We start from the raw sequence: 71569 nt of genomic DNA, 5'->3' as shown, positions 1-71569 counted from the left end.
TAGTCCGAGGGCCCGCACCGCCTTTCCGGCACCTCCCCGCGTCCTTCACCGACTCCCGCGGCGCGCGGCCGGGCGGGGAAGGGCGGGCGGGGGTCTCCTCCAGGCCTCGCGCTCGGAGCCGCCTGCTGGGTTTGGGCGGGGCGCGGGGACCGCGGCCGCCCTCCCCGGCTCGGTCCTCCCCCTGTGGGATCTGGCGACGGCGGCTGAGGGAGAGGGGAGCGGCGCCCGGGCCGGGGCCGGGGGCGGGTGGGGAGGGGGGAGGGCGGCGGCCGGGCCGGGGCTCGGGATCCGCATCGGGATCGGGCCGCCATGGACGACAAGGCGTTCACCAAGGAGCTGGACCAGTGGGTCGAGCAGCTGAACGAGTGTAAGCAGCTGAACGAGAACCAAGTGCGGACGCTGTGCGAGAAGGTGAGGGCGCCGCGGGGGCGAGTGCGGGAGCGCGGAACTGGGACGGGCCGCAGTTTTCCTGCCCGTCCCGGCCCGTCCGCCCCCTGGTCCCTGGCCCGGCGCGGCCCACCGGGGACCCGCGGGGCTGTGGGTCCGGCTCCGGCGTCCACCCGGGTGGCCGGCCCAGCCGTTCCGGCCCCGGGGCGTTGGGCTGCCCTCGCCCAGCCTCTCTGCCTCTGCGTGGGACACGCCCCACGCCCCCGGCCGGCGGCCCAAATCCCGGTCGTGGGAGGCTCGAGTGCGGGCGGGCGGGGAACCATAGCCCCCGGAGCCAAGCTGGAGGTTGGTCGGCGTCGCCTGCGCTCCGCTGGAGTTCCTGCCACTCTGGCATTTCCCGAGTGGAATAACTAGAGCAGCACCCGAAAAGGACCATTTTCAGACCAGTTTCTGAAAATGCACCTAAAATTAACCAGAATGTCGTGACTATTAATGAACTTGTTAATAAATGTAGAATTTTTGTCAGGTGAACGGGGCACCTCAGAAATCACTAACTCAAGCCGGGCGCGGTGGCTCACGCCTGTGGTCACAGCTACTCGGGAGGCCGAAGCGGGAGGATTGCTTGAGTCCAGGAGTTAGAGACCAGCCTGGAGCCCAGAAGTTAGAGACCAGTGAGGCCCCGTCTCTACAAAAAAGTTTTTTTAAAAATTAGGGCGTGACGGCGGGTGCCTGTAATCTCAACTATTCGGGAGGTTGAGGTGGGAGGATCGCTTGAGTCCAGGAGGTGGAGGCTGGCTGCAGTGAGCCGAGATCGCGTCACTGCATTCCAGCCTGGGCGACAGAGCGAGACCTTGTCTCAAAAAAAAAAAAAAAAAATCACTGACTCTTGAATGTGTCAAGCGTTTGTTTGTGGAGAGGTAGGCGTGATGGCCAACTGTGATTTTTAAAATAGAGGTTGACTTTGGTGGAAACAGATGGTGACTGGTCTTTGCGTTGAGTGGCTCTTGGAAGTAAAGCGTTGATTTTCAGAAACGAGAGCTGGTCTTAAGTTTGGGAACAGTGTTTGCTGGAAATAAGTGGGATGTGTGTTTTCATGCACGATAACACTTTGCAGAAAGTTATTTTTCTTTTTAATATATATAAAGTTTTTTTCTTTTCCAAAGAATAATAATACATGCAGGTGATCAGTTTCGTTCTTCGTGTGTGATCTTCACTTTCTGAATTCTGTATCCATTGTTTTCTTAACTCCTGGAATTATTTCGATCTCTCCATCTTTAAAGTCTAGAGTTTTCCAAATTCATCCTTTACAAGGTGGACTAAGTAATTTTCGTGTATTTTTATGTTAAAAATTCTCACTTGAAGTCCATGAAGAAGTAACGATGTTAAGATGTAATGTATACAATTTTCTTAACCGTAATGTTTGGAAGTCATAATGTCGCAGAAGTGGGTGAAGAAAAGATTTTGCTAGTCTAATTTTAGGGCACTCTTAAAATCATGAAATTTACGTCGGAAAGGAGCACTAATAGATGGTGTTAAGTTAAAATAGTATTTTTAACGGGTGTAATGTTGGCCGGGGCCTTTGTGTATTAAGTAAGTGTTAACACAGGAGGGTTTATTTTTGTGTATAGAAGTGCCAAGCAGGTGGCATTTTTCTCTTTCTGAAACAAACTGCTTACTTGTGGCTTCAGTCGACGTTCATTTTTATTGTGATAACCTGTAATTTCATGAGTCTTAAAATGTATGCTTTAAACATCTCTCTCAAGCTCTAATGCGAAGTGAAATGTACAGGTTTGAAATGAGCTGAGTCAGTTAACCTATGAGCATCAGAATACAGACTTGAAGTTACGGGCAAAGTGTTAGTTCAATCAGTTTTTTCCATTGACTCTTTTTGTTGTTTTATTTTTGTTTTGAGACAGAGTCTCACTCTGTAGCCCAGACTGGAGTGCAGTAGTGCCATCTTTGCTCACTGCAACCTCCACCTCCTGGGTTCAAGGGATCCTCCTGCCTCAGCTTCCCGAGTAACTGGGATTACAGGTACACGCCGCCATGCACTGCTAATTTTTGTATTTTTAGTAGAGATGGGGTTTCGCTATGTTGGCCAGGCTGGTCTAGAACTCCTGACCTCAAGTGATCCCTCAGCCTCCCAAAGTGCTGGGATTACAGGAACGAGCCTCGTGCACAGTCCCCATTGACTTTCTAATAATTTTAAGCTGAACTCCTAGAGAAGAATATTGTACCACTGCTGTACTTTGAAATAATCACACCGGAGTGTCAACTATCACTTGAGGAAGCTTTCTGTATTTGTCCAGAGAGATTATTTTTACTTCGGCTCCTAAATAAATCAGACTGACAGTTCCTAGGACTTCACAGGTATATTTAAGATTCTCTCTTGTATCTTACTAGCTTTTTTCTTTTTTTAAGACACGGTCTTGGTGTATCAGTCAGGCTGGAGTGCAATGGGGCAGTCACGGCTCACTGCAGCCTCGACCCCTGGGGCCCAAGGGACCCTCCCACTTCAGCCTCTCAAGTAGCTGGGACCACAGGCATGTGTTACCACACCGGGGTAATTTTTTTTTGTATGGGGTCTCACCATGTTGCCCATACTGGCCTTGAACTCCCAGGCTCAAGCGATCCTCCCGCCTTGGCCTCCCAAAGTGCAGGGATTGCAGGAGTGAGCCATCACTCCCAGCCCATTTTTTTTTCTTTGAATATTTGTACTCACCCACAAAACATGAATTTGTTAGTGAAATTCATTCATCTTTGTTCTCTACCCCCATTGATGGAGTTGCCAGTGGGTTGGAGAAGTGTGATAATACTCATATCTCTACTCTTTTGAGCCGTGCTTAGTTTTGCAGGCCTCTTCTGGCAGCTATGACCTAGTTTTGTGGTTTCTGTGTGCATGTGTGTATATATATATATATATACGTTTTCTGACCTTAGTTTCTAGTTCCGTTTTATATCCCTACCCCATCCTCCTTGTTGATACATAACAAGTGTAGCGTTCATCCTGTCTGAGTTCCAGTCCTGCTTCACAGCTTGCTAGCCGTCAGTCTTTCTGCACCTCTGATTCCTTATGACAGAGATGATATGTCCCAATCCTCCCGGGTTGGTTGTGAGTGCTAAGATACTATCCATTGGCCGGGCACAGTGGGTCACACCTGTAATCCCAGCATTTTAGGAGGCTGATGCAGATAGATCAACTTGAGGCCAGGAGTTCGACACCAGCCTGGCCAACATGGCAAAATCCTGCCTCTCCTAAAACAAACGAACAAAAATTAGCTGGGCGTAGTGTTGCACTCCCAGCTACTTGGGAGGTTGAGACACAAGAATCCCTAGGAGGCAGAGGTTGCAGTGAGCAGTGATCATACCACTGCACTCCAGTCTGGGTGACAGAGTGCAGTTTTCTCAAAAAAAAAAAAAAAAAAAATACTGTCCATGTAAAGTCCTAATGAGAAGTAAGCACTCAGTGAATGTTAAATAAAGGAAGGCTGAAAGTTTTAATCTTAAATGTCACCCCATTTTCTTTTGTAAGAAATGAAAAATAAATAGATGTGCCGATATGGCTTTTCTGTGGTAAATGTACTTCAAAGGAGATTTTTTTTATATAGTGGCTATAGAACCCTGAAAAGGAGTGTTCCCTGTTATGTGAACCACACAGTACTGGGATTAATAGCAGTTGTGTGAAGTACCTTTACTCCTGACTTGGTCTGCTTAATACTTGCCCTTCCTTTCCAGGGCAAGAGTAGCAGGCATGTAGAAAGAATATATAAGAAAAATAAAAGTCAAACCTAATTATATAAATTATCTTTATTTAATTCCTTGTGATTCCATTTTTGGGTTTTTTTTAAAATACCTTTTTTTTTTATTCTATTGGAAATACTATTCTATAGAAAGTTACATCATATGATGGTGGTTTTTCCTTAAATTTCTATTCTAATTCAGATTGCCTAAAAACTGAAGGAGTCGGCTGGGCATGGTGGCTCACCCCTGTAATCCTAGCACTTTGAGAGGCTGAGGTGGGTGGATTGCCTGAGCTCAGGAGTTTGAGAACAGCCTGGGCAACATGGTAAAACCTTATCTCTATTAAAATACAAAAAACTTAGCCAGGCATGGCAGCATATGCCTGTAGTCCCAGCTACTTGGGAGGCTGAGGCAGGAGAGTCACTTGAACCCGGGAGGTGGAAGTTGCAGTGAGCTGAGATCGCCACTGCACTCTAGCCTGGGCGACAGAGCGAGAGACTCCATCTCCAAAAAAAAAAAAAAAAAAAAAGACTGGAGTCCACTGAAATCAAGACCAGAGTAGTACTAGTAAAGGCCTATTCCGAGGTAGTAGCAAAAATAAAATCTGTCCTAGTGCCAGTGGGTGAATGACTACAAAAAATAAGAGTATGAATGATATGGTGTGTCTGGCTTCCAAGGTTAATTTCTGCCTGGTGAAAATTTGTTTGCATAAAATAGTAAGGCCTGTCTTCGGAGAAGACTAGCTTTTAACACTAACTTAAATTAGCAATCCAGCTTTTGAAGCTAATTGTGAATTTGATTCCTCTTGTGTGTGCAGAGAAATTGCTTCTGTGATTCATTCCTGCATCAGCAGTATGCAGTTATTTTAGAAGATTGTGTGCCTAGAGAGCCAGGCTGGCACTGCTCAGGACACTCTGTGACTAGAACTATATTTAACTGTTGTCTCAGAAAGAGTAAAAATTTTAAGCTCTTTGATCTGATAAATTTTATAACTGAAGAACCTTGGTGATGATTCTTTAGGTGGGAGGGGGAGGGGGGGAGTTCAGCCAGTTTGTGTGCTGGCAGATCTTTATTCTGGTGATTATAAAGTACCTATTGAGAAAAATGTTGAGGCTTGTGTAGAAGTATAAATATGTAGATTTTATATTGAACTGATGGCAGCGTTTCTGAGTCCTGGCATTAGCCTCGAAATAAGCAGAAATATCTTTAGGATATGACTTCATTTCTAATGTGAAATAGTATGCTTGTTCCTGATGCCCAAAACCATCTTAATGAAGATTAGATCCTGGTAGAAATGAGTGATTTTTGTGAATTGAGAAAAAATTTTTAGATTACTTTCTGTGACTGATTACAGCTTAAAAAATAAAAATAGTGGTCTTGACAGGCAAAATGCCTAACTGGTACTTCCATTTTTAATTTCCCTTGAGCAAAAATTAGTGCCAGCTTTGGTGGTCCATTGATAAAATCTGAAATGCAGTGATAAAATAGCTCCTTTCTTATTATAACGAAGAATGGCATGATTACAGTGAACTAGAGGGTCAAGACCCAATTCTAGTGACTGAACAAATCATTGTTTTCCTTGCTAAGCCAGCCTCTTAGTGGACCAGTAAAGAAATTAAAGCAAACTAGACTAGCATGAACTATTGCTAATGGCAGGAAAGTGGACTTTGTTACATTTCTCTACTTTATATATGACGTGTCAAATTGTATACCTAAATAGATAAAGTGAAGATATTTACAATGTAAAATTCCTTTTCATTGCCTACCTTTAATTGCTGTGTATGCCTTTTATTCTTATTTGAAGATATTGTAGAAATTTTTTCTTCACGGTCTTTTTTCTTCAGTACAAATGTTATAAAAGACTTGGTGAATGAAGCTCTTCCTTGGTAAAAGGAAACAAAAATGCCAGAAATTGAAGGTGGAATTAATGCTTAATTTATTTTCCTAGATTGTTTTCTGAATGTAGTTTTTTCTAGAAGAATGATATTAAAATTACAGACATAATCTGTTTGAGAAATCTGAGTCTGTGTTATAGAAATTTTTTATTGTTTTGAACTGATTTTCTTCAAGTAAATGTAATGAAATGTAAACCTAATCCAGATTGTTTAAAGAAACTTGTATGAAGACATCTTTTCTTCCTTAATGACCAAATGTGATCTAATAGTTCCTGTATGTTACTTTTCAACTCTAAATTTCATTAATAATCATATTAACGGCTAGGCGTGGTGGTCCACACCTGTAATCCCAGCACTTTGGGAGGCCAAGGCGGGCGGATCACGAGGTCAGGAGATCCAGACCATCCTGGCTAACATGGTGAAACCCCGTCTCCACTAAAAATACAAAAAAAAAAAAAAATTAGCCGGGCATGGTATGGTGGTGGGCGCCTGTAGTCCCAGCTACTCGGGAGGCTGAGGCGGGAGGATGGCGTGAACCCGGGAGGCCGAGCTTGCAGTGAGCCGAGATCGCGCCACTGCATTCCAGGCTGAGCAACAGAGGGAGACTCTGTCTCAAAAAAAAAAAAAGAAAAAAAAATCATATTAACCCTGGGAAGGAGTTCTGTGTATTACAGATTCCATTTCCTTTCTGGAGAATGGGAGAGCTCAAGTGCCCAAGCTTAGAACTGGTTTGCTGTTGTGTCCTTTGTAATTTAGAAATATTTATCATCATTCCTTGTAAATTGTTTTTTGACCCAGATACTTTTGCCATCAGATGAATTAAAACAATCCTGAGGTGCAACCTGAGATTCCTGACTTGCGTTATAATAGCATCATGTTACACCAAAAATGTGCAAAACTCCATTGGAGGTCTATTAAGTGAATATTTTATACAAAGACAATCGTTTTTATTTTGAGACTGGGATACAGTGGTGAATTTAAGTGTTCTCACCTATTCAATCTTAGAAAAAAGCTTATTTGAATTAACTTTTTAGCATAATTGGATTTTTGTTGACGTGTAAGATAAGATACAGTGTGTAGGCTGTAGTTTAATTCTGCTCAAAATCCCTTTTTTTTTGTTTGTTTTTTGAGGCGGAGTCTTTCTCCCTCTGTCGCCCAGGCTGGAGAGCAGTCTTGGTTCACTGCAAGCTCTGCCTCCCAGGTTCACGCCATTCTCCTGCCCCAGCCTCCTGTGTAGCTGGGAGTATGGGTGCCCGCCACCACGCCCGGCTAATTTTTTGTATTTTCAGTAGAGACGGGGTTTCACTGTGTGAGCCAGAATGGTCTTGATCTCCTGACCTCATGACCCACCCGCCTTGGCCTCCCCAAGTGCTGGGATTGCAGGCATGAGCCACCACGCCCGGCTCAAAATCCCATTTTATAGAGAGGGAAATAATTAAGTTTCATCTTCTTTAAAAGAGTTCCACAGGATATTTATGTCCTGGATGATGAGCACTCAATTGGTTCAGTATATTCTCGGCTTGATTAGCAAAAGAGACGCTTGTTCCTGTAGGCAGCGAAGAAGAAAGGAGAGGACTGGTTGACAGAATACTGCCACTGTGTGTTTATCCCATACATTCAACAGATTTTAGTTGAACCACTATGTACCAGACTGTTCAAAGTGCTAGAGATTCAGCTGTGAAGAGGGAACACAATTAACGAACACCAGACAGTGATTCTTGCTGGCAAGAAAAAGCAGAAGATGGGGACAGTGATGGGCTTGAATTCAAAACACTTTTTTTTTAATAGGGTGGTCGTAGAAAACCTTCCAAATTATTTATAATGTGGTTTACTTTTGTAATAAAAAAGGATTTTGCAAGAGTTAGAAGGCACAGTCCCTAACACTGTTCTCACCTCTGACACCATCTTCAAAAGTTTAGTCATGATGTACCTTCAGAACAGCAGACAAATAAAAAAATAAAGTTTAGTGACCTATAAATTACAAGGAACACTCCCCAGAACTGCCTCACTTCTGGCACCAATTACAAGTTCAGTGGGTTCCGCAAACCACTCTTAGGTTCAGTGATTCACAGGAATGACTCACAGAACTCACTTAAAGCTGTTATACTCATGATTACGGTTTATTACAGGGAATGTATACAATTTAAAGTAAGCCAAGGGAAAAGACTCATAAGGGCAGAGTACAAGAGGGGCTGACATCTGTAGTCTCCAGTCCTTCAGAGACCAAACATAATGGGGTCACCCAAAGCCCGCATCATAAGTCACATTGTTAACAGTCCGCAGGTCAGAGCCCCGCCGGCAGAGACATGCTCTTTACCAAGCAGGAAATTCCAGGGACAAAGGTCAGACCTCTCCTCGGATAAGGTTAATTCTTCACTACGCAGACTTATTCCATAGCAAATTCTAAGGGACGAGAACCTCAATAAAAATAAATGGCAATACCAAAATACATGAAGAAAACAAGGCTAGATTTATCAGGGTTGTGTGCAATGTGAGGAATTTTTTCCAGTTGAGTTGGCATATTCTTTTTTTGTTTTAATTTTATATTTTGTCAGCTGGGCATGGTGGCTCATGCCTGTAATCTCAGCACTTTAGGAGGCCAGGGCGGGCGGACCATGGGGTCAGAGGTTTGAGACCAGTCTGGCCAACATGGTGAAACCCCATCTCTACTAAAAATACAGAAATTAGCCGGGCATGGTGGCACGCGCCTGTAATCCCAGCTACTCAGGAGGCTGAGGCAGGAGAATCACTTGAACCCAGGAGGCAGAAGTTGCAGTGAGCCGAGATGGAGATCACGCCACTGCACTCCAACCTGGGTGACAACAAGACTCCGTCTCAAAAAAAAAAAAAAATTGTATTTTGTCTTTTCTTGGTTGTATAAATTCTTTGAAATTAAAAGTTAGCCATTTAAAAATGTTTATTATTTTCTACTTTGTGATACATGTGTGTAATTTTTACTGTGCAAGTTTTAGCATTTTTATATAGTCTGGTTGTCCATCTTTTCCGTAAACTTGAAGTGTACATAAAAATCACTTGGGAAAGAAATAAGAAATTCAGGTTCCTTGACTCCATTCCAGAGACTGGTTGACTATGTCTTGTGGCAGGTCCAGGAAGCTGCTTTTTTTTTTTTTTAAAGGCAGAATCTTCCTGTCGCCTAGGCTGGAGTACAGTAATGTGGTCATAGCTCACTGCAGCCTTGTACTCCTGGACTCAAGCTATCTTCACGCCTCAGTCTCCTGAGTGGCTGAGACTACAGGAATACACTACCACACCTGGCTTTTTTTTTTTTTTTTTTTTTTTTTGTAGAGACAGGGTCTCCTCATGTTGTCTAAGGTGATCTTGAACTCCTGGGCTCAAGTGATCCTCCTGCCTTTGCCTCCCAAAGTGCTGGGATTACAGGTGTGAGCCACTGCCGCCGGCCTCCTTTGTTCTTTCAGTGTCATGAAATACCTGTATTTGTCAAGAAGATTAAGACCGTGTCTTTAAAAAAAAAAAAAAAAAAGGCTAGTAAGATACAAGAGATAATCTTAAATATACCTATAAAGTCCTAGGAACTGTTAGTTAGGAGCCGAAGTAAAAGTAATCTTTCCTGACAAATACAGAAAGAGATTTTTGCTAGCGTCACTTCTTCTGGTATATCTTCATCCTCTCATCAAAACCATTTTCCTCATTTATGCAATAAGTTTGCATTTTCACTTCTTTATGTCACTAAGTTTCTGCATGTTGCTAAGTTCCTGGCTGCGTATTTGGAGTCTCTCCAACAACAGCATTGTCAGCATTCCCACAGTCGGTTCTTCTGTGTACTTTTGATTTGAATTTCATTTCCAGGGTTATGTCTTGTGTGTTTGGCTTCTTTCTTTTAGCATAATATTTCCAGGATACCTCCATATTGTAGCATGTATCTGGACTTTGTTCCTTTTTATTGCTGAATAAAATTCCACTGTGTGGATATAACACTGTAGTGGTTTTTATAATTACTACCATCTGGAATTTGTTTTGAAGTTTAAGAAGCCAGGTTTTTTCTGTTTGAAAAAGTAATATGGAATTTGTTTTTTGAAATTTCGAACATTGGCCAGTCACGGTGGCTCAGACCTGTAATCTCAGCGCTTTGGGAGGCTCAGGTGGGAGGACTGGTTGAGCCAGGAGTTTGAGGCTGCAGTGAGCCATGTTCATACCACTGCACTCCAGCCTGGGCAACAGAGTGAGACCCTGTCTCAAAAAAAGTTTTTTGCAAGCACCTCAGAAAGGTAGGAAGGAAAGCAAATGCACTCTACCCACTATCCCTATCCACTGCCCTCTCACCTCCCAGACAACCATTATGTTTCTGTATATAATCTCCTTGGCCATGTTCTTCATATGCAAAAAACATGTGGAGTGCAGAATGTTTGTGGTGTATTGGGAGCTGTCTTGTGGAATAAAATTGGCTTCTGGTAAAATTATTGTTTAGTTTGTGATCTCAGGAAAAGAAACTGAAAGGTATAAAGGCCTTAAGATTACACAATTAGATTAAAACTGTAAAGAGAACCCATGTTTTCTGGAAGACTTCAGTGCATATAATCTCATTCTAATTAATTACAGGCAAGGAGAAGAAAGTATGGGCTGTATTGTCCATAACTCTTGGGAATCCTACCAGGCTATAAGCAGAAAAGGCATTCGTAGAAGAATACGTGGTAGCCTAGAATCAAAAGAAAAGCTGGAGAACCAAGCATGAGCATTTTGCAGAAATTAAGGGAGGTTGGAGGTACAGTCAGAATCATACCTTAGAAATGTTTTAGAACACTGGAGAGAACACTTCTGTTGGAATAGAACTTGCCATTGTCCCTGCTGTTTAGAGTTGCTTCAAATTAAGAGTCTAGGCTAGGTACATGTATTTGGCATAAAGTAATCTGGGGCTAGAATAACTTTATGATTCCTACAGTGTGTATACAAACTATTGTGTGTGTTGAAAATCGCTACAGGTTGAGTATCCCTCAACTCAGTGTTAAAGTCTGTTGACAAAAATGCAGAGTAGCAGGAACATAAAATGAAACTCAAAATCCATGTTTTTAAATACTCTTCAGATTGTCAGAGAATTGTCTGTCCCTAAAATTGTGCTCTCCCACCAGTCTGAGCTGTCATCTGCTTACTGGACTCTACTTTAAACTTCATCCTCTTTGACTTTTGTGTGTGTGTGTGTGTGTGTGGCAGTTTCGCTCTGTCGCCCAGGCTGGAGTACAGTGGCGCAATCTTGGCTCACTGCAAGCTCCGCCTCCCGGGTTCATGCCATTCTCCTGCTTCAGCCTCCCAAGTAGCTGGGACTACAGGTGCCCGCCACCATGCCTGGCTAATTTTTTGTATTTTTAGTAGAGATGGGGTTTCACTATGTTAGCCATGATGGTCTCGATCTCCTGACCTTGTGATCTACCCACCTCGGCCTCCCAAAGTGCTGGGATTACAGGTGTGAGCCACTGCACCCAGCCGTGTTTGACTTTTATTGTGCTGTGTTGTTGCCTTTTTTTTCTTTTGTCTCACTCTCACCCAGGGTTAACTGCAAAGTGGTGTGACCATGGCTCACTAGAGCCTTGAACTCCCCAACTCTTCCCACCCCACCCCACCCTCCTAAGTAGCTGGGACTATAGGCACACACTATCATGCCTAACTATTTTTTAAAGGTTTTATAGAGACCAGAGGTCTCACTATGTTGCCCAGCCTGGTCTCAAACTCCCGGATTCAAGCTCTCCTCCCCCCTTGGCCTCCCAAAGTGCTGGGATTACAGGCATGAGCCACCGCGCCCGGCTGCCCTGTGTTTTAGCTATGCTAGCCATCCGGTTGTTTCTTCTTCTTGGTTTGCATTCTGTATTAGTCCCAGTGCTCATCTCTTACCTTTCTTGGTTTTCTATTTCTAATTTTGTTGTGGACCTGGAAACTCGGTAAATAGCTTGTTGGAATTTTGTAGATAACAATAGGCCCAGAATAAGGCCTGAGAGACTCTTTTGGTGGGTTAGTGGGGAGGTACATCATTTTTATGATGTCTGTTTTGTTACTTCAGAGGCTTTTAAATTTTTCTTCCTGATTCTGGGGTCTTTTGCTATTAGGCAGAGAGGCCAGATAGACGAGCCATTAGTGAACTTTGATTTAGTCAGAACATTTCATTTGCCAGTGTTTAAGCATAACTTCTGTACTTCAGGACCACCTAATGGTATGTTCTAACTTAATTCTATAAATATAGAATAATTGGAATAAAGAAATTAAAAGTTGGCCTATGAATTGGTATAATAAGAATGTTTGTTTACACAAGAATTTGATAATTTTGACTTTTTTGTTGACCTTTTTAAACTTGTGAATAATAAGATTATTCTTTTTAAAACACAGACTTTCTGCCTTGGAAATTTGCCTATTCTGGACTTTTCATTTAAATTGAATTATACATTATGTGATCATTTGTGACTGACTTCTTGCACTTACCATAATGTCTTCAAAGTTGTAGCATGTATCAGTACTTCATTTCTTCATGGTTGAATAACTATTCCATTATATGAATATATTACGTCCGTTCATCATTGGTTGATCAGTATCTGGTGGTTTCTACTTTTTGGCTGTTATTAATAATGCTGCCATGAGCATGTATAACTGGATTTCATTTCTCTTGAGTATATACCTAGGAGTGGAACTGCTGGATTATATGGTAATTTTAGGTTTAACTTTGGAGGAACTGCCATACAGTTTTCCGCAGCGGCTGCACCATTTTGCATTTCCACTAGCAGTGTATGAGGGTTCCAGTTTATCCACATGTTTGCAACACTAGTAACTGTTTTTTTTATTATAGCCTTTCTAGTGAAGTGTTATCTCATAGTTTGGTTTTCACATATGCTTTGATAAGGCACGTTTCAAGTGTTTTTTCCCCAAAATTTTCTTTTAATAGATAAGAAATGATACTTTTAACTTTGTAATTGTTGATTTCACTTTTCTAACAGGCAAAGGAAATTTTAACAAAAGAATCAAATGTGCAAGAGGTTCGTTGCCCTGTTACTGTCTGTGGAGATGTGCATGGTCAATTTCATGATCTTATGGAACTCTTTAGAATTGGTGGAAAATCACCAGATACAAACTACTTATTCATGGGTGACTATGTAGACAGAGGATATTATTCAGTGGAGACTGTGACTCTTCTTGTAGCATTAAAGGTATGATTATTGAAATTCTTTTTTTTTTTTCAAGATTTAAACTAGGCAAAAAGCAAGAATGACAGTATTGCATATCATCTGTTTAATGGTCTTTCAGTTTATAGCCCCTTAAAATAATAATTGGTTTTACATCTTTTTAAAGGAGAGGTGAAAAAGATAACTTCTATATATTCCTGGTAAATGTATCATTCTCTTGAATAGCTGAAGTCTTGGAATTATATTTGACTTTATCACTTATCCGTCATATTGACTCAATAAACAAGTCTTTTTAAATCCTTGCTTTGAAAAGTCTGTTGTTCCTATCTCTTTCTATTTTTACCACACAGTTTATCACTTCACAATTCGATGGTTGCAATAGCCTGGTAACTAATATTTCCGCCTCCAAGATCTGATCCCCCCCCAAATCCACCTGGCATATGCTGGCCAATGAAATCTCTTTTATTTAACAATTTTTTATTGTTACTTCCTGTTGATTGCCTGTTGCGTATAGAAACAAACTCAAACTCCTTGCCTGGCCTTTTATAGTCTAGTCTGAATTTTTGCCTGCTGGCGGTTGGTAGCATAAACTCTGGCTCAAATCAAAGTTTCTTCTTCTTCAGTGCTCTGGACTCTGTTTATTTCCGTATTCGATTTCCCCCACAAGGTTACTCTGTCCCTGATTTCTTACCTTTCTGTCAAGACTCAGAAAGCTCAGGTCTCACTTCCTTCATGTAACTCAGGTGAGCTCAGGTCTCACTTCTTTCATGTAACCTTCAACCATTTTAGCCTTATTCCTTCTACTCTAAATTACTATGAGGAAACTTATGCTCCCAGCCCTTATTTATGCTGCAAAAGTGGCTTACTACCTTGTATTACTTACTTTACATATTTCCTTACTGAGGTTAGTCCCTCAACAGCAGAAGCCATATATTACATAGTCATGGGTCACTTAACTACAGGCATACATTCTGAGAAATGTGCCATTAGGTGATTTTGTCATCTTTGGAACTTACACACACCTAGGTGGTATAGCCTGCTGCACATGAAGGCTATGTGGTATAGTCTCTTGCTCCAGCCAACATCGTACATGTAATCTGTTGTTAACAAAAACATTGCCCAGCACATGACTGTACTTATGTAGACCTGGCATCTGGCTTTATAGCACCAAACTTACGTTAGACACATAACGATGCTTAGTAAAGTATGTATGAATTGAAGTATATACTTGCAGCTTTTTGCTTAATTTGCAGAATCCAATGCTTTTTCATATTTCTTATCAGACACATTGCTAACTAAATAGTCGCTTATGTTTTTGTTTTGTAATAGAAAGGAAACTATTAATACATTTGAATTCTTGCCCAGTTTTGTCAAGGGCCTGTTTTTGTGTTATTATTGGCAAATCCAATCTTCCTGTGGGAAATAAAAATTGAAAAGGGAAGAAGTTAATCTGTAGAGTAGTTGGTCTCAGCTTCAAACCTATGATTTGCACTACTCACAGTAAGAAGTCATAGTGTTCTAGAAAGATTTAGGAAAGTAATAATAATTTGATGATGAAAAAGATAATAGAAACAAAGTATCAGATACAAGTTTATTATAGTAATGTAAGTATTAGTTAAAGGTTCTGATGAGGGTGGTCAAAACATGATGAAAAAGGATGATTATAATAAGCATGTCAAATGTTAACCAGTAATACCTGGTTATGAATAAGCAAGATTTTTATTTTGAAAATGAAATTAATATTTAATATGCTGGTGGCCAAAAGCGCCGTGTTTAACAATGGGTCGGAGACTAATGTACTTCACGTGACACTAGTAAAAATGGGATTTTACTATGGGTTTTACTCCTTTTCTTCCAGGTGCGTTATCCAGAACGCATTACAATATTGAGAGGAAATCACGAAAGCCGACAAATTACCCAAGTATATGGCTTTTATGATGAGTGTCTGCGAAAGTATGGGAATGCCAACGTTTGGAAATATTTTACAGATCTCTTTGATTATCTTCCACTTACAGCTTTAGTAGATGGACAGGTATGTATGTGTGTGCTCACATCTTGGGAGGAGAGGAGGTAAATGAAGGCAAAGATTGACTGTTGGTAAGCTAGGGTCTAGATTCATATGACCTGTGTTTCTGCATCTCCTTGGCCTTTTCCTCCTTCCCTTATACTTAACATTTCAAAGCAGGGAAGTGGATAAGTTTCACGTACATTTGGACCAGCAAATTTTCCTGTTCTCAGATATGTATGTAAATCTTTTGACCAAAGAATATGCTGTGCTTTTTAAGGTATCGATAAACATTATAAATAAATGCTTAAGACACTGATGTATAGTACTAGTAAAGCAAGATGTTATTTAAAACTATCTCTGCGTGTACACACAGTTTTTGCTGGTTACCATGAATAACTTTTCATTTCTATTTTCATGGTAATTCCAAATGTTATATTGTGTATTACACCTTCTTCCCTGAGAAGTGAATGCTTGGCTGGGCACAGTGGCTAATACTTTGGGATGCCAAGGCAAGAGGATCGCTTGAGTTCAGGGATTCAAGACCAGCCTGGGCAATGTAGTGAGACCCTGTCTCTACAAAAAAATTTAAAATTTAGCTAGGCATAGTGGCGCATGCGTGTGGTTCTAGCTACTCAGGAAGCTAGAGGTGAGAGGATCTCTTGAGCCCAGAAAGTTAAGGCTGCAGTGAGCCGTGATCACAGCACTATGCTCCAGCCTGGGCAGCAGCAAAACTCCATCTCAAAGAACAAAAAAAGAAAATAGAAACAAATGCTATTTCTGCAGTGCAGACAGATCATGAAACATTCAAAAGTATAAGAAGAAATTATGCAAATTTCCTATGGCAATTTCTAGAGATAATCACTGTAAGCATGAACTGATTTAAATTTAAATATAAAACAAAGGCCGGGCAAGGTGGCTCATACCTGTAATCCTAGCACTTTGGGAGGCCGAGGTGGGTAGATCACCTGAGGTCAGGAGTTCAAGACCATTCTGGCCAAATGGTGAAACCCAGCTCTACTAAAAATACAAAAATTAGCCAGGGATGGCAGTGCATGCCTGTAGTCCCAGCTACTTGAGAGGCTGAGGCAGGAGAATCACTTGAACTCCTGAGAGAGAGACAGAGGTGGCAGTGAACCGAGATCGTATCACGGCATTCCAGCTTGGGTGACAAAGTGAGACTCCATCTCAAAAAATAAAATAAATATAAAACATATATTAAAACTCCATAATTCTTAAATTATAAAAACCCAGAGTTGTCAAGAATGTGATGAATTCTCTCTTAGACTGCTTGTGGGAATATAATTTGGTTATAACTTTCTCTGTGTAATCCTGACAGTCTTTTTTTCTCAGCCGTGATTTTGGACACTGCCATGATTAATTTGAAAGGACAATACTTTGCCTGGACTTGTTAAAAGAAAATGTGAATTTAAAAGATGTTAAATTTTAATTAAAGTTGTTTTTAATTGTTTTGAAGCACATAGTCCTCAATAAAATTGCTGGACAGAATGATTTTTAAAAGACAGTCTATCAGTTTTAATGAAGTATCTGGTTTTTTAAATGGGTGTGTTAGTACAGCTTTTATATATTTTTTCCTTCCTCCTTCCTTCCTCTCTTTCTGAAAAGTTACTAGAAAAGAAGTAATAGTGGACAATACTGATCTAGAAGAAAAGAGGGAAGGCACATAAAACACTAGGAACGAAATAAGGCATAATTATAACTGTGCAGGAGCTTATGTATCACAAGAACAGGTGCAGCTTTAGCGCACTAAATTTAAAAAGTTGAATGAAGCTTACTATATTAAAATACCAAGTATTAAAATTGGCTTGCAGAAGTTCATCCAATATAAGTAAACTACCAATAGCAGCCAGGTATAAATAGTTTTATAGGCTAATTCTACCAAACCTTTAAGGAACATATAATTTCTGTGTTCTAGAACTTGGGAAAAGATGGAGAGTTCAAAGCCGACACCATAAGCCTAGTATAACCTCAATGCCAAACCAGACGTGGCATGCGCAGAAAAATAAACCAAAATCATTTGGAAAAAAAATTCCTGTATTTATGATTCAAAACTCAGTTATTTTATAAAATAATAATATTAAGTGGATAAAGAAATGCTGGTTATACTATCGGCTAAACATTAGAAATCTTCTCATCAGGCCAGGCGAGGTAGCTCACGCCTGTAATCCCAGCCCTTTGGGACGTCAGGGCGGATGGATCACCTGAGGTCGGGAGTTCAAGACCAGCCTGACCAACATGGAGAAACTCCATCTCTACTAAAAATACAAAGTTAGCCAGGCATGGTGGCACATGCCTGTAAACCCAGCTACTCGGGAGGGTCAGGCAGGAGAATCACTTGAACCCGGAAGGCAGAGGTTGCGGTGAGCCAAGATCACGCCATTTCACTGGGCAACAAGAGCAAAACTCTGTCTCAAAAAAAAAATCAAAATCAGAAAATGCTTGTTAAAACTTATTCTCTCTGATTCAGAGTACCTAGAGCATGGACTTGAAACTAGGTAGTTTACAAAAAACAAAACAGAAACATTTGTATTATTCCATTTTATTTTAGAAGTCCTGGCCATTGCACTAAGCAATAAAAAGAATTAAAAGGTGTAAACATTGAGAAGAAAAAAATATTTTTGTAGATGACTTGATCATGTACTTAGAAAATATGAAAGAACTGAAAATTTATTGTAGCCAGTAACAAGAATCAGAGTATTTGCTGTAAGAGAAACAAAAAATTGTGTATATCGGCAATAACCAACAGAAGCTGTAATGACAACTGGGTACAGTGGCATGCACCTGTAATCGCAGCTTCTCAGGAGGTTGAGGCGGGAGGATTGCTTGGGCCCAGAAGTTCATGGCTGCATTGCATAGTGATCATGCCTGTGAATAGCCACCGCACTCCATCCTCAGCAACACAGCAAGACTCCATCTCTACAGAAAGAAAAGAAAGGAGGGAAGGAGGAAGGGAGAAAAAAAAAAGAAATTTAATGGTAGGTCCCAAGGATGGGTATACCATTGGCCAGAGAAAAGGAAGGGAGGAAGGGTGGGAGGGAGGGGAAAAAAAAAATTTAATGGTGGGTCCCCAAGGATGGGGATACCATTGACCAGAGAAGGGGTAAAGAAGAAAAAAAGATGAACAAAATGTGTTTAAATGTTGGCATTATTTGGACTGACACTTTTAACCATTATTTACTCTTTGTTAACTGTTAGCAGTTAGTAAAACAAATACATTCTCTTCTGTTAATTCATAAACAGATATTCTGCCTCCATGGTGGCCTCTCTCCATCCATAGACACACTGGATCATATAAGAGCCCTGGATCGTTTACAGGAAGTTCCACATGAGGTAAACTTAGTTTAAAAAAGAAGAAGAAAGGAAAAGGAAATATAACCACATTTTGAGGACGATAAAGTATGACTGATAATAATTTGTAACATGTACTTATTTTTCTTGGCCAGGGCCCAATGTGTGATCTGTTATGGTCAGATCCAGATGATCGTGGTGGATGGGGTATTTCACCACGTGGTGCTGGCTACACATTTGGACAAGACATTTCTGAAACCTTTAACCACGCCAATGGTCTCACACTGGTTTCTCGTGCCCACCAGCTTGTAATGGAGGTATGTACTTTGCTTACAGAATGATCTTTATTTCAGATTAGCATATACTTCTGTAATAAGGCATTTTGACTTAACTAAGAAATATTCCTCACCATTTATTACCTAGGTGAAAAGAGGAAAAACTTGCTGGTTTTAGCAAGTAGGGAAAGCACTAGTAGACCGGAGCAGAATTATAACTCATTTTTGAAATTGAGACTTAGAAAAAAGTTACAAACATAGTACCCCAGAATTCCCTGTATGAGTCATTCAAATTCCTGACTGTAAATATTTTACTATATTTGCTTTATCATTTTGTGTCTCCCTTCCTCTTCACCCCCCACACTTTCTTCCGAACCATTTGAATATCTATTGCAGACAAATACTCCTTTACTACCAACTTTCTATGTGTATTTTGTAAAATTAAGGACACACTGTCACATAACCACCATATAGTTACCACAGTTGGGAAATTTGTGTTCATACAGTACTATTATTTAATATGAACACTTTATTCAAATTTTGCTAATTATCTCACTAATGTCTTTTATAGCAAAATTTAATTTTGTGCATACTGTATGTGCATAATCTAATCCAAAGATTAGGTTGTGTTCATTCTATTTTGATGTGGAAATCCTCTGATTTTCTTTGTTTTCCACATTCTTGACATTTTGGAAGAGTAGGAGCATTTTATCTTACAGAAATATCCCTCAGTTGGGGTTTGGTGTTTTCCTTGCAGTTAGGGAGTCACTGTATGCATTTTTGGCAGTCATGCCATAGAAAGATGGTGTGTCCTCCTCCGTGCATTTTATCAAGTGGTCCTAAAATCTGCTTGTCTCAATGCTGGTGTTGGCAACTTTAATCACTTAGTTAAGATGATGTCTGCCAGATTTCTCCACTATAATGTTAACTGTTTTACAACTACTAAGGGAATATAAACAACATAGTCCCTCCAGACCAGTAGGGAGTGGCTTCAAGACGTTAGAAAAAACTTCACCAGCCCAGTAGAGACGAGGGAGCATGATTAAAAAAACACAAATTTATGTAGTAAAAATAAATTTAATATCAGTGATTATAAGAAACAGACTAAAATTTTAGCCTGAGACTCTTAGATTGGATAAATAATCAAAATGTAGCTGTTATTTGGGATGTACCTAAAACATAAATGACTGGCTGGACAGAGTGGCTCATGCCTGTAATCCCAGCACTTTGGGAGGCTGAGGTGGGAGGATCTCTTGAGTCCTAGAGTTTCAGACCACCTTGGGCAACATCGTGAGACCTCATCTCTATAAAAAAAAAAAAAAAAAAAAAAAGTCAAAAAATTAGCTGGGCATGGTGGCATATGTCTATTGTCCCAGCTACTCGGGAGGCTGAGGTGAGAGGATCACTTGAGGCCAAGAGGTTGAGGCTGCAGCGAGCTATGATCGTACCACTGCACTCCAGCCTGGGCAAAAGAGTGAGACCTTCTCTCAAAAAAAAGAGGGAAAAAAAAAAAAAAAGACACTGCAAACTAGAGGTAAGAGTTGGGAAATGGTATATTGGTATATCAAGTAATCAAAATATTAAAAATATAGCTAATAGGCTGGTGCGGTGGCTCGTGCCTGTATTCCCAGAACTTTGGGAGGCTGAGGCAGGCAGATTGCTGGAGCTCAGGAGTTCAAGACCAGCCTGGGCAACATAGTGAGATCCCGTCTCTACTAAAATACAAAAAATTAGACTGGTGTGGTGGTGTGTACCCGTTGTCCCTGCTACTCATGGGGCTGAGGCAGGAGAATTGCTTGAACCCAGGAGGCGGAGGTTGCAGTGAGCCTAGATCACGCTACTGCACTCCAGCCCGAGCAACACAGGTTGTGTGTGTGTGTGTATACATGTACATATATACACACACACACACAACACTAATTAGCAAGTATATGTATACACACACTATAATACTAATTATAGCCAATAATATGAATGAGATAGGCTCTAATAAAAGGTGTTGTTAGAAATAAAAAGGTTATTGATGAAATCTGTCCCAGTTCTCTAAGAAGAAAGTATTCTAAATTTGTATTTACGTAGTAATAGCTTCAAAATATATAAAGAATAATTGGCATAATTCATGAGGGAAAATTGAGAGATTTATTATGATTGTGGGAGAAATTCAGTACACATCCTTGCCAAGATTTCAAGCATAGATAAGGCAAAACAACAATTAGCGAGCTGCATTTAACAGAATCCCAGGCCAGGCGCGGTGGCTCAAGCCTGTAATCCCAACACTTTGGGAGGCCGAGACGGGCGGATCACAAGGTCAGGAGATCGAGACCATCCTGGCTAACACGGTAAAACCCCGTCTCTACTAAAAAATACAAAAAACTAGCCAGGCGAGGTGGTGGGCTCCTGTAGTCCCAGCTACTCGGGAGGCTGAGGCGGGAGAATGGCGTAAACCCGGGAGGTGGAGCTTGCAGTGAGCTCAGATCCGGCCACTGCACTCCAGCCTGGGCGACAGAGCGAGACTCCGTCTCAAAAAATAAAAAATAAAACAGAATCCTAGGCCCACGAATTGCACAGGGTTCTGTACAGGTACACAAACTATTAAAGATGGAGACCTTATAAAGTAATATAGACGACTACATTTCCACAGAGTGCCTGTAGTTTTTGAGTTTAGTTTTTTTTAAATGTATCTGTGTCAAAATCATAATATTATAATGAAATATTGAATTTGTTTTTATCCTGCAGGGATACAATTGGTGTCATGATCGGAATGTGGTTACTATTTTCAGTGCACCCAATTACTGTTACCGGTGTGGGAACCAGGCTGCTATCATGGAATTAGATGACACTTTAAAATATTCCTTGTGAGTAACTGTACATTTTAATTGTATATACTTACTTTCAGAAGGAAAATTTTAAATGTTAAAAATAGAAGTAGAAGATTTGTGTTTCTGAAATGGTGGGATGAGGAGTATAGCAAAGCGCCTCCCCAGCAAAAACAGCCATTAGCTGGAGAACATTACTTTTAAAAAATAATTTTTCAAAGCTTTTGGAAATTATCCTAAGGGCATACAGCCGATGGAGAAACAGTTAATTCAAGAAAACCTACTAAATCTCGTAATAATAGCCGTTGTCTGTGGCATTTGAGCTATGACTTGCTCCCTCCAACTCCTTCCAGATCCCTCTCACAGAAACGACTACAGGCACTGTAGTCTGGGTTGGTACAGTCAGGAGGCTAAGGGATTCCCCCTCTTTACCAGCTCCCAGGGTTGGGACTGTGGTTTCACTCACAGAGATCAGATGCCAGCATATCTCACCTCTCCTAGTCTGGAGTTACAGAAGCTCTACTCTTGGTGGACGCAGTCAAGCAGGCTGAGGCCCCCTTGGCTGTCCCAGCTCCTGGGGCAGAAGCTCTGCTCCAAGCATGCATGGCGGATGAGAATGCTGGGTTTCCCAATGCTGTTACCCCAGCACCTGCTTATAAACCAGGTGGTATCACTGAGCCCGCACTGGCACGGAAGTTCTGCTCAGGAGGAAAGGCAGGTCACAGAAATTCCTCAGTTCTGCCTCAGTGGACTTACCTTACTTAGGTGATGGAGAATTCCAAATCTGAGTGCTTTGTGGAAAACAGTGGATGTCATGATGGAGACCAATTAAGAGGGCTGTAATAGCTCCCATGATACTAGGAGCAGCGTTCAAAAGAGCAGAGCAACAGATTGTTCAACAAGTAGCACCAGGGAAAAAGCCAAGAAGAGCCCTTCTGGGATCACAGTCAGCCCTATGGGACAAGAACGCTGTGCACATGCACTAGCCATACCCACTCAGGAGCAGTCAGAGTAGGATGTGGGGTATTCAGATAATATTTTCAGGCCACACATAGATTGTACTGAGTTGAATAGTGTCCCCGCCCGCCCCCCCAAATATTCATGTCCACCCAGAACCTCAAAATGTGATGTTATTTGGAAATAGGATCTTTGCAGATACAATTATTAAAGATGAAATTGGATTGGATTAGGTTGGGCCTAAATCCAATTCAAACGGGATTTTAGTGAGAGGAAAAGAAACACACACACACGAGAGAATGCCGTGTGAAGCCAGAGATTCGAGTGATTCATCTACCAGCCAAGGATTGCCAGAGCCATCAGAAGCTAGGGAGAGGCTAGGAAGGATTTTTTCTAGAGTCTTCAGAGAGAGTGTGGTCCTGCCAGCACCTTGGTTTCAGACGTGTAGCCTCCAGAACTCTGAGAGGATGAATCCCTGTTATATAAGCTGTACAGTTTGGTAATTTGTTACGGCAGCCCCAGGAAACGGATAAGTAGATTGATCAACAAATGGTGTAACCGTCACTGGTATATGAGGCTTAAACACAACCTCTAATCATTGTCTGAATATTCAATTACTCTGACCCAGGAGCACCTCCTAGGAAGTCAGGCTTTAAAATAAAATCACACTCATCCCTGACAGTCTGGCAGAATATGTGCATGCCCTCTCTGGACTGAGTGGAGAATGAAGATCCAACTATTAGTCCCTGACTGAATGGGAAGCTAGAATGTAAACTTCTTCAGCTTTGATAGCAATCTGCAAGTCACATAACATTTCTGGTGGTCATTAGGGTGGGCTTTAAGATCTTAACTGGCCAAGGGGGCTTAAGTCCAATCTTTGATCAGTAAGTGGCTTATGCCTACCCAGAGACAGCCTCTCAGTAGCCAGGCTGTGAAAGATTAAAAGAAGTAAAAACAGACAGGCACGGTGACTCATGCCTTTATCCAGCACTTTGGGAGGCCAAGGTGGGCAGATCACCTGAGCTCGGGAGTTCGAGACCAGCCTGACCAACATGGAGAAACCCAGTCTCTACTAAAAATTAGCTGGGCATGGTGGCGCATGCCTGTAATCCCAGCTACTTGGGAGGCTGAGGCAGGAGAATCGCTTGAACCTGGGAGGGGGTGCTTGGAAGTTGCGGTGAGCTGAGATCAAGCCAATGCCCCCCCGCCCGGGCAAAAAAAAGAAAACCCCCGCCCAAAAAAAAAAAAAAAAAAGTAAAAACATCTTAGCAGGGCCACAGGGGCTGCACACTATGGGGGAAGAAGACTTTACAGTTAGTTCAGCTAAGTCACTAAACAAAAATAATAAACCACCAAAAACACAAGATCAGTCCCCAAGGACATGAATTCCAGAGTTACTGCAATATATTATGTATGATGTCCAATTTTTCAACCACAGATTATAAGACATGGAAAGAACAAGAGAGTGTGACCTCTACGCAAGAAAAAACTAAGCAACAGAAACTGTTTCTCTTGGATAGAACAACTAGGCAGGAGATGAAGGCAGTAGAAGACTTGAGCAACACTGTAAACTGACTGTATACCTAATGTCTGTAAAACAACACCCAACAAAAGTAGAATACATTCCTCTCAAGTAAACATGAAACATAGTCATATGCTAGACTATAAAACATGCCTCAGGCAATTTAAGAAGATTGGATTCTTAAAAAGTATATTCTCTAAACACAAGGAAATGAAATTAGACATCATTAACATGGCTCGATGCTGTGGCTTACGCAAGTAATCCCAACACTTTGGGAGGCCAAAGTAGGAGGATCACTTGAGGCCAGCCTGGGCAACATAGGGAGACCCCGTCTCTACAAAAAAATTTAAAAATTAGCCAGGTGTGGTGCCAAGCACCTGTAGTCTCAGCTGTGTGGGAGGCTGAGGTGGCGGATCACTTGAGCCCAGTTGATCAAGGCTGCAGTGAGCTGTGATCACAGCACTGCACTACAGCCTGGGCAACAGAGCAAGACCCCTGTCTCAGAAAGGAAAAAAAAAGAAGGTTTAAAATCAGTAACCTGGGTTTATACTTGAGGACCTAGAAAAAGCAGAGTAAACTAAACCTGATGTAAGCTTATGAAACGAGGTTTAGAGTGGAAATAAATAGTAGAAAATCATTAGAGAACAAATCAACAAAACCCAAAGTTGATTCTTTGAAAAGCCTTAACTAGACTGGCAAGAAAAAAAATAGTAAAGACTCAAATTACAAAATAACTAGAGACCTTACTTAAATAAAAAGGATTATAAGGGAATAGAATAAATAACTATATGCCAGCAAATTCAGTTACTTCGATAAAATGGACAGATTCCTAGAAAGAAACTACTGAAACTGACTCAAAGAGTATGAAATCTCAATGACCTTTCAAATGTGAAAATATTGAGCCAGCATGGTGACTCACACCTGTAAATCCCAGCTGTGGGAGGCCAAGCTGAGAGGATTGCTTGAGACTAGGAGTTTGAGAACAGCCTGGACAACATAGCAGGACTTTGTCCCTATTTAATTTAAAATAATATAAATAAATAAATGAAAAAATTAAAACTCCCCACAAATAAAAGGCCAGGCCCAATTGGCTTCACTGATGAAGTCCGCTGAATGTTTAAAAAAGGAATTGGCCAAGTGCGATGGCTCTAACCAGTAATCTCAGCACTTTGGGAAGCCAAGGCAGGCAGATTGAGCCCAGGATTCAAGATCAGCCTGGGTAACTGGTAAAACCCTGTATCTACAAAGAATACAACAATTAACCTGGTGTGGTGGCTCAGCCTATAGTCTCAGCTACTCAGGAAGCTGAGGTGGGAGGATCACCTGAGCCCAGGGAGGCTGAGGCTGCAGTGAGCCATGATCACACCGCTGCACTCCAGCTTGGGCAACAGAGTGAGACCCTGTCTCAAAAATAAAAAGGAGTTAATGCCAATCCTTCACAAACACTTCCAAAAAACAGAAGAGGAGGACTACTCCATTCATTCTGTCATACCTGCATTATTATCCTTGATACCAAAAGTAGACAAAGGCAAAAAAACACAGACCAGCATTGTTACGAATACAGATATAAAATTTTTCAACATACATACCAGCAACCTGGATCTAGCAATATATGAAAAGATTATACATCATGGAACAAGTGGGATTTATCCCAGGAATGCTAGGTTGGTTCAAAACATGAAAATCAATATGATAAACCATATTAATATTAAGGGCTTAAAAACCTGATCATTTCCATCGGGCGCGGTGGCTCAAGCCTGTAATCCCAGCACTTTGGGAGGCGGAGACGGGCGGATCACGAGGTCAGAAGATCGAGACCATCCTGGCTAACACGGTGAAACCCCGTCTCTACTAAAAAATACAAAAAAAAACTAGCTGGGCGAGGTGGCGGGCGCCTGTAGTCCCAGCTACTCGGGAGGCTGAGGCGGGAGAATGGCGTAACCCCAGGAGGCGGAGCTTGCAGTGAGCTGAGATTGCGCCACTGCACTCCAGCCTGGGCGACAGAGCGAGACTCCGTCTCAAAAAACAAAAAAACCTGATCATCTCAATAGAGGCACAAAAATAATTGGAAAAACCCACCAGCCTTTCATAGCAGAAACACTCAAGAAAATAGTGATGTTAGGCTGGGTGCGGAGGCTCATGCCTGTAATCCCAGCACTTTGGGAGGCCGAGGCAGGTGGATCATGAGATCAGAAGATCGAGACCATCCTGGCTAACACAGTGAAACCCCGTCTCTACTAAAAAAAATACAAAAACAAAATTAGCCGGGCACGGTAGCGGCCACCTGTAGTCCCGGCTACTCAGGAGGCTGAGGCAGGAGAATGGTGTGAACCAGGGAGGCGGAGCTTGCAGTGAACCGAGATCGTGCCACTGCACTCCAGCCTGGGCCACAGAGTAAGACTCCGTCTCAAAAAAAAAAAAAAAATGATATTATTATTAAATAATATTAAACAATTGTTTAAACTTAATATTACTTAATCTTTAATTGTTTAAGCTTTTAAATAATAATATTTAGAAGTTGTTATGCCAGGCACCAAACCAGACATTCTGTCTTCTTAAATTTTCACCATAGCCCTATGAAGCAGTTAGTTGGGATGGGAGCATCTGCAGTGATTTGCCCTTGGCCATTCCAGCCATAAGTGATGTGGTCATGGTGGGAAAGCAGGACTGCTCTTTCTACTACAGTGTCTTGTTCTTTATTCATTTGTTTGCTTTGCAAAGTCAAATCCTTTATTTGCTTCCTTTTTTGCCATTTACAGCCTTCAGTTTGACCCAGCGCCTCGTCGTGGCGAGCCTCATGTTACACGGCGCACCCCAGACTACTTCCTATAAATTTCTCCTGGGAAACCTGCCTTTGTATGTGGAAGTATACCTGGCTTTTTAAAATATATGTATTTAAAAACAAAAAGCAACAGTAATCTATGTGTTTCTGTAACAAATTGGGATCTGTCTTGGCATTAAACCACATCATGGACCAAATGTGCCATACTAATGATGAGCATTTAGCACAATTTGAGACTGAAATTTAGTACACTATGTTCTAGATAGGTCAGTCTAACAGTTTGCCTGCTGTATTTATAGTAACCATTTTCCTCTGGACTGTTCAAGCAAAAAAGGTAACTAACTGCTTCATCTCCTTTTGCGCTTACTTGGAAATTTTAGTTATAGTGTTTAACTGGCATGGATTAATAGAGTTGGAGTTTTATTTTTAAGAAAAATTCACAAGCTAACATCCGCTAATCCATTACCGTTTATTTTATTGAAATGTATAATTAACTTAACTGAAGAAAAGGTTCTTGGGAGTATGTTGTCATAACATTTAAGAGATTTCCTTTCATTTAAACTAAATTACTGTTTTATGTTGATCTGCATATTTCTGTATATTTGTCATGGCAGTGCTTGCATCCTATTTGGTGTACTCAGCAAATAAACTTTTCATTTTAAACAAAAACATTCATTTATTGTGTTGTGCATTAAATGAAAACTTTTTTTTTAAGACCAGGTCTTTCTCTGTCATCCAGGCTGGAGTGCACTGGCACAGTCATAGCTCACATCAACCTTGAACTCCTGAGCCCAAGCCATCCTCCTCCCTTAGCCTCCTGAGTAGCTGGGACTACAGTCAACATACCACCACACCCAGCTAATTTTTAAAATATTTTGTAGAGACGGGGTCTTGCAATGTTGCCCGGGTTGGTCTCGAACTCCTGGCCTCAAGTGGCCCTCCCAGAGTGTTGAGATTACAAACATGTGCCATCACACCTGGCCCACTATCTTGAAACAACATAAAATCTTTCAAAGCAGGGCAGTGGGACGACGTGGCTATAGTCCCAGCTACTCAGGAGGCTGAGGTGGGAGGATAGCTTGAACCCAGGAGTTTGAGGGCAGCCTGGGCAACATAGCAAGATCTCTAAAAAATAAAAAATAGGCTGGGCATGGTGGCTCATGCCTGTAACCCCATTGCTTTGGAAGGCCGAGATAAGAGGATTGCTTGAGCTCAGGAGATTGAGTGATCCTTATACTAGGCAACATAGACTCCATCTCCATATTTTCTAAAAAATATTTTTTAAATCTCTCAATTGAAATAAAGTTGTGTTGAGGAAATTTGATTGTAATATTCTTTGTTACAGGACTAACTTTAAGAAGAAATTCAAATAGCTGGTAACTTTTAGACCATAAAAAAAGCCATTCTAAAAAATTTATTAGGTAATTTATATTAATGTCACATTTTTAAGTACAACTATGGATTATATACTAAAACTAGAATATAACTGGGAAGAAACTTTCAAAAACTAAAATATATGTTATATATACACTTTTTTTTTTTTTTTTTTTTTTTTTGAGACAGGGTCTCACTTTGGGTTGCCCAGGCTGGAGTGCAGTGGCCCAATCACAACTCACTGCAGCCTTGACAATAAATCAGTTTTAGAATATTTTCATTATTTCAGTCTCTCTCTTGACCTGTGTTAATTTCCATTGCCACCAACCAGCCCCAGGCAACCACTAATCTGCTTCTGTCTACAGATTTACTTCTGGCCAGCTCATATCAGTGGAATCACATAAATGGTTTTTGTGCTAGCATGTCCTGAAGTTCCTCCATGTCGTATTTAACAGTTCATTCTTTCATTCCTAAGCAGCTTGCCATGGTGTGAATATAACACATTTCTGTCTATGCATTCATCAGCTAATGTGTCCATTTGAAACATTTAGGCTATTTCCAATTTTTAGTTATTAAAGTATTGTCATGGTTGCTCAATTTGGTAAATTTACCAAGAATCTTTAAATTGTACCCTTGAAATGGGAAAATTTTATGATTTGTAAAATATACCTCAGTGAAGCTGTCTTTAAAAAGAAAGAGACAGGCTTGGCCGGGCGCGGTGGCTCACGCCTGTAATCCCAGCACTTTGGGAGGCCGAGGTGGGCAGATCACGAGGTCAGGAGATTGAGACCATCCTGGCTAACACGGTGAAACCCCGTCTGTACTAAAAGCACAAACAATTAGCCGGGGGTGGTGGTGGTGGGCGCCTATAGTCCCAGCTACTCAGGAGGCTGAGGCAGGAGAATGGTGTGAACCCGGGAGGTGGAGCTTGCAGTGAGCTGAGATCACGCCACTGCACTCCAGCCTGGGCGACAGGGCCAGACTCTGTCGCAAAAAAATAAAAGACAGGCTGGGCATGCTGGCTCATGCCTGTAATCCCAGCGCTTCGGGAGGCCAAGGCAAGAGGACCACTTGACCCCAGGAGTTTGAGACCAGCATGGGCGCATAGTGAGACCCCATTTCAAAAATAATTATAGTTGGGTATGGTGGCACACGCCTATGGTCCCAGCTACTAGGGGTTTGAGGCTACGGTGAGCTATGATCATGCCACTGCACTCCAGCCTGGGCAACAGAGCAAGATCCTCAAAAAAAAAAAAAAAGATTTGTGCAATACCACCAGAGCAGTCTTTAGAGGAAAATTTATAATTAAATGCTTGTAACAGAACAAAAGCTGAAAAGTAATGAGCTAGGTGTTTGTTACGTAAAAGTTAACAGATTAAGAGCAAAAATCAAAAGGACAAAACCACAAACTGTTGCTTGAAAAGACTAATAAAACAAAAATTGCAAAAAACAACAACAAGAAACATACAGAAGGCACAAATAAGAGCATGATTTTGCAAAATAAAAGGTAACAAAAATGATCAAAAATTGAGGATAGGCTGCGCACAGTGGGTCATGTCTGTAATCCCAGTGCTTTGGGAGGCTGAGGCAAGAGGATGACTTGAGCCCCAAAGTTCAAGGCCAACCTGGGGCAACATGGCAAAACCTCATCTCAAAAAAATACCAAAAAATTAGCCAGGCGTGGTGGCACACACTTGTAGTCCCAGCTACGTGGGAGGTTAAGGGGAGAATCACCTAAACCTGTGGAGGGCAAGGCTGCTGTGGTGAGTCATGATCTTGCCACTGCACTCCAGCCGAGGTGAGAGTGAGACCCTGTCTCGAAAACAAAAAAACTGAAGATACTATGAATAGCATTTGCCAGTACATTTGAAAACAAGAAATTACAGAAGTAATTTACTAGAATATTTATCAAACTGACTCAAATATAGTCTAATTCTGTCACTATTAAGATTAAATAAATTGAGTCACACATTTACATCTTACAAAGAATACACTAGGTACCAAAGTTTATAGCAGCATTCCATAGCCAAAAAAGGTGGAAACGAGGCAAATTCCATCAACAGATTAATGGATAAAGTGTGGGCCAAGTGCAGTGGCTCATGCTTGTAATTCCAGCACTTTGGGAGACGGATGGGTGGATCACTTGAGTTCAGGAGTTCGAGACCAGCCTGGTCAACATGGCGAAACCCCATCTCTACTAAAAAGACAAGAATTAGCCAGGTGTGGTGGAACATGCCTGTAATCCCAGCTACTCAGGAGGCTGAGGCAGGAGAATCGCTTGAACCCAGGAGGCAGAGGTTGCAGTGAGTGGAGATCACACCACTGTACTCCAGCCTGAGCGACAAAGTGAGACTCCGTCTCAAAAAAAAAAAAAAAGTGTGGTATATCCATAAAATGGACTATTATTCAGCCATTGGAAAGGAATTAAATTCTGACACAGGCTGCAATACGGAGCACCTTCAGAGCATGCTTAGTGAAATGAGCAAGACACAAAAACACAACTACAGTATGTTTTCGCTTATATGAGGGTACCTAGAATATAGGCAAATTCATAGACACAAAAAGTAGAATAGAGATTGCCAGGGGCTGGAAGGAGAAATGATTGAGGAGCCAGATGATTAGAAAGTTCTGGAAGTGAATGGTGGAGAAGATCACACAACATGAGTACACTTAATGGCACTGAATTGTATATTTTAAAATGATTAAATTTTATGTCGTATATATAGTACCACAATAAACAATTTAGGGCCAGGCGTGGTGGTTCACGCCTGTAATCCCAGCACTTTGGGAGGCCAAGGCAGGTGGATCACCTGAAGACAGGAGTTCGAGACCAGCCTGGCCAACATGGTGAAACCCTGTCTCTACTAAAAATACAAATATTAGCTGGACGTAGTGGCACACACCTGTAATCCCAGCTACTTGGCAGGCTGAGGCAGGAGAATAGCTTGAACCTGGGAAGCGGAGGTTGCAGTGAGCCAAGATCACGCCATTGCACTCCAGCCTGGGCGACAGATCGAGAGTCTGTCTCCAAAAAAAAAAAACACACACACAATTTAGAATCGGCTTGTTATATTTACACACGCAGGGATAAAATAAATTCTGCTGGGATTTGGGGATTATATTGTATTGAACCTCTATCAGTTTAGGAAGAATAGGTTGTTTTACATTATTGAGCCTTCTAGTCCATGGTGATGGTATAAAATACTTCTTTGATCAAATCCTCAATTTCTCTCAACAATGTATTATAATATTTGGTATAAATGTCTTGCCATCTAACCATAACATTTGATTTTAAAATGCTGTCATGGGTAATACCTTTCTATTTTCTGATTGTTTAATTATGATAAATTGAAATAAAAGTGATCTTTTAAAATACTTTATTTATTTGTTTGTTTGTTTGTTTTGAGATGGAGTCACTCTGTCGCCCAGGCTGGAATGCAATGGCGCGATCTCTGCTCACTGCAACCTCCTTTTTTTTTTTTTTTTTGAGACAGAGTCTCACTGTAGCCCATGCGGGAGTGCAGTGGCACAATCTCTGCTCACTGCAACCTCCACTTCCCAGGTTCAAGCGATTCTCCTCTGGAATAGCCAGGATTACAGGCACCCACCATACGCCCAGCTATTTTTTGGTATTTTTAGTAGAGATGGGGTTTCACCATCTTGGTCAGGCTGGTCTTGAATTCCTGACCTAAGGTAATCCATGCACCTCTGCCTCCCAAAGTGCTGGGATTACAGGCCTGAGCCACCACGCCTGGCCAAAATATTTTCTTCTATCCAGTAGCTATGCTAAATGCTCTTAGTTCTTATATAAGTTGAGTATCCCTTATTCAAAATGCATGGGACCAGAAGTGTTTCAGGTTTAGGATTTGTTCTGATTTTGGAATATTTGCAGATAGATACCTGGTTGAACATCCCTATTCCACAAATCTGAAATGCTCCAATGCGCATTTCCTTTGAGCATCAAGTGTACCTGCTCAAAAGGTTTTGGATTTTGGAGGATTTTGTATTTCAGAGTTTTGTATTAGGGATACTCAACCTGTATTTATCAGCAAAATTACTTTGGATTTTTTAAAATTACAAAGTCGGCCGGGCGCGGTGGCTCAAGCCTGTAATCCCAGCACTTTGGGAGGCCGAGACGGGCGGATCACGAGGTCAGGAGATCGAGACCATCCTGGCTAACACGGTGAAACCCCGTCTCTACTAAAAAATACAAAAAACTAGCTGGGCGATTTGGCGGGCGCCTGTAGTCCCAGCTACTCGGGAGGCTGAGGCAGGAGAATGTCCTAAACCTAGGAGGCGGAGCTTGCAGTGAGCTGAGATCCGGCCATTGCACTCCAGCCTGGGCGGCAGAGCGAGACTCCGTCTCAAAAAATAAAAAAAATTAAAAAAAAATAAAAAAATAAAAAAAAAAACAAAGTCACATAGTCTGTGAATACAAAGCTTTTTTCTTCTTTTCTAATCTCTATGACTTTTTGTTTATGTTTCATATTGCTTTGATTAGGACAACTAGTATTTCATGTTAGTGGTAGGGGTTTTTGGAGGTACTTATTCCTTACCACTGTTTCTTGTAGGCAGTACTTTTTGTTGTTGTTGTTTTAATTCTAATCTAATATTCTCTACTTTTTTGTTGTTGTTTTTGTTTTTGAGACAGTCTTGCTCTGCCACCCAGGCTGGAGTGCAGTGGGGGCGATCTCGGCTCACTGCAACCAACCTCCGCCTCCCAGGCTCAAGTGACTCTCATGCCTCAGCCTCCTGCATAGCTGGGATTACAGTTGTGCACCACCAAGCCCGGCTAATTTTTGTTTTTTTGTTTTGTTTTTTGTAGAGATGGGATTTTGCCATGTTGGCCAGGCTAGTCTTGAACACCTGACCTCAAGTGATCTGCCCGCCTCCCAAAGTGCTGGGATTACAGGCGTGAGCCACCACACCCGGCTAATCCTATTTTCATTTGGGGATATTTAGACTATTTATATTTAATACAATTATTGATATTGTTAGATTTAAGTCTGTCATCTTGCTATTCATTTTCTATTTGTGCCATTTATTTCCTCTTTTTCTGAATTCTTTTGGATTAATTGAGTATTTTTTATTCTATGTATCTCTTTTGTGTGGCTTATTAGCTCTACCTTTTTGTTTTGTTCCTTTAGTGGCTGCTTTAGGATTTGTGGTATACATCTTTAACTTCATTCCGTCTACCATCAAGTGGCATTACACCACTTCACATAGAGTATCAGAACCTTGTAATATACATCCCTAACTTTGTGCTATTGTCATAAATTTTGGTTTTATAAGCCCCATGCAATATTTCTATTATATTATCATCACTAAAATATCACTTAAAGGGATTTAGTAATAAGAAAAATGTTTATTTACTCATATAAATCTGTGTTATTTCTAGTGTTCTTCATTGCTTTGTATAGTTTTGTATTTCCATCTGGTATAATTTTCCTTCTGCCTTAAGACTTTAACATTTTTTGTAGTGCAAGTTTGATGGTATTGAGTTTTTTCAGCTTTTGTATGTCTTTAAAAGTATTTCTTTCATGTTCATTTGGGAAAGATCATTTTACTAGATATAGGCTGAGCGCAGTGGCTCATACCTGTAATCCAAACATCTTGGGAGGCAGAGGCAGGCAGATCACTTGAGGCCAGGAGTTCAAGACCAGCCAGGCCAACATGGTGAAAACCTATCTCTACTAAAAATATAAAAATTAGCTGGGCATGGTGGCCTGCGCCTGTAATCCCAGCTACTGGGAGGCTGAGGCACAAGAATCACTTGAACCCAGGAGGCGGAGGTTGCAGTGAACTGAGATCACACCACTGCACCCCAGCCTGGGCAACTCTTGTCTCAAAAAAAAAAAAAAAAGAAATTTTTTTTAAAGATTATTTTACTAGGTGTAGAATTCTGTCATTACCCATGGAATCACAGCCCGTTAGCCTGCAATTCCACTAATTTAGGTTTGATTGCTGTCACCTTGTGCTTAGGTGCTGGGTTTTTCTCGGGCGCTCCTGCTCCCCATTCAGCAATCCTTGCATGCCTGCATCCGAGGGAGGTTCTTCTCCATGCTCTCACCCCCTCCCCAGCTGGAGACTGCTGCTGTGTATCACTCAGTGCTGGGCTCATGGCAGGAGCAGGTGAGGTTCTCTGTTGTCCCAATTCAGCCTCAATCTCGAGCTGGCTGTTGGTGCTTTGTGTTTTTTTGGTTTTTTGGGTTTTTTTATCTTTTGAGACGGAGTCTTGCTCTGTCACCCAGTCTGGAGTGCAATGGCGCAATCTTGGCTCACTGCAACCTCTGCCTCTTGGGTTCAAGCGATTCTCCTGCCTCAGCCTCCTGAGTAGCTGGGATTACAGGCACGTACCACCATGCCTAGATAATTTTTGTATTTTTAGTAGAGACAGGGTTTCATCATGTTGGCCAGGCTGGTCACGAACTCCTGAACTTAGGTGATCCGCCCGCCTCAACCTCCTGGAAATGCTGGGATTACAGGCATGAGCCACCGCACCCAACCTGTGCTTTGGTTTTCAAGGTGAGGTTTTCTGAGCATTCTTGCTCCTTCTACCTATGGCCGCCAAACTTCTCCTTGTGTCCGTGGTTGGTGTAGGCTGGGAGTTTTCGGCCCCATTCCTAACAAGAGTAGACATCTGTTTGATATCTGTATCCACTCTTCCCTCCAAGGTAGAGAATTTTTGCCTCGACTTTCTGTTGGCAGCAATAATCTTTGCCTGAGTCCTGGGAGAAGCAGATGGGTTTTGTTTTGTTTTGTCTGCCTCTGTTCCTTTTCCAGAGACAATAGATCTGCCAGTGCCTGGCAGGCTATAGTACTTGCTGTACTTTCCCCAGCAGGTTAAGACCTTGGCTTGGTAGGAGAGAAGGGTCTGCGGAAGTCAGTGGAGTTTTGTGCTTGTTCCCCTACAGCCGCCAGTCACCTCCTTGTTTGCTCTGAGATTGGCTTTCTCTGGTCTCCTGCCCTGTCTCACTCCTCCTGAATACCTACTGAAGGGTGATGAGGAAGAACTTTCTAGAGAATGGGCACTCCGTTTGTGTCTGAAGCCCCCAGCCAGGACTGGCTTTATGGCATGGGACCTGTGCAGGGCCCCGCACTTAGAAGGCTTCAGGTTTGGTTTACTACATTGCTGTTGCTATCTTGAACTTCTTCACTTTTGAGTAAGGGTTCCCACATTTTCATTTTGCACTAAGGCCCACAAATTAAATAGCCCGTCTGGTTCCAAACTGATGCAGTAGCCCATGCGTGACCTTTACAAACATCAAAATCTTAGCTTGTATCAAAATCTTAGCTTGTATAGCAGCTGCCTTTTCTCCCATGTTTTGCCAAAGGGAAGACAGTTTCTGTGTCCCGTCTCTCCTTGGAGAGGGTTATCTCTTTTTGGAATTCAGTTTACATAATTGCTTTGCAGCCTCAGCTCACTGTGGGCTCAAAAATGTTATGGTTTTGTGTATCACCCAGCTGTTTCTTTTTCTTTTCCTTTTTCTCTTGAGACAAGGTCTCAGTATATTGCTGAGGTTAGTCTTGAACTCCTAGGCTCAAGTGATCCCCCGACCTCAACCTCCCAAGTAGCTGGGACCACAGGCATGCACCATGCACCCAGCTAGATCCAGCTGTTTCTTGTTGCTAGGGTGAGAGCAGCATTCTTTACAGATCTCTGTGTCCTAAGTGGAAGTCTAAATAAGCCCTATGATTTAGAGCTTGGTATTTTTAGAATGTCAATTTCAGCTAGCAGAGCAATTACCTGACTAAAGCCTGTTCCCTCCCTTTAAAGGGAGATTTCACACGTTTTAATTTAAATCTTTCCTTCAGAAAAAGGTCACTTTATTTTCTTTTATCCCCACAACAAAACACCCCCATAGAACAACCTAGAATGACTTTATTATTGTCTTGTGATAATAGCTACTGTATAATTAAGCTCAAATTAGCAGAGCTCCCATATCAATCCATGATAGTGAGGAAGAGAGTTTACAAAGTTAAATACAGAGATGAAGAGTAATAAAATGAGGGGAAATTCTCTAAGACCATGTAGGGTGGTGGCCCACACCTGTTGTCTCAGGACTTTGGGAGGCTGAGGCAGGAGGATCACCTGAGTACAGGAGTTGGAGATCAGCCTGGGCAACATAGTGAGACCCGATCTCTACAAAAATAAAAAATAATTAGCTGGGCATGGTAGCACACACCTGTGGTCAGTCCTCAGCTACTCAGGAGGCTAAAGCAGGAGGATCGATTGAGCCCAGGAGGTCGAGGCTCCAGTGAGCCCAGATCGGGCCACTGCATTCTAGCCTGGGCAACATAGTGAGACCCTGTCTCTACAAAAATATTTAAAAATAGTTGGGCATTGGTACTCTGAGGTTTTGTAATTTAAAAAAAAGCTAAAGATAAAAAATGAAAAATAAGTAAAATGAAACTTAGCCAGGCATGGGAGGCAGATCAGCAGCAGTGGAGGGTCCTGGGTGGTGCAGCCTGCACCAGTGTGGGGTTACTCCCAAGGGCCGCACCTCGCAGGGGTGCTGGGGTTGCTGGTAACATCATCGGGAGCACAGTCCTAAGGCCCTTCCCCTCCTGGTCTTAGCCTCCTCCACCTCTCCTGGGCCGTTGGGTTTTGTCATGTTGGAAACAAGGTCTGAACTGAGGCCAGTTAACTAAGATCAAGGTACAAACTAAGATCAAGGTACAAGGCCTGTTTTGCAAGGAACAGCAATATGCCCCCTTCAAAGATGACAGCTGGCTACAGGACTAAGCTTGGCAATAAGATGTGAGTGAAACTCCCAAAGCTCTCTAAAGAGGCCTCCTCTTCTCTGATTCTTGGAGTATGGACAGGATAGCTGGAATCCTAGCATCCAGTTTTGAATACCAGGTGACATGGAAGATGAAAGCCATGAACTGAGATAATGTCCCTATAAGCTTTTTGTTTGTTTTTTGTTTGTTTTGAGATGGAGTCTCACTCTGTCACCCAGGCTGGAGTGCAGTGGTGCAACGTCAGCTCACTGCAACCTCCACCTCCCGTATTCAAGCGACTCCGGTGTCTCAGCCTCTCAAGTAGCTGGGATTACAGGTGCAAGCCCCCATGCCTGACTGTTTGTGTTTGTGTTTTTTCAGTAGAGATGGGGTTTCCCCATGTTAACCAGCCTGGTCTCAAACTCCCGACCTCAGGTGATCTGCCCGCCTTGGCCTCCCAAAGTGCGGGGATTACAGGTGTGAGTCACCACCCGGCTCCTGTAAGCTTTTACATGAGAGAAATCAACTATGTTGTGGAGGCTGAGGCAGGAGAATCACTTGAACCTGGGGGGCAGAGGGTGCAGTGAGCCGAGATCGTGTCATTGCACTCCAGCCTGGGCAACAGGGTGAGACTCCATCTGAAAACATAAAAATAAAAATAAATAAATAGCCAGGCATGATGGCACACACCTGTGGTCCTGTGGCAGGCGAATAGAGAATTAGGATAACGGCGGTTCGGCAGGTGCAGCCAGTTCTGATAAGCAAAAGAACAGCAGGTGCAGCCAGCTCCTATAAACAGGAGAGCAGCAGGTGCAGCATATAGGCCACATCCTCCCTCCCATGATAACAAGCTGCTTCAGCCTCTGATTGACTGTGGCTGTCTCCAGTTCAGCGTCTGCTGGGTTGCAGGCCAATCCTTCATGGGGTGTTGCCAATTGGAGGCCTGTCTAGGGCACCGAGGGGTGTTGCCAGGTTCCTCGAGCGTGATAAAAATCTTAATTAAGGAGGCTCTTGAGCCGCTTGTTCGAGCTCACTCTCGCTCTGTGAATTGTCTTCAATAGGTCTGTTTTCCCTAGTCTGTTCTTCTATCGCTTTGTCTTCCCTTGCTTCGTTCTTTTGTTACTTTGTGCGTTTTGTTCAATTCTTTGTTCAGCATGCCGAGAACCTTGACAACTCCATCAGGTAAAAGTCCCAGCTACTTAGGAGGCTGAGGTGGGAGGATGGCTTGAGCCTGGGGAGGTTGAAGCTGCAGTGAGCTGTGATTGTGCCACTGCACTTCAGCCCAGGTGACAGGCACTGTCTCAAAAAAACAACAAAAACTAAAGCTTTTAAAGTCAGAGCTTTCTCATAGAGCACTTGACAAATTTACAAGTCAGCCTCCTTCTAATCTTTAGCCTGCTGATACTTTTCAACATTTAATCATTAAATATTATACAGAAGTAGAGAGAAAAGTATAAAATATACTCATGTACCTATCCCTTCGATTTTTTGAGATGGAGTCTTAACTCTTGTCTCCCAGGCTGGAATGCAATGGCACGATCTCGTCTCACTGCAACCTCCGCCTCCCAATTTCAACCGATTCTTCTGCCTCAGCCTCCCAACTAGCTGGGATTACAGGTGCCTGCCACCATGCCCTGCTAATTTTTGTATTTTTAGTAGAGATGTGGTTTCACCATGTTGGCCAGGCTGGTCTTGAACTCCTGACCTCAGGTGATCCACCTGCCTGAGCCTCCCAAAGTGTTGGGATTACAGATGTGAGCCACCACGCCCAGGCAATCCCTTAGCATTAATATTTATTCATCTGTATCTGCACGTGCTGCCCCAGAAGGTAATGATTATTACTGAGACAGGATCTCACTCTGTCACCCAGGCTGGAGCAGAGAGGTGAGAGATCACGGCTCACTACAACCTCAATCTGTTGGGCTCCAGTGATCCTCCCACCTCACTCTCCAGAGTAGCTGGAACCACAGGTGCAGGCAACCATGCCTGGCTAATTAAAAAAAAAAAAAAAAAATTGTAGAGATGGGGTCTCACTATGTTGCTGATATTGTTTGGCTCTGTGTCCCCACCCAAATCTCATCTTGAATTGTAATCCCTGTGTGTAGAGGGAGGGACTGTAATCCCCACGTGTGGAGGAAGGTAGGTGATTGGACTATGGGGGCAGTTCCCCCATGCTGTTCTCATGATAGTGAATTCTCACAAGATCTGATGGTTCTATAAGAGGCTCTTTCCCCTTCCCTCCTCACTTTTCTCTCTCCTGCTGCCTGTGAAGAAGGCCATGTTTGCTGCCCCTTCCGCCATGATTGTAAGTTTCCTGAGGCCTCCCCAGCCCTGCAGAACTGTGAGTCAATGAAACCTTTTTGTAAATTACCCAGCCTCAGGTAGTATCTTTATAGCAGTGTGAAAATGGACTAATACAGTAGCCCAGACTGGTCCCAATCTTCTGGGCTCAAGTGATCCTTCTGCCTCAGCCTCCCAAAGTGTTGGGATCACAGGTGTGAGCCATCTTGCCTGGTTTTAATCATATGTTTCTAATTATTCCATCTCATTGCAAGAGGGCTACAGTACAAAAAAAAAGTATAATTAACCAAGAACCTAAAGATCAATAGTTCCTTTCCCTAAATACAGAGGAAGAATGCTTCTTTTCTAACTAAGGAAACAAACATCTCTATATTTAGCCCTTTAGTTATACATGCAACTGATGTTTGTCCTTTCTGTTGAAGAATAGTATCTGCATTACCATGTCAAGAAATGGCTCTAATGATTTTTATGTTAGGAACTGGGGAGGAGGGGCAGAGGAGAACCATTATTCCACAAAAGTCATGATTTATTTACTGAAATTTTTGCTGTATAAAAGACCAGTTTTTTAGTGATAATCATTTTCTATACTCAAAATCCTTGAAAATGGATGTGGAGGGACAATGGAAAATAGAGCCTATCATACGAATGATACAATGGATTTTGGGGTCTCCAGGGAAAGGGAGGGGGGTGAGACACAAAAGACTACACATTAGGTACAGTATACACTGCTCAGGTGATGGGTACACTAAAATCTCAGAAACCACCACTAAAGAACTTGGCCAGGCATGGCGGCTCACGCCTGTAATTCCAATGCTTTAGGAGGCTGAGGCAAGTGGATCACCTGAGGTCAGGAGTTCAAGACCAGCCTGACCAATATGGTGCAACCCCATCTCTACTAAAAATACAAAAATTAGCTAGGTGTGGTGACCAGTGCCTGTAATCACAGCTACTTGGGAGGCTAAGACAGGAGAATATTCTTGCTTGAAACCAGGAAGCAGAGGTTGCAGTGAGCTGAGATCATGCCACTGCACTCTAGCCTGGTGACAGAGTGAGACTCCATCTCAAAAAAAAAACAAAAACGAACAACAACAACAAAAATGAGGCCAGGCACAGGGGCTCATGCTTGTAATCCCAGCACTTTAGGAGGCCAAGTCGGCGGATCACCTGAGGTCGGGAGTTTGAGACCAGCCTGACCAACATGGAGAAACCCTGTCTCTACTAAAAATACAAAAATTAGTTGGGCATGGTGGTGCATGCCTGTAATCCCGGCTACTTGGGAGGCTGAGGCAGGAGAATTGCTTGAACCCAGGAGCCGGAGGTTGCAGTGAGCTGAGATCGCGCCATTGCACTCCAGCCTGGGCAACAAGAGTGAAACTCTGTCTCAAAAAAAAAAAAAGCATTAATATAATCAAACACCACAAACCTATTGAAATAAATAAATATATATATGGAGAGAGAGACAAATACATCTATAAGGAAAAAAAAGAAAATAGAGCCTATGAAAGTCTATAGGCTGGGTGCAGTGGCTCACACCTATGATCCCAGCACTTTGGGAGGTCAAGACAGGTGGTTTGATAGCAGCCTGGGCAAGAGTGCAAAACTCTGTCTCCACAAAAAATTTAAAAACTTAGCTGCGCATGGTGGCGTGTGCTTGCAGTCCCAGCTACTCGGAAGGCTAAGGCAGTAGGATCATTTGAGCCCAGGAGGCCAAGGCTACGGTAAGCCGTGATCACACCACTGCACTTCAGCCAAGGTGACAGAGCAAGACCCTGTCTCAAAACAAAAAGAGAGATATTAAGAGATATCAACAGTTAGAGAAACCAAACCATCTACCCAGAAAAGTAAATGTCATTCCTAAGGGCCTTTTCATATTGTTGGGGAAAATGCCCTGAATACTTCCTATAAGAGTTATCTATTGCCACATAACACATTTTCCCAAAACATAACAGCTTAAAGAGAAACTGCCTTTGCAAAATTAAGACAGTAAGAGAAATCTGACATAGTTGACTTCATCTTGCTTGTAACCTCCAAGCTGTCCTTGGTCATTCCTGGCATAGGCCAAGTTAACCTTGGGAGGAGTTTAGTTTATTTAAGCAAGGATGATGCTAGCCCTTCCCAAAACTAAACTGCCTTCATGAAACTAATGAAAAGGCCACAAGGTTAGGATTATGAGAGCGGCCTGAATTCTGCTAATATAGAGTTATTAAATAACCAGCCATTGTTCTGAGGTCACAAGATTTGCAACCTCCACAGTTGCCCCTGTAACTAACATCACTATTGTAGAACCTAAGATTGGTCTTCTGAGATGTTTTTGCAGACTTTTGCATTTGGGCAACTGACTGACCACACCTGGGCTTGCAACTTGTGACTCAACAGGTCCTGTGGCCCCACCCAGAGGGGGACTCAGCCCCCAGGACCGTTTTCCACACCCTTATGATTCCATCCCCAACCGATCAACATTCCCTATTTCCTAGCCCTCTGCCCACCAAACTATCCTTTAAAAGCTCTAACCTACGAGCCTTCGGGGAGACTGACTTGAGTACTAACTCCCTCTTCTGCGTGGTTGGCCTCATGTCAGTTGCACTCTTTTTGCTGCAATGCCATGGCCTCAGTGAATTGATTTTTGTCTGTGCAGAGGGTGGGAGAAAGCCACTGGGCAATTACGAAACATCATTCATTATCTCCTGTAGTTTCTGTGAATCTGGGCTCCAGGAGCAGCTCAGCTGAATGGTTCTGGTTCAAGGTCTGTCATGAGGTTGCAGGGTTCACTCCCAGCTAGCTCGTGGAGCTACTGGCAATGAGGCTCCAGTTCCTTGGCGTGTGGTCCTCCCCACTGCACTAACATGGTTTCAGCCAGAGCAAGGGATTAGACCAAAGACAGGAATAGAGAACCAAAAGAAGTGCCGTCCTTGATCATCTCACCTAGGAAGAGACATACCATGACTTCTGGTTAATTCTGTTGTTTTTTGTTTGTTTTTGTTTTTGAGATGGAGTCTTGCTCTGTCACCAGGCTGGAGTGTAATGGTGCGATCTTGGCTCACTGCAACCTCTGACTCCTTGGTTCTCCTGCCTCAGCCTCCCAAGTAGCTGAGACTACAGGCGTGGGCTGCCATGCCCAGCTAATTTTTGTATTTTTGGTAGAGATGGGGTTTCACCACGTTGGCCAGAATGGTCTTAATCTCTTGACCTCTTGATCCACCCACCTTGGCCTCCCAAAGTGCTGGAATTACAGGTGTGAGCCACCATGCCTGGCCAATTCTATTGGTCTTAAAGATTTATCTCAAAAATGTATCTTGGCACACTGCAGGAAGGGATGACGGCATAAGGTCTGAATATCAGGAGAGAGAGATCGCTGGGGTCTATCTTGGAGGCTGGCTCCCATTCTGCTCTCTAGCCCCCATAAATGCACAGTCCTCCCACATGTAAGTACATTCACCCCCTCCCAAGGAACAAGACAGTCCCATCAGCTCACAGCATCAGCTCAGAGTTCATCTTCTCTATGTTAGGTGCAGGGGCAGATGATGACCCTAGAGTGTGGTTCTTAGGTACAGCTCTAAGACAGTTCTTCCTGAACTGCAAGGCTGAGAACTAGACATGTTATCACCCTCCAAACACCCAGCATGCAGTGGTGGGACAGTTACATGATGTCCAGACGCTCCTGTTCAGAAAGGCTGCAAATGAAAGGCACACACACTGCTGGTCCATAGGCAGTTCTGAAATCCAGCTGGGCGAGCACTGGAACCCAGTGCTACTCCTGCCAGGAAATGACTTTCCAGACTGTTGACTCTGCCCTGGGAGGACTTAATTCCATCTTAGGAGTCAGACTTCTACATGAAAGGGGGTGTGGATTTACAGCAAAGCATTTTTCTCACCTTGTTTCCTGCCTGTAGAATCTTGGAAATCTCAAGGCCTGTTTTTTTTTGTTTTGTTTTGTTTTGTTTTGTTTTGTTTTACTTTGTGTCTTTCAGTTCAAGTTGACCAGGTTACTGCTGATGTAATTATTTTTTAAACTTCGTCTCCTGTGAATCATATTGAGGCATCACCTTTCATTTTTCTTTTTTTATTTTACAGACAAGGTCTCGTTCTATTGCCCAGGCTGGAGTGCAGTGGCATGGTCTTGGCTTACTGCAGCCTCAATCTCTGAGCTCCAGCAAAACTCCTACCTTAGCTTCCCGAGCAGCTGGGACTACAGGCACATGCCATTGTGCCAGGCTAATAATATTTTGCAGAAATGGGGGTCTTACCATCCTGCCCATGCTGGTCTCGAACTCCTGCACTCAAGCGATCCTCCCACTTCGGCCTCACAAAGTGTCAGGATTACAGGCGTGAGCCACTGTGCCTGGCCCACCTTCGTCTTTTCTCCGGTTTTAACAAAGGATTTTATAGTTATATCCTCACTTTAATCTTTAAACCATATTTTCTTGAGTGTTCTGAATTTAATCTTTGCGTTGAAGTCACTTTTAAATGTTAGTGTAATCATTTGCCACCTGGAGAAGCTGTGAATCTTGTAAACCAGTGAGCCCTGGTTTCTTTTTCAACAGTTCTTTGTTTAACTTATTTCATTCCTGTCTTATTTTATTACAAGTGGCAGGAAGAAACCAATGGCATTTTCACTCTAGTTGGAAACAGGCTTAGCTAGATCACTCACTCATTAACTGTATTTTCCACTTTCCACACAACTGCAGGTGATAGCGTTGCTGAACTTACTGCCTCTAACCAGGACTTCCCTTTCTCCAGCTCCCGGGAATACTCCCAGGTTCAAGCAATTCTCATGCCTCAGCCTCCCAAGTAGCTGGGACTACAGGAACCTGCCACCACACCCAGCTAATTTTTGTATTTTTAGTAGAGATAGGGTTTTGCCATGTTGGCCAGACTGGTCTCAAACTCCTGGCCTCAGGTGATTTGTCTGCCTTGGCCTCCCAAAGTGCTGGGATTACAGGCATGAGTCACCATGCCTAAACAAAAAAAATATTTTTTAGAGATAGGGGTGTTGCTATGTTGCCCAGTCTGTCCTCAAATTCCTGGACCCAAGCAATCCTCCTGTGTTAGCCTCCTGAGTAGCTGGGACTACAGGTGGGTACCACCATGCCTACCTCCATGAGGCTTTTATCCACAATTTCAAAGCACTGTGGGCTTTCAGCAGCACTCTCCTCAAAACCCACTGCCTGATTCCAAAGCCACTCCTGCATTGAAGGGTTTTGTTATGGCAGCACCTTGCTAACCGATACCCAAAGCTGTGTTATATACTGCTCCATACATTACAAATGAACTCAAAACTTAGCTGCCTCACAAATCCTCAGAGCTCAGAATCTGGGAGCATCCTAGCCCGGTGGTTCCAGCTTGAGGCTTGCGTGCAGTTATACTCAAGGGGTTGGCCAGAGCGGCCAGCTCTGAAGACTTGGCTGGGACCTGAGGGCCACCTCTAAGCTTTCGCTCATTGCTGTGGGCAGGAAGCTTCAGTTCCTTGCTGTCCTTGCTGTGTGGACCGCTCCATGGGGTCACTCACAACAGGACTCCTTCCCCCAGAGGGAGGGACCCAAGAGAGACCACCAGGACAGCCATGGTCTATTATAACCGAATCTCAGAAGTGATGTATTACCACTTTCTTTTTTTTTGGAGACTCAAGTGATCCTCCCACCTCAGCCTCCCTAGTAGGTGGGACTACAGGCACATGCCACCATGCCTGGCTAATTTTTGTATTCTGTAATTTTTGTATTTTGTATTCTTTGTAGAGACGGGGTTTCACCATGTTGCCCAGGCTGGTCTTGAACTCCTGGGCTCAAGCAACATGCCCATCTTGCCCTCCCAAAGTGCTGGGATTATAGGCATGAGCCACTGCGCCTGGCCTCATTTTTTTCAATGTGAGATATTTTAGAACCAACCTGCCCTCCCACCCCAAATTTAAGGTTGAGACAACTTACTATTTATTTTCAAAGAAGTATTAATTATCTAACATACAGTAGGTACTTCTGAGGGCAAAAAAACACAGTCCTTGCCTTTGAGGAAGTGCCTATTTGAGAAAACAAAACACAGCTATAATACAGTGTGCCAAATTCTACAGAAGGGGATAAAAGGAATGCCCAAGAGCCAGATGAGCTTTTTTTTTACATGGAGTCTTGCTTTGGCACGAAGCTGGAGTGCAGTGGCGAGATCTAGGCTCAATGCAACCTCTGCCTCCTGGGTTTAAGCGATTCTCCTGCCTCAGCATCCTGAGTAGCTGGGATTACAGGTGCACACCACCACTCCCAGCTAATTTCTTTTCTTTTTTTTTGAGACGGAGTCTTGCTCTGTCGCCCAGACTGGAGTGTAGTGGCATGATCTCAGCTCACTGCAGCCTCCGCCTCCTGGGTTCAAGCAATTCTCCTGCCTCAGCCTCCTGAGTAGCTGGTACTACAGGCGTCCGCCACCACACTAAGCTAATTTTTTGTATTTTTAGTAGAGATGGGGTTTCACCCGTGTTAGCCAGGATGGTCTCCATCTCCTGACCTCGTGATCCGCCCACCTTGGCCTCCCAAAGTGCTGGGATTATAGGCGTAGGCCACCACGCCCGGTCAATTTTTGTATGTTTAGTAGAGATGGGGTTTTACCATGTTGGTCAGGCTGGTCTTCAACTTTCTTTTTTTTGAGACACTGTCTCACTCTGTCACCCAGTCTGGAGTGCAGTGCCATGATCTAAGCTCACTGAAACATCTCCTGGCCAGATTCAAGCGATTCTCCTGCCTCAGCCTCCCAAGTAGTTGGGAATTATAGGCACCTACCACTGCACCTGGCTAAATTTTGTATTTTTAGTAGAGAAGGGGTTTCACCATCTTGGCCAGGCTGGTGTTGAACTCCTGACCTCGTGATGCACCCGCCTTGGCCTCCCATAGTGCTGGGATAATGGGCATGAGCCACTGTGTCCAGCCTGGTCTCGATCTCTGGACCTCATGATCCGCCCGCCTCAGTCTCTCAAAGTGCTAGGATTATAGGCGTGAGCCACCACACCAGGCCTGAGCAGACTTTTAAAACAGAGCATGAGAAAAGAAAAAAGGAGTGAGTAGAACAAAGTTAAAAGCCTTTTATAACCACACTTGGAGTCTGAACAGTGCATGACTCTATCATTATAAGCTTATAAGCAGGAGAGGGAAATATCAGATACATTTTTTAAAATTCACCTATATTTTAATGCTTTCATAGTTTTATTTTTAAAAATACTGATTCATTTGGAACTTTGTAGATGTAACATTTAATACAAGTCAAAATTATATAAATTGCAAACATTAGTTAAGTAAACTAATATATACCCATCAGAAAGAAATTTAAAGCCTCCAAGAGCTTTGAAGCTTCTTCCAAGTTTTTAATTTCACAGAAATACAGCAGAATAAACATTCCTGCTTATAAGACTTTGAAGAATTTGACTGAATCATGAAATACTGTGTGGTAAAACGGATTGAAGAGGCAGAAAGCAAAGTTCTATGGGTTTGTTTTCTAACACTGAGAAATAATGTCAGCTGGTAAAAAAATACCAATTACGGAGTGCCTTACTGCATACATTTTTACCTCGTTCACATTTGGTACATTGTAAAATGGCACAGTCCACAGATTATTATATGCAGAAAGCAATCCTTTTCTAATCCTATTCCCATGGATATCAGTGTTCAATGTTTACTGCCATGAGCTCAATCGAGGTATGGTGTGGTTTTATCGTGAAGCCTTTATTGTGTCAGGAGGTCATGGCATAGCTGACTTCAAGCAGAACAGGGAGCATGTAGAGACTGGGTTTCGCCATGTTACCCAGGCTGGTCTCAAACTTCTTTCCTAGTTGGTCTGCTCCTTCTCTTCCAGGATGAGCACAGTGTCCACAGTTATTCCTATGTCCTCCAGCGACTGGCCCCCCTCCACTGCCAGAGGCTGTCTGGGAAAGGAAGTAGAAAGGCTGTATAGAGATGTGTGGTACCCAATTCTCATCATCCAGTCAAGTAAGACCTAGAAGATAAAAAGCTTGGCTTAGTCATTATCAAATACTTTACACACCGTGTCCCTTTAGACCACCATAACATTTTATAATTTTGTCAATGTAAAATCATATCCCTAGGAGTCATGGGACAGAATTTTCATACCTTTCAAAGAAACTTTCTAGAGCTTAAAGGAAAATAGCTTGCCATGAGTTTTGAGATAGGAATATTCTTTTTTTTTTTTTTTTTTTGACATAGGAGTCTTGCTCTGTCACCCAGGCTGGAGTACAATGGCATGATCTCGGCTCACTGAAACCTCCACCTCCTGGGTGTAAGCGATTCTCCTGCCTCAGCCTCCAGAGTAGCTTGGATTATACAGGCGCCTGGCACCATGCCCCACTAATTTTTGTATTTTTGGTAGAGATGGGGTTCCACCATGTTGGCCAGACTGGTCTTGAACTCCTGACCTCAAGTGATCTGCCTGCCTGCGCCTCCCGAAGCGCTGGGATTACGGCCATAAGCCACTGCGCTGAGCCAAAAATTAGCCAGGCATGGTGGCAGGCACCTGTAATCCCAGGCTCTCAGGAGGCTGGGGAGGGAGAATAATTTGAACCCACGAGGCGGAGGTTGCAGTGAGCCGAGATCCCGCCACTGCACTCCAGCCTGGGTGACACAGCAAGACTGTCTCAAAACTATATACACACACACACACACACACACATATGTATGTATACATTTTTTTCCAAACATATAATGGCACAGAAGTTTGAGACCAGCCAGGGTAACATGGCGAAACCCAGTCTCTACAAAAAATACAAAAATTAGCCAGGCTCGGTGGTGCGTGCCTATAATCCCAGCTACTCAGGAGGCTGAGGTGCAAGGATCACCTGAGCCCGGGAAGGTCAAGGTTTCAGTGAGCTGTGACTGTACCACTGTGCTTCAGCTTTGGTGACAGAGTGAGAACCAATCTCACAAAAATAAATAAAAACAATTGTAAATTATCTGTCAGGAACACTGATCCTATTTACATTCACATTAACAAGTTATGATGGCCAGATACAGTGGCTCACACCTGTAATCCCAGCACTTTGGAAGGACAAGGCAGGAGAATCGTTTGAGTCCAGGAGTTCAAGATTGACCTGGTCAGCATAGTGAGACCCTGTTCTATTTTTAAAATAAAAAATAAAAAATATTAAAGGTTTTCTGTTTTGTTGTTTTTTGAGACAGTCTTGCTCTGTCTCCCAGACTGGAGTGCAGTGGCACAATCTTGGGTCACTGCAACCTCCGCCTCCCGGGTTCAAGCGATTTTCCTGCCTCAGCCTCCCGAGTAGCTGGGACTACAGGCGCCCACCACCATGCCCGGCTAATTTGTGTATTTTTAGTAGAAACAAGGTTTCACCATGTTGGCCAGGATGGTCTCAATCTCTTGACCTCGTGATCTGCTTGCCTAAGCCTCCCAAAGTGTTGGGATTACAGGTGTGAACCACAGTACCTGGCCAAAAAACTATTAAAGTTTTAAGAATCCCTATTTTCCAATCTGGGTACTATTTCTTTTTAATCTTTGACAGTCTAGTTAGGTAGAAAATACGGTTTCATTTTATGTGTACTTCATTGATTCTATGTGAGGCCAAACATTTTTTTCATATATATATCTGTCACTGAGTCTTCTTTAGGAAATGTGATATTCATGTGTTTCTTTCCCTGTCAGTCTACTGAGGTGTTTATCTTTTCCTTGATTTAAGTTCCTTATAAAAAAATGACTGTCACACATAAATAGTAAAATGAGCTGGTTGTGGTGGCTCACACCTATAATCCCAACACTTGGGGAGGCCAAGGTGGGTGGATCACTTGAGCCCAGGAGTTTGAGACCAGCCTGGCCAACATGGCAAAACCCTGTCTCTACTAAAAATACAAAAATTAGCCAGGAACGGTGGTACGTGCCTCTGGTCCCAGCTACTTATGAGGCTGAGGCACAAGAATTGCTTGAGGCCGGGAGATGGAGGTTGCAGTGAGCTGTGATCGCACCACTCCATTCCAGCCTGGGTGACAGGGCAAGATTCTGTCTCCAAAAAAAAAAAAAATCTAAACTTTATGAATAGTTTCTTTACGGAATTTTTAATTTTTTTTTTTTTTTTTGAGTGATCTCGGCTCACTGCAAGCTCTGTCTCCCGGGTTCACACCATTCTCCTGACTCAGCCTCCCGAGTAGCTGGGACTACAGGTGCCCACCACCACACCCGGCTAATTTTTTTGTATTTTTAGTAGAGACGGGGTTTTACCATGTTAGGATGGTCTTCATCTCCTGACCTCATGATCCACCCGCCTTGGCCTCCCAAAGTGCTGGGATTACAGGCGTGAGCCACTGCACTTGGCTGGATTTTTTATGTAGTCAAATCCAGTATTTTCCATTACAGTTTATAGCATTCTTGTCATTGAAGATTAAATACAACAAACAGGAGAGAAAATTATTTACATATATTTTTAATGCACACATAATTTTATGTTTAAATGTAATTAGAGATGGAAATATACCAAAATGTTAGTAACTGGTTTTGGCATGAGACTACAGATCAAATTTTTTTCACTCTACTTTTCCACATTTGCCAAATTATCACTAACAACCACAGTATTGTTTTTTATTATTTATTATTTTTGAGCAGAATTTTGCTCTGTCACCCAGGCTGGAGTGCGGTGGCACGATCTTGGCTCATTGAAACCTCTGCCTCCCAGGTTCGAGTGATTCTCCTGCCTCAGCCTCCCAAGTAGCGGGGATTACAGGTGTCCGCCACCATGCCCGGCTAATTTTCATATTTTTAGTAGAGATGGGGTTTCACCATGTAGGCCAGGCTGGTCTGGAACTCCTGACCTCAAGTGATCTGCCCGCCTTGGCCTCCCAAAGTGTTGGGATTATAGACGTGAGCCACTGCACCCAGCCCACAGTACTGTTTTTAAAAGAAAAAAAGTCTAAAGTTAATAGTGGCTACTTCCTAAGGATTTAAAAGCATCTTGCCCATCAAATTATGAAAATGTAATGAAAGCAAACAACAAAGGAAAAATACACCAAAGGGAAAGAATGAGTAAAATGTGAATGCAGAGATCACAATTCAGAGACATCCAGCATGCATGCCTAGTTAGCCAAATTTCTGCAACGTGGAGTACCTGGAAATGTCCTTTATCCATACCTGATGGGAGGTGCAGGATGACAGTGTGATCATACCTTCCCAACGGCATGTGAATAAACTACTGCCAAATTCAACAAAGATATTTCTCAAAACGCGAATTCCTTCACTTACCTGTGAGCTGCAGGACTTCAAAAACCTTCTCCTCAGGACATTCCCACTGGGACATCGGAGAGCAACAGTAACTACCTGAGGAAGAAAGATTCACATAAGAACTCCGATCCATTGCTCTTTGCAATTCCTTTCATTCTATGAAACAGCTAAGCAGCTAAAAAGGACTTAGATGCTGCTTTGCTAATTATTAAGACATAGGTAGGGCATGGTGGTAGCTCACACCTATAATCCCAGGACTTTGGGAGGCTGAGACAGGCGGACCACTTGAGGCCAGGAGTTTGAGACACACCCCCCGACAAAAAATAGAAAAATTAGCTAGACGTGGTGGTGCACGCCTCTAGTCCCAGCTACTTGGGAGGTTGAAGTGGGAGAATTGCCTGAGCCCAGGGAATCTGAGACAGCAGCGAGCTGTGATCACGCCCCTACACCCCAGCGTGGATGACAGAGCAAGACTGTTTTTTTAAAAAAAAGACATTATAAAATTAGAAGATGACAAATTAGTGTTTATTTTTCAACTGTCAAGAAACCCTTTATGACTAACATGATCATTAACTGTGCTGGGAGTTATGTGGGTATCATATTATGCGTAAGTGGTAGTTTTAGAGCAGCACCCCTCCCTCTCAGGAAAGCTATGTTAGAAAATATTTCCAACAGGCCAGGTGCAGTGGCTCAGGCTGTAATCCCAGCACTTTGGGAGGCCAAGGTGGGCAGATCACTTGAGGTCAGGAGTTCGAGACCAGCCTGGCCAACATGGTGAAACCCCATTTCTCCTAAAAATACAAATATTAGCCAGGCATTGTGGCACACACCTGTGGTCCTAGCTACTCAGGAGGCTGAGGCAGGAGAATGGCTTGAACCCGGGAAGCAGAGGTTTCAGTGAGCCGAGATCGTGCCATTGCACTCCAGCTTGAGCAACACGGTGAGACTTGGTCTCAAAAAAAAGCTTTCCCATCAGGCACAGTGACTCACATCTATAATCCCACCACCTGGGGAGGCCAAGGTGGGAGGATCACGTGAGACCAGGAGTCGGACCAGCCTGAGCAACACAGTGAGACCCAATCTTTACTAAAAAAATTTTTTTAATTTAAAAATTAGCCAGGCCTGGTGGCATGTGCCTGCAGTCCTAGTTACTTGGGACGCTAAGGTAGGAGGATCACCTGAGCCTGAGAGGTTGAAAATGCAATGCGCTATGATCGTGCCACGGCACTCCAGCCTAGGAGACAGAGCAAAAGCCTAAAAAAAAAAAAAAAAAAAAAAAAAAAAAAGGTTTCCAAGGAGTATAGCTGTTGCCGAGCCCCAAGAAGTGGGTTCTCCTGGATTTATTGCCCAAATGACTTAATGGCTTTCAAGACAGGTATGTGCTCCCCATACATGAGGAAGTGTCTATAAATAGGGTGGCCAGTGACAGGAAGGCACCACGGACTATGACTCAGCAACTGGGAAGAAGGCAGCTTGACACAGCTGGGGATCAGTCCTAGGCCAGCCCCCAACAGCAAACCAGTCCTAAATTAAAACATCTACAACATAGTTGCCCTCTTCATTTTCTCCTTTGAAAAGGAGAACTGCAATTTGAAGTAATTTGCCTAGTTTTTTTTCCTTTTTGTAGTGACAGGGTCTCACTATGTTGCCCAGGCTGGTCTTGAATTCCTAAGCTGAAGTAATCCTTCCCTCTTGGCCTCCCAAAGTGCTGGGACATATGCCTATTTTGATTCTGTTTTAGTAAGCCATGCATTATCTGACCTAAAGTTCTGGAAAGGCCCACGTGTATCCTATGCCTGAGGCAGTGGGTGGGTGTAATCCCACCACTTTGGGAGGTCAAGACAGGCAGATCACCTGAGGTCAGGAGTTCCAGGCCAGCCTGGCCAAATTGGTAAAACCCCGTCTCTACTAAAAATACAAAAACTAGCCCGGTGTGGTGGTAGCTACTTGGGAGGCTGAGGCAGGAGAATCGCTTGAACTCGGGAAGCGGAGGTTGCAGTGAATTGAGATCATGTCATTGCACTCCAGCCTGGGAGACAAGAGCGAGACTTCATCTCAAAAAAAAGACAACTCAGCACACAGCAGGCTTGCAAAATAGGACTCATACTGAGGAATTTGATACTACACTGCATTCTAAATAAGATCCACTAACTAGGAGGCTGAGGCAGGTGGATCACTTGAGCCCAGGAGTTCAAGGCCAGCCTAGGCAACATAGTGAGACCCTGTCTCTGTTCTAAAAAAGACCTAGTTACAGTATAATCACGTGAACACTTACGCTATCATATCTTTCTAAACCTAAGCTTAGATAAGACATATTTAATGGATGTTAAGCAAAGAAAATAGAAAATAAGTTTACTTTTCAAAGAGAATAACAGACTTACTTCTGCTGTTTGAGAAGGTTCTTCAGGTAAATCAGGAATCTAAAGAAAAGTATTGGTAAGAGGAATGTAAACATTTTCAAGAAGCAAACAAAAGTGTCAACGAGAAGAGTTCCTCTCAATACAGGGTTTAGACACACATCTAAGCTTACTTAAATCTTTACACATCTATAAAAAGTTTATAATGCAAATAGCTCAATTAATAAACATTTTTGGGCAAGTGTGCTAAAATTAATCATAAAAATAGGATTTGAGATAATAGCTCCCAAGCTATACATATTTAAAGGATTTTGCTTCTATTATGTTCTAAAATATTACTAATATATAAAAATGTACTATTTTTTTAAAAAAGCCAGATACAGTGGCTTGTGTCTGGAATCCCAGCAACTCAGGAGGCTGAGGCAGAAGGATCACTTGAGCTCAGAAGTTCAAGGCTAACCATTGCAACAAAGCAAGACTTTGTCACTTTAAAAAAAAAAAAAAAAAGATGTGTATGCATATACACATACATTTACATAAAAACAGGATAAATATTAACATGAATCAGCCAGGCGCAATGGCTCACGCCTGTAATCCCAACACATTGGGAGGCTGAGGCAGGTGGATCACTTGAGGTCAAGAGTTCATGATCAGTGTAGCTAACATGGTGAAACCCCATCTCTACAAAAATACAGAAATTATCCAGGCATGATGGCAGGTGCCCATAATCCCAGCTACTCAGGAGGATGAGGCAGGAAAATCACTTGGAACCCAGGAAGCAGAGGTTGCAATGAGTTGAGGTTGTGCCACTGCATTCCAGCCTGGGTGACAGAGCAAGCCTCCGTCTTTAAAAAAAAAAAAAAAAATTAGACCCCAAAGTTATTTTGCTTCAAACATACACACATTTTATTTTATTTACTTATTTTTTTTCTGAGACGGAGTCTCGTCCTGTCGCCCAGGCTGGAGTGCAGTGGCGTGAACTCAGCTCACTGCAAGCTCCACCTCCCGGGTTCACACTATTCTCCTGTCTCAGCCTCCCAAGTAGCTGGGACTACAGGTGCCCCACACCATGCCTGGCTTATTCTTTGTATTTTTTAGTAGAGACGGGGTTTCACCGAGTTAGCGAGGATGGTCTTCATCTCCTAACCGTGTGATCCACCCGCCTCAGTCTCCCAAAGTGCTGGGATTACAGATGTGAGCCACCGCGCCCAGCCCATATACAAATTTTAACATAAATATGAACTTACCGTCACTCACACTCCCTAGTGACTTCCAGAAACCATTTACTTTGGTTGCTTCTGTCATTTACTCATGTTTCCCTATTTCCATTAATCTATTAAGAATCCAGATATTGGGTTGGGTGTGGTGGCTCATGCCTGTAATTCCAGCACTTTCGGGGGTTGAGGCAGGCAGATCACCTGAGGTTGGGAGTTCAAGACCAGCCTGGTCAACATGGTGATACCCCACCTCTACTAAAAATACAAAAATTAGCCAGGCATGGTGGCACACGCCTGTAATCCTAGCTACTTAGGAGGTTGAGGCACGAGAATCTCTTGAATCCAGGAGGCAGAGACTGCAGTGAGCCATGACTGCACCACTGCACTCCAGCCTGGGTGACAGAGTGAGGCTCTGTCTCAAAAAAATAAAAATAAAATAATGCAGATATTTTGACCATTTTCTTTCATTAAAACATTTGTTACCAATGGCTTCATCTCCAGGAACTCTCTTTATTGATTAATACCACAGAATATATTTTATAACATGTAATCTAACCTTACTTGCATTTACTAAATAACTCATTTGTTTTCCTTTGGTATCAAAAGCATATGTGACTGTCAAGTAAAATCTGCCATCAGCAATAAGATAGTGTTATTAACAAAACACAAACATGAGTTTTTAATCAGTCCGTTTAGTTCATATTGACCTTTTTCAAATGTCAGTGATAGTTCAATAATCTGATTCCTCTGCTTAATCTCCACTATGGGACCAGGAAATCTCAGATTGAGAAACAGTATCTTAGAAACTATTTTCAGGGAATAGACAGCCTCCCATCTTTCCCTAAGGGCCGGTAAAAACAGATTTCTTATTTCCAATCTTTTCCAGCTCCAATCGGAATTACGTTAGGGATTGAAGATTTGAATGAAAAACATGTATAATAAACCTGGGCACTAATCCAAAGTGATTGATTGCTAATCTATTCCCTAGAAGGGCCGATAAGGAAAATTATACACTCATGTTAATGACAGCTATTAGCCACTCACAAGACAGGGCTTGATAATGTCTTAAGTCAATAGGAATGCTTCCCTTCGTAAGCATTATATTTTTCATTTTTACATCATCAAATTCCTTAAAAAGAATTAAGTATTTTTGGCCGGGCACAATGGCTCACACCTGTAATCCCAGCATTTTGGGAGGCCAAGGCGGGAGGATCACGAGGTCAGAAGATGGAGACCATCCTGGCTAACACAGTGAAACCCCGTCTCTACTAAAAATACAAAAAAATTAGCCTGGTGCAGTGGCAGGTGCCTGTAGTCCCAGCTACTTGGGAGGCCAAGGCAGGAGAATGGTGTGAACCCAGGAGGCGGAGCTTGCAGTGAGCTGAGATCTCGCCACTGCACTGCAGCCTGGGCGACACAGTGAGACTCCGTCTCAAAAAAAAAAAAAAAAAAAAGAATTGAGTATTTTTTTTTCCTGAGACACAGTCTCACTCTATTGCCCAGGCTGGAGTGCAGTGGCGTGATCTCGGCTCACTGCAACCTCCCCTCCCCCGGGTTCAAGAGAGTATCCTGCTTCAGCCTCCCAAGTAGCTGGGATTACAGGTGCCTGCCACTAATTTTTGTATTTTTAGTAGAGATGGGGTTTTACCATCTTGGCCAGGCTGGTCTTGAACTCGTGACCTCGTGATCCACCCACCTCGGCCTCCCAAACTGCTGGGATTACAGGCATGAGCCACCACGCCCAGCCCTTTTTTTTTTTTTTTTTTTTTTTTGAGACAGAGTTTCACTATTGTCATCCAGGCTGGAGTGCAATGGTGCAATCTTGGCTCACTGCAACCTCCACCTCCCAGGTTCAAGCAATTCTCCTGTCTCAGCCTCCTCAGTAGCCGGGACTACAGGTGCCTGCCACCACACCCAGCTAATATTTTTGTATTTTTAGTAGAGATGGGGTTTTACCATGTTGACCAGGTTGGTCTTGAACTCCTGACCTCAGGTGATCTGCCTGCCTTGGCATCCCAAAGTGCTGGGATTACAGGCCTAAGCCACTATGTCCAGTCAATAATTGAGTATTTTCTAAACCTATTATCATTTGTCTTTATTGCTTCCAAGTTGGATTCAGAGCATTAATATTAATATTGAACAAGGAAAAGTCTTTTTTTGTGTGTTTTTTAAAATAGAAATGGGGTTTCACCATGTTGGCCAGGCTGGGCTCAAACTCCTGGCCTCAACCTCCCAAAGTGTTGGGATTACAGGTGTCAGCCACGGCGCCCAGTCTATTCTTAATAAAGGTGATCGCTTTGTAAGGTAGTGGGGAGACACCATCTGGATAAAAGGCCAGTCCTGATCTTCACCCAGTACACCACCTCACCCAGAGGTGATACTCCTACGGCACACAAACACAATTCAATGACAGACATGAAGTACTTTACCTCCTTGCATGTGGGCTGTTCAGCAGGAGATGGAAATTCAGTTACAGGTTTAGGCAAGTTCTGGCTCTTTGCTGCTTCTCTGTTTGATGTTTCAAAAGATGTCTGACTTGTACCTTCATCACCCTGGTCAAACACAACAGACAGTTTCTAAAGACATGTTTTCTATCAACTTTATTACATTCACAATTGTTTTTCCTTTTTCTTTTTTTTTTACCCTGATGGCATGTCAGTAGAAAAATATCAGCAAGCCATTATGAGACCCAAAAAATTAAAGCATTATCTCCATCAACAAGAAAACATGAGGCTTGAGCAGGGTGCTGTGGCTCACACCTGTAATCCCAGCACTTTGAGAGACTGAGGAGGGCAGATCACCTGAAGTCAGGAGTTCAAGACCAGCCTGGCTAACACAGTGAAACGCCATCTCTACTAAAAGAATACAGAAATTGCCCGGGTGCGGTGGCTCATACCTGTAATCCCAGAATTTCAGCACACCGAGGTGGGCAGATCACTGGAGGTGAGGAGTTCGAGACCAGCCTGGTCAACATGGTGAAACCCCACCTCTACTAAAAAAAATACAAAAATTAGCCAGGCATGGTGGCAGGCACCTGTAATCCCAGCTACTCGGGAGACTGAGGCAGGAAAATCGCTTGAGCCTAGGAGGCGGAGGTTGCAGTGAGCCGACATCACGCCACTGCACTCTAGCCTGGGTGATCGAGTGAGACTCTGTCTTAAAAACAAAAATTAGCTGAGGCAGAAGAATCCCTTGAACCTGAGAGGCAGAGGTTGCAGTGAGCTGAGATGGCACCACTGCACTCCAGCTTGGGCAACAGAGCGAGACTCCGCCTCAAAAAAAAAAAAAAAAAGAAAACTTAAAATTGTAAACTTCTGTAAAACTGACAAAATTCATATTCAGTGCTGAAGGAAAGCATAACCAAAGTTTAACTTAACTTAAAAATCAGAATATATAATATATAATAACATATATAATATGAGCTTAATACCTTGGAGATCTTGACTTGAGGAAAGATCAGAATGTTCTTGCCCTCATATAAGACAACAGCAATTTATTCAACAGTTTTAAAGAGTATCTTATGTCACAGTTTTTGTTTGTTTGTTTGTTTGTTTTTTGGAGAAAGGGTCTTGCTCTGTCTCTCAGGCTGGAGTGCAGTGGTGGTCACAGCTCACTGCAGCCTTTTGACCTCCTGGGCTCAAGTGATCCTCCTGCTTCAACCTCCCAAGTAGCTGAAACTACAGCCACACACTATCACGTCTGGCTAATTTTTAATTTTTTTTTTTTTTTTTTTAGAGACAGGGTCTTCCTATGTGGCCCAGGCTGGTCTCAAACTCCTGGTCTCAAGCAATCTGCCTGCCTCATCCTCCCAAATTGCTGGGATTACAGGCGTGAGCCACCACAACAGATTTTTAAGGAACCAAGTTATATGCTCTTTAGGCACCAAAAAACACTTCACCAGCCAGGTGCAGCCCATGTTAGGGTGCACCTGTAGTCCTAGCAACTTAAGCAGCTGAGGCAGGAGGGTCCTTTGAGCCCTGGAGTTTGAGGCTGCAGTGAGCTACGATCGTGCCACTGCACCCCAGCCTGGGCAACAGAGAGAGACCCCGTCTTTTAAAAACAAAGACCAACCCCTTAACCATGCGATAAACAAGTATGCTGAATGAAAACTGATATATAATCATTATCAATAAAATCTAAAAACAGACTAACATCAGTTTCAATTACAAATCAATCATGTAATAGGAAACACAGTAAGAGGATTCAAAATATAAAATGAGAATATTTTCCAACCCCAAGTTTGTGACCACTGCTTAATTTCCAGGCTTCACCCGTCATTTGATAAAAGCGCTCCTCCAGTTTTCTCAATTTCATTTCCCGGTGAGGTTTTAAAACATTCTCTATGTATCTGCTGGCCTGTTCAAAACAACAAATTAGGCGTTGTTACTATACATTAATGTTCCTTAAAATGTACGCTCTCCATAATGTTGTAAATAAGAACCAAGTAAGAGCCCTGCTGGCTGAACAGAGCCACTGCCACCCTGTTTGGCTGCTTGGTTGCGGGCAGGCTCGTGCCGACAGGTAGACAGCAAGCTGGACAGACATTGGTTTTTGACCTGCCTGATTATGAAACTATCAACCAGGTTGTGGTTTTCATGCTGGGAACAATCCCATGTCCTGATTCAAATTGAATGCCAGTATGGTAATTCCAAGGATTTGTCACAAATGGGAAACCAAGTGTCATCTTCAGAATTTCAGGTCTTAAATCTGGAGAGGGAAGCCAACATCCTTCGTTTTTGTTTTGTTTTTGTTTTGAGACAGAGTCTCACTCTATTGCCCAGGATGGAGTGCAGTGGTGCAGACTCTACTCACTGCAACCTCCGGCTCCTGGGTTCAAGTGATTCTCCAGCCTCAGTCTCCCAAGTAGCTGGGACTACAAGTGCCCATCACCATGCCCAGCTAATTATTGTATTTTTAGCAGAGATGGGGTTTCATCATGTTGGCCAGGCTGGTCTCAAACTCCTCACCTCAAATGATCCACCCGCCTCTGCCTGCCAAAGTGCTGGGATTACAGGCAGAAAACACCAAGCCTGGTCAAAAAAATTTTTTTTTTGAACGGTGTCTGACTCTGTTGCCAGGCTGGAGTGCAGTGTCACAATCTTGGCTCACTGCAACCCCTGCCTCCCGGGTTCAAGTCACTCTCCTGGTTCAGCATCCCTAGTAGCTGGGACTACCGGCACACGCCACCACACCCAGCTGATTTTTGTATTTTTAGTAGAGACGGGATTTCACCATGTTGGCCAGGATGGTCTTGATCTCTTGACCTCGTGATCCACCCATCTCAGCCTCCCAAAGTGCTGGAATTACAGGCGTGCACCACCATGCCTGACCCAAAATTTTTAAACAATTAGCTGAAAGTGGTGGTGTGTGTGTGGCTATAGTTCCAGCTACCCAGGAAGCTGAGGCAGGAGGATCCCATGAACCCAGGAATTTGAGGTGACAGTGAGCTATGGTTGTACCACTCCACCCCAGCCTGGGCAACAGAGAGAGGACCAGCCTCAAAAAAAAAAAAAAAAAAAACCCGGTGGTATATCTATTCAATGGAATATTATTCATCCACAATAGGTAAATTCATACCAACAGAAAGCAGATTGGTGGTTGCCAGAGGATGGGAGGAGGGGAGAGTGGGGAGTGACTGTTTAAAGAGTATATGGTTTTCTTCATGGGAGATGGAACAGAGGTGGTAGCTGTACAACCTTGTGAATGTACTAAATGTCACTGAACAGCCTGGTCAATTTTGGCTGGGCACAGTGACTCATGCCTGTAATCCTAGCATTTTGGGAGGCCAAGGCAGGTGGATCACCTGACGTCAGGAGTTTAAGACCAGCCTGGCCAATATGGCGAAACCATATCTCTACTAAGAACACAAAAATTAGCTGGGTGTGGTGGTGCATGCCTGTAATCCCAGCTACTTGGGAGGCTGAGGCAGGAGAATCGCTTGAACCTGGGAGGCGGAGATTGCAGTGAGCCAGGATCTCACAACTGCTTTTCAGCCTAGGTGACAGAGTGAGACTCCATTTGGAAAACAAATAAGTAACATAAAATGGTCAAGTTTATGTCACATGAATTTGACCTCAATATATTTTTTTTTAAATCTTAGCACAAACACAGAAGCAACAGACCTTAATTTTAATTGCCTCAGAGATTTTTCATTTCTCTACGCATAAAGTCTCTAAAAATTCTGGCTTACCTTCTCTCCTTGTGCCTCTTGTTGTTTTTTTCTCACAAGTTTTTGTCTTTTCTCATTCTTTTCTTCTTCTTCTAAGACATCAAAACATGAAAGTGCTTTTTACTTCCCAAATATCTCATTTGAAGTATAACCAATCAAATAATGTATCAAAAAAAGAAAAAAAATCTGAAGTCTATGGTTGGGAGACCCTAACATATCACACTGTCATTTATGTTTGGGTTGAATAGTATAACCTTTTAGGATTATGGTTTTATTCATAGTTAGTTTGAAAGGGCTATACATTCAACACTGGTCACTTTCCTTTTATTTACTTACATTTAAATAAACAGTGAAAACACAATGTACCAAATTCACTAATGACAAGCTTCTTCCTAGTAGCATAGAAAATATGTAGTTTTTGGTTTTAAGATTCACCTGTTCTGAGGCTAAGTACAATACTATTTTAAAAGGCTTCTAGGACTCACAAACTTTTGCTTATCAAAAATGAAACAGGCTAGACGAAGTGGGTCAAGCCTGCTATCCCAGCATTTTGGGTGACTAAAGCAGGTGGATCACTTGAGTTCAGGAGCTAGAGACTAGCCTGGGCAACATGGCGAAATCCCACCTCTACAAAAACTACAAAAATTAGCCAGATGCAGTGGTACACACCTGTAGTCCCAACTACTTGGGAAGCTGAGGCGAGAGGATCACTTGAGCCTGGGAGGAGGAGGCTGCAGTGAGCCAAGATCATGTCACTGCATTCCAGCCTGGGTGACAGAGTGAGACTCTGTCTCAAATTTAAAAACCAAAAACAAGCATGATTTCCTAAAATTAAAAACATTTACATATAAAAGACAAAGGTGTCTAAGTAAAAACTGCTAGAATGGAACAAAAAATTAGGATGAAAAGCCTTTCAAGATTAATGGTAGATCGGCAGGGCGCGGTGTCTCATGCCTGTGATCCCAACTTCGGGAGGCTGAGGTGGGCGAATCACGAGCTCAAGAGATCAAGACCATCCTGGCAAACATGGTGAAACCCCATCTCTACTAAAAATACAAAATTTAGCTAGGCATGGTGGTACACGCCTGTAGTCCCAGCTACTCAGGAGGCTGAGGCAGGAGAATCGCTTGAACCCAGGAGGCAGAGGTTGCAGTGAGCCAAGATCGTGCCACTGCACTCCAGCTGGTGACAGAGCGAGTCTCCATCTCCAAAAAAAAAAAAAAAATTAATGATAGATACATTCACTCTGTAGAACAGCTCATAAACTATAAGTATCAAATGGCAGTTAAGCAACACAAACACACAATTTAAAATTAGGGAATTTACCATATAACAACTTAGAAATGATATAGCTTAAAAACACATATATAAGAAAAATGTACAATTTCTCATAAAAATGTTGGGCTATAGTCCATGCAAAGCAATCACTACTAATTTTTAAAAACCACACACAAAAAAATCATGACTCAAGTTGTGATGATTACTCTCCCTGAAACTACACATCACAAATTAATAGTAAAATGGTTCTTACTGTGCAAAGTTCTAGAATAAATAAAGGAAAGAAATTTGAGTACAATGGCATAAAAGGGTAGCATAAATAATAAACTTACCCTTCGGATAAACTTGGGAAGATTTAAATGAGTTAAGCCACGAGGTAGTCACAGAAATAATTAAAGTAAGAAGAGCAAGCAGTAAGAAAATCCGGCCACAAAGCAAAAGAAAATCCTTGATTCCTGACAAAGGAAAAAAACTAAAATTAAAATTCAAAACTTTTTGTTTTAAGAAACGAGGTCTCACTATGTTGACTAGGCTGGTCTCAAACTCCTGAGCTCAAGTGATCCTCCTGTCTTGACCTCCCAAAGTGCTAGCTAGGATAATAGGGGTGAGCCAACACGCCCAACCCAAAACATTTTTCTTGATACTCCTAATAAATTATAACACATTAGAAGAGTATCTGTACTGGGAAAGTATAGTAAAAGTTATATAACTGTCTTATGATTTTGTTCATATATAGTCATCCCTTAGTATGCATGGGGTATTGGTTCCAGGACTCCTGAGTATACCAAAATCCACGGATGCTCAAGTACCTGATATAAAATGGCATAGTGTTCACATATAGTCTATGCTCCCACATACTCTAAATCATCTATAGATTACTCATATATTACCCAATACAGCGTAAAGGCTCTATAAATAGTTGCTATACTTTACTGTTTATGGACAGGGAAAAAAGTCTGTACATGGTTGGGACAGACAAACAAACATCCACTTACCCTATTTTTTTCCTGAATATTTTCTTTTCTTTCCTTCTTTAAGAGACAGTGTATTGCTCTTCTTGGTCTTGCTCTGCCACCCAGGCTGCTGGAGTGCAGTGGTGAGAACATGGCTCACTGCAGCCTCAACCTCCTGGGGCTCAAACAATCCTCCTGCCTTAGCCCCGCCAAGTAGCTGGGACTACAGGTATGCACCACCACACCCAGCTAATTTCTGTATTTTTTGTAGAGATGGGGTCTCGCCATGTGGTCCAGTCTGGTCTTGAACTCCTGAACTCAGGCAATCTGCTTGCCTCAGCCTCCCAAGGTCCTGGGACTGTAGGAGTGAAACACAACACCCAGACCTTTCTGAATCGTCTCAATCCACAGGTGCTTAAATCCTCAGATGTGGAACTCACAGATACAGAGGGCTTACGGTGTTCTCCTTTGGGCATTAAAAAACTCATAATGGTTGTCATTTCCAGAACAAATGTACAGAGCATAATTCTAGAATAAACACTATCTTGGGAATACAGTTATAATTAGAGCAATCAGCTACACAGTTATAATTAGAGCAATCAGCTACACTAAAAATATGAATATCAGTAATGTATAAGTTATAGTTTCCCATATAGAGAAAATTACATAACTAGAAATAAAATTGTGAAAATATCGTGTTGGTCGGGTGTGGTGGCTCACGCCTGTAATCCCAGCACTTTGGGAAGCTGAGGTAGGCAGATCATGAGGTCAAGAGATCAAGACCATCCTGGCTAACACGGTGAAACCCTGTCTCTACTAAAAATACAAAAGATTAGCTGGGAGTGGTGGCGGGTACCTGTAGTCCCAGCTACTTGGGAGGCTGAGGCAGGAAAATGGCATGAACCCAGGAGGTGGAGCCTGCAGTGAGCAGAGATCACACCACTGCACTCCAGCCTGGGCGACAGAGAGAGACTCCGTCTCAAAAAAAAAAAAAAAGAAAAGAAAAGAAATCATCCAGTCAAATTCAAATTCTAGTTCTATGATAAACATTCTCACTGAAACACCAAATCCTTATTTCTCACAATTGTGCAACTGTGTGCTTCTGTATTTCTTGACATTTAGTCACTTGTAAGTAAAATTACAATTTACATGCTTGCCGAGGAAAAAGTAAAAATATAGTATTTGGTCTTTTTATTTATTTATTTATTTTTTTGAGATGGAGCCTCACTCTGTTGCCCAGGCTGGAATGCATTGGTGCAATCTTGGCTCACTGCAACCTCTGCCTCCCGGGTTCCAGCTATTCTCCTGTCTCAGCCTCCTGGGTAGCTCGGACTACAGGCATGCACCACCACGCCTGGCTAATTTTGTATTTTCAGTAGAGACAGGGTTTCACCACATTGGATAGGCTGGTCTCAAACTCCTGACCAGGAGTGGGTGGTGATCCACCTACCTCAGCCTCCCAAAGTGCTGGGACTACAGGCATGAGCCACCGCACCCAGCCAGTATTTGGTCTTATATTAAGAGCCAAAGTGAAAATTATTTGAGCAAAAATCTACTACCTACTTTGCATAATACAATTTGGCAAATGTTGAGGGACAGGAGACACAGCTGGGTTAAAAATGATTTCCATCCTTTCGGAATTTTTACTCGTTTTGTGTTTTTAATTCTCAGAAGATAAATGGCAGAGATACAGAGGAATCCAATGTGATCAAGGCTGGTAATTAGTCAATTAACTAAAACTTAAAGAAGGAATTAGAAAAACATATATATAGGCTGGGCGAGATGGCTCATGCCTGTAATCCCAGCACTTTGGGAGGCCAAGGCAGGCATATCACCTGAGGTCAGGACTTCAAGACCAACCCGGCCAACATGGTGAAACCCCCATCTCTCCCAAAATATAAAAATTAGCCAGGCATGATGGTGGGTACCTGTAGTCCCAGCCACTTGGGAGGCTGAGGCAGGAGAATGGCTTGAACCGGGAGGTGGAGGATGCAGTGAGCAGAGATCAGGCCATTGCATTCCAGCCTGAAACTGTCTCAAAAAAAAGAAAAAGAAAAAGATATACAGACTTAAATGTTTTATTTTAAACTGAAAACAGATGTATATTCTTGCCTTTTTTTTTTTTTTTAGATGGAATCTCACTCTCTTGCCCAGGCTGGAGTGCAGCAGTTGATCACAGCTCACTGCAGCCATGACCTCCAGGGCTCAAGCATTGGTCCCATGTCAGCCTCCCAAGGAGCTGGGACCACAGATGTGGGCTATCAGATAATATATATATATTTTTCCAAATAATGCCCGCTTCTTGGCCTCCCAAAGTGCTGGGATTACAGGCATGACCCACCATACTTGGCCTAATATTATTCTTTTAAAAACCCTACCAATTTAAAGTTGTTTAGAGAAGAAGTATGACTTAAAAAAAAAATTACAGCTCTTCCAACTTGACAGTATTAACTATTGATTCAGGTGTTATTCAATACAATATATAATTTAATTTATTTTATCTCTGGCCAATACAAAAGTAGTTTAATGTCTAGAGTATCGGTATGTAAACAAACCACTGAGGCCAGGCGCGGTGGCTCAAGCCTGTAATCCCAGCACTTTGGGAGGCCGAGGCGGGAGAATCACGAGGTCAAGAGATAGAGGCCATCCTGCCTAACATTGTGAAACCCCATCTCTACTAAAAAATACAAAAAATTAGCTGGGCATTGTGGCGGGTGCCTGTAGACCCGGCTACTCGGAGGCTGAGGCAGGAGAATAGCATGAACCTGGGAGGCGGAGCTTGCAGTGAGCCAAGATCTCGCCACTGTACTCCAGCCTGGGCGACAAAGTGAGACTCCATCTCAAAAAAAGAAAAAAGAAAAGAAACCACTGAGGCAAGGCACACTGGTTCACACCTATAATCCCAGCACTTTGAAAGGCTGAGGTGGGTGGATCACTTGAACTCAGTTCATAACCAGCCTGGGCAACATGGTGAAACCCCATCTCTACTAAAAATACAAACATCAGCCAGGCATAGTGGTGAACACTGGTAATCCTAGCTACTTGGGAGGCTGACGCATGAGAATGGCTTGAACCTGGGAGGCGGAGACTGCAGTGAGCTGAGATTGCACCACTGCACTCCTGCCTGGGCAACAGAGTAAGACTCTTGTCTCAAGAAAAAAAAAAAAAAAACCACTGAGGTGTGGGATTTATGTTTCATACTACTGCTGTTCTAACAAGCAATCTGCAAACATCACATGGGAATATGAAAGAACTCTATTTGTGTGTATATCTTTCGAGAAAAAAAATTTTTAAGGTTTTTGTTTTGTTTTGTTTTGTTTTTTGCTTTTTTTTTTTTGAGACAGAGTCTCACTCTGTTGCCAGGCTGGAGTGCGGTGGTGCGATCTCAGCTCACTGCAACCTCCGCCTCCCAGATTTAAGCAATTCTCCTGCCTCAGCCTCCCGAGTAGCTGGGACTACAGGCGTGCGCTACCATGCTCCGCTAATTTTTGTATTTTTAGTAGAGACAGGGTTCCACCATGTTGGCCAGGATGGTCTCAATCTCTTGACCTCATGACTCGTCCACTTCAGCCTCCCAGAGTGCTGGGATTTTTTTGTGTACTTAAACTACAGACCCCATAAGCAGTGTACTTCAACGCATAACAAACGTGAGGAACTGGCCTTAAAATATTTAGCTTAGGCCAGGCACAGTGGCTCACGCCTGTAATCCCAGCACTTTGGGAGGTCGAGGCGGGTGGAGCACAAGATCAGGAGTTGGAGACCAACCTGGCACAACATAGTGAAACCTTGTCTCTACTACAACTACAAAAAAAATTAGCCAGTCATGGTGGCACATGCCTGTAGTCCCAGCTACTCAGGAGGCTGAGGCAGGAGAATCTCTTGAACCCTGAAGGTGGAAGTTGCAGTGAGCTGAGATTGCACCACTGCACTCCAGCCTGGGTGACAGGGTAAGACTCCGTCTTTAAAAAAAAAAAAAAAAAAAAATTTAGCTTAAGTACAAGTAAAATGTATTGACAACAAAGGTTTTTTTACACAGTAGAAAAAGACAACGCAGGCCGGGCACAGAGGCTCACGCCTGTAATCCCAGCACTTTGGGAGGCTGAGGCGGGTGGATCACCAAGTCAGGAGATCGAGACCATCCTGGCTAACACAGTGAAACCCTGTTTCTACTAAAAATACAAAAAATTAGCTGGGCATCATGGTGGGCGTCTGTAGTCCCAGCTACTTGGGAGGCTGAGGCAGGAGAATGGCGTGAACCCAGGAGGCAGACCTTGCAGTGAGCCAAGATCGTGTCACTGCACTCCAGCCTGGGTGACAGAGCGAGACTCCGTCTCAAAAAAAAAAAAAGACAAGGCTAGTTTTTCAATATATGTCTGAATATTAGTATAGGCATAACCAGCCCTGTTGCTGGTATAAAGTATGATATGTAAAACAGACTTAAATACTGTTAACAAATAATTATTGGAAGCTCACTATCAAGAATCCAAAGGTAGCAAAAAAAAAAAAAAAAAGGAAAAAAAATATTAACCAAAAAAAAACTTAAAAAGGGAAAACAATCCAAAGGAAACAATCATTCATTCAGAATTCTGAGAAAGAAGCTAATTCCATGAAAATTTCAAGAACTAGACAAAGATGCTGCCAGAAGCGCAGGTGCAATTTCTAGAACCCTTGTCCCTAGTTCTATTAAACTAGACACTGGTAAGTGCTGGGAATACAAAAACAAATTCCATTTGGTCTCTGCTTTCAAGAAACATATTTCTGGCTGGGCATGGTGGCTCACACCTATAATCCCAGCATTCTGGGTGGCCAAGGTGGGCAGATTGCTTGAGCCTAGGAGTTCCAGACCAGTCTGGGCAACATGGCAAAACCACTTCTCTGCAAAAAATACAAAAAATTAGCTCGGCATGGTGGTGTGGCACCTGTAGTCCTAGCTACTCAGGAGGCTGAGGTGGGAGGATCACCTGAGCTGGGAAGTCCAGGCTCTGCAGTAAGCCATGACCGTGCCACTGCACTGCAGCCTGGGTGACTGAGCAAGACCTTGTCTCAAAAAAAAAAAAAAAATAAATGAGCAGAGTAGGGGTGGATGTTGAAAAGACAAGGGAACAGGTGAATTTTGGAAATGGTGAGTGTGAATTCAACATTTGTGATCCTTTGGATGAAAGTCTTGTTACATTCCAACACAGCTTGAGTGAGTGGGAAGCATCAGGAGAGTCTTTGTACATCTTTTTTTAAAAGCATTTTATTTTCATTTCTTATTGCAGGCAACATTTCTAGGCATCTGACTCCTCATGAGCAGGGAAAAAAGGTGGAGAAAGAGAGGGAGTACACAAAGCCAAGTTTCATTATGGTCTCTAACTTTAGAATTGACCTTAAAAAGGGAGACAGACATGTAAACTGATCACTGAAATGTCCAAAAATCAACTCATGATTCTCAGCATCTCCACTGTTTTTCTTTCCATTTTCCCTTGACCAGTAGCACTACCAAATACCTAGGTTTGTTCAATCCCCCATGAGGCAGTCGTCCTCGAATCCTTCCTTTCCCTTGCCCCAAACATCAACCCATAAACAAAGCCTATTGGTTGATCCTACTTCGTCAATATCCCAAATCTGTCTACACTTCATCTCCTCTTTTACTGTCCTAGTCCAGGCCATCATCACCACTTGTCAACTTCCAAAGCCTGACGTGCCTCACTGCTTCCACCATAGCTTCCGTCCAAAGTATTCTCCATACAGAATCGAGTGACCTTTTTAAAGCCTTAGGGAAGTCACTTAATCTCCCCAAATTTCAGGTCTCTCAGCTGTAAAATGGGGATTATAATAGTGCCTACCCTCCTCTGACTGCAGTGCAGATTAAATGAGATAATAACCAGCACCTGGTATTTGGCTTATAATAGGTGTTCAATAAAAGTCATTATCCTGAGCCAATTCCTCCTCCTCCTCCTCCCAGCTCTCCTTGATTCAGTCACAATGGCCTTCACCTTTTCCTCCAACACGTCACAATCTTTTGCCTAGAATACTCCTCCCCTCCCCAACCCCTTCCCTGCCTCCACTGGCTTTTCACGGGTGTGGCCCCTTATTTAAATCTCAGGGCCAGGCGCAGTGGCGCAGGCCTGTAATCCCAGCACTTTGAGAGGCCGAGGCAGGAGGATCTCTTGAACCCAGGAGTTCGAGACCAGTCTGGGCAACATAGGGAGACCCTGTCTCTAATTTAAAAACAAAACAAAACCTCTCAGCCTAAATTCTCAGAAGGCCTTCATCTTATCAACCTGTTGATTTCCTTTTGAATGCTCACCAGGATACAGAAGCACTGTCTATGATTGCCCCTGTGCTCTTTGTCGCTACTCTCTTACACGCAAAACCACCACACCTGGAGGGAAAAAGCTCCCCGAAGTGAAGTCGGCTCCGGAAGTGGGAGGCAGGCACGATGCAGTCTGGGAGTTGTAGTCAAAGCCGCTCCGAAGCGACGCAGTCGAAGAAGCGGTCATTCTATGCAACATTCCTGTGAAAATTACCCAGCTGCAACTGTCGAAGGGAAAAAGTCAACACTTACCTATATCCGGGATCCCACGCCGGAGCTCCAGACACACAAGGGGGACAGCAGAGAGGAAAAAAATACCAACAACCCCACGTGCAGCCATGGCGGCGGAAGCGCCAGGTCCAAGCGGAAAGTCCGCCCCTTCCGGCCGCGTTTTCTGGGGGAGGAAGTGGAACTCTTCCTGCAGCGGGCAGGCTGGGAGAGGGTAGCGTCCTACGGCTGCGTCGTTATTGAGGGCGCGCTAAGCCCAGTGTTTTTAACTCATAGTCTGTGGTCGTGTTTCAGAAGAAAGGCAAGTAGTCCCCCAAGTCACAGGATGTCCAGAGGAGAGTAGGCTCTAGAGTGGTGGCTCCTTGGAGGGTAGCAGGGCAGGGGCTGCCCCCTAAGGTCTCTGCAGCGTCGGTGAGAAAGCGCTTTCCAGAGGGAAATGAAGCCGAAGAAAAAGCTGATGCTGTGAGGAGGCAGCCTGGCCCCCCTGACCTTGTGGCCGTAGAGGATGGATGTGGGCAACAGCACCTTCCTTATCTCCCTAACGGTTCCTGCTTCCTGTTCCCGACCGCATTCTCTGGTTCCTGCGGAAAGACAACTCGAAAGTGGGGCCTGGTTCCAAATACCTGCCCCTCAACAAGCACGTCCTAATGCCACGTCCTGGAGACCCGTTACCCCTTGTTGCGCCACTTGTCAGTTTTCCCCGTATGCGTTATTGTTAACCTTGACTTCATAGTTGTGTGACCTCATTGCCATCTGTAACTCACCACTGTGCACTTCTCCCAACCTACTGAGGTCCTCCCAACCTACAACATTTCATACTTAGAAATTATCTTTCCTGGCCTGGCTCACGTCTGTAATCTCAGCACTTTGGGAGGCTGAGGCAGGCGGATCACAAGGTCAGGAGTTCGAGACCAGCCTGGCCAATATGGTGAAACCCCGTCTCTACTAAAAACAAAAATTAGCCGGGCGTGGTGGCAGTCACCTGTAATTCCAGCTATTCGGGAGGCTGAGGCAGGAGAATTGCTTGAACCCGCATGCGGAGTTTGCTTTGAGCCGAGTTTGCGCCACTGCACTCCAGCCTGGGCGACAGAATGAGACTCTGTCTCAAAAAAAGAAAAAAATTTTATTTCCTTGCCGGGCGCGGTGGCTCACACCTGTAATCCAGCACATTGGGAGAAAAAAAGAAAAATTCTTTTTCCTGACCCATCCATCTGTCCTCCCACCTCACTCCAGTTTAGCTGATCTTGACATTGAGCTCCACAGTTTGGTACTCTACAACTCTTGGAGATTCAAATATATACAAGTTACTGAATTTGTCCTCAAGAAACTCAACTTACTCGACTTTGGTTCTATGGAGAAGAAGAAAAAAAAAAAAAAAAAGGGAAAGATAGCCCTGTAAGCAAATAAATACAATGCAGTGCCTGAGTGCTGTGATAGAGATATACACAGGGTGTTGCAGAACCACACCCCCGGAAGGCTTGCAGAAGGCTTTCCAAAAGGAAGTCCCGCCTACATTGTGTTGAAAGGTTACGAATCTTGGCAAGGGTGCCCGGGAGTGGTGGGATTTCAAGGTTAGGAAACTGAGTGCAAAGGAACTACCAGTGATTATTGCTGCAGTTTAGAGCTTGAGGCCGGACTTGGTGGCTCACTCCTGTATTCCCAGCACTTTGGGAGGCTGAGGGAGGCAGATTGCTTGAGCTCAGGAGTTCGAGACCCCTCTGGGCAACATAGCTAAACCTGTCTCTCAAAAAAAAAAAATAGCTGTGTGTGGTGGCGTGGCCTGTGGTCCCAGCTACTCAAGAGGCTGAGGTGGGAGAATCCCTTGAGCCCAGGAGGTCAAATCTGCAGTGAGCCAAGATCATGCCAGTGCACTCCAGCCTGGGCAATATAGCGAGACCCTGTCTAAAAATAAAGCTGAATGAAGGCTTTTAGAGGTAGATTGTTGCTAGGGCCACAGAAGCTTTCCATTGTATATAGGCTAAGAACTTTATCCTCCAAGTAAAGGTGCAAAATATTAGGGCACAGTCTCAAGATCAGTAAGGGTGAGGTAATATAAATTACAGCATGACATACCATAAAATAATTAATTATATTGACTAGTTCAGATGTTCCCATAGTTGTCTGTATCTTGTGTTCATCATGCGTAAGGAGGAAGACAGGAAAGGAAGTTCTACAGTTCTTAACCACCCACCTCCTTTATTTTTTTCTTCCTCCCTGGACTTCCATATTACCTAATTTAATATGTTGATGGCGCCACTGAATCTCTGGGCTGCAAAAGGAAGTTCCTAACCATGCCAAATTTACTTTGTCTTAACGTGGGAAGTCAGCATTTCCCAAACTTAGTTGTCTGTGAACTCTCTTCACTGCAACTGCCAGCTTTCCCCATCAAAGACCACCTGTCACTAAGTAAATCTGAGTTTCTTACTGCATTAGAAAAGAACATGGCAGCCGGGCGTGGTGGCTCACACCTGTAATCCCAGCACTTTGGGAAGCTGAGCTGGGTGGGTCACCTGAAGTCAAGTTTGTGACCATCCTGGCCAACATGGTGAAACCCCGTCTCTACGAAAAATACAAAAATTAGCTGGATATGGTGGCTCACGCCTGTAGTAACAGCTGCTCGGGAGACTGAGGTACCAG

At 43.1% G+C, this 71569-nt stretch overlaps 2 protein-coding genes across 3 annotated transcripts in view; one reads left to right on the top strand and one right to left on the bottom strand.

Moving 5' to 3' along the window:
- PPP2CB (protein phosphatase 2 catalytic subunit beta) overlaps positions 1–27497 on the top strand; it is a 27634-nt gene extending 137 nt beyond the window's left edge. The window contains exons 1-7 of the mRNA XM_023214610.3: positions 1–411; positions 12977–13186; positions 15021–15194; positions 18429–18518; positions 18632–18793; positions 21488–21606; positions 26806–27497. The exon at positions 1–411 is cut by the window's left edge and continues 137 nt beyond it. Of these exons, the coding sequence (XP_023070378.2) occupies positions 310–411; positions 12977–13186; positions 15021–15194; positions 18429–18518; positions 18632–18793; positions 21488–21606; positions 26806–26878 (930 nt within the window). The 5' untranslated portion in view covers positions 1–309 and the 3' untranslated portion in view covers positions 26879–27497. The remainder of the gene's footprint in view (positions 412–12976; positions 13187–15020; positions 15195–18428; positions 18519–18631; positions 18794–21487; positions 21607–26805) is intronic.
- Positions 27498–46372: 18875 nt separating this feature from the next.
- On the bottom strand, positions 46373–69575 carry UBXN8 (UBX domain protein 8). 2 transcript variants are annotated; one of them, XM_023214611.2, is made up of 9 exons: positions 69027–69056; positions 68774–68928; positions 61786–61908; positions 60197–60267; positions 58240–58362; positions 56436–56558; positions 52814–52852; positions 50454–50528; positions 46373–47192 (listed from the first exon to the last, which is right to left on the bottom strand). In XM_023214611.2, exons 2-9 carry the CDS (start codon positions 68901–68903, stop codon positions 47025–47027), a joined length of 852 nt encoding a protein of 283 aa, XP_023070379.2. In that variant the 5' UTR covers positions 68904–68928; positions 69027–69056; the 3' UTR covers positions 46373–47024. The 2 variants fall into 2 exon arrangements, with proteins under 2 accessions (XP_023070379.2, XP_023070381.2); XM_023214613.3 differs by lacking the exon at positions 68774–68928 and having other exon boundaries at positions 68957–69575.
- Between the last annotated feature and the right edge of the window lie 1994 nt (positions 69576–71569).

This window comes from Piliocolobus tephrosceles, chromosome 7, assembly GCF_002776525.5.
Source record: "Piliocolobus tephrosceles isolate RC106 chromosome 7, ASM277652v3, whole genome shotgun sequence".
NCBI lineage: Eukaryota > Metazoa > Chordata > Mammalia > Primates > Cercopithecidae > Piliocolobus > Piliocolobus tephrosceles.
Note: the sequence above shows the minus strand (reverse complement) of the source record. Positions and strands in the feature narration are given on the sequence as shown.

Excerpts from the sequence above, each read along its gene's own strand:
- UBXN8 (XM_023214611.2), bottom strand. The coding sequence starts at position 68,903 with ATGTTGCATAGAATGACCGCTTCTTCGACTGCGTCGCTTCGGAGCGGC. Across the intron at positions 60,268-61,785 it reads TTCCCAAGTTTATCCGAAGG|AAGAAGAAGAAAAGAATGAG; the intron begins GTAAGTTTATTA and ends TTGATGTCTTAG. Across the intron at positions 56,559-58,239 it reads GCAGTGGTCACAAACTTGGG|GGTGATGAAGGTACAAGTCA; the intron begins GTTGGAAAATAT and ends GTGTTTGACCAG.